This window comes from Malus domestica, chromosome 15, assembly GCF_042453785.1.
Source record: "Malus domestica chromosome 15, GDT2T_hap1".
NCBI classification, from domain to species: Eukaryota; Viridiplantae; Streptophyta; class Magnoliopsida; order Rosales; family Rosaceae; genus Malus; species Malus domestica.
The window spans coordinates 42,243,857-42,304,804 of NC_091675.1; the positions used below are offsets into that span (position 1 = coordinate 42,243,857).

The following is a 60,948-nucleotide window of genomic DNA, read 5'->3' on the forward strand; positions in this document are numbered from 1 at the left end:
AAAGTCCTTAGGGGTGGACTTGCTCTTAGGGTCAACACATATATTTTTAGTTTTAGTTTGTAACCATTTTTAATTTGTAATTCTTTTTTAATTTGTACCAATTTTCTTTTCAATTTTAATTTGTACCAAGATATTAATTTCTTTTTGTGCCCATATTTTTTAAAGTTTATTTGTATTTGTACCCATATATTTTTTTTATTTGTACTTTTTTATTTTGCTAAATGTACCCATGCTAATTATATGTACCCATTCATGTAAAACTTTTTAATCTTAAAATGTACTCATTCTTAAATATAACAATTTGTTTTATGTAAAATGTACCATTTTTTTTATATAAAATCTATTCAGTTTTTTTTCTAACCATTTTTAAACTTATATGGGTACATTCTTTCCAGTTTTGATTTGTACCCAGATATTAATTTCTTTTTGTGCCCATATTTTTTAAAGTTTATTTGTATTTGTACCCATATATTTAATTTTTTTGTACTTTTTATTTTGCTAAATTTACCCATGCTAATTATATGTACCCATTCATGTAAATTTTAATCTTAAAATGTACACATTCTTAAATATACCAATTTGTTATATGTAAAATGTACCATTTTTTTTTTATATAAAATCTATTCAATTTTTTTCTAATCCATTTTTAAACTTATATGGGTACATTCTTTTTTCTTTGATTTTAAAATGTATCCATGTCAAGTTTAATCGAAGAAATTTACTAATGTTATTAAGCCTAATATCTTTTTTATTTTTTTATTTTTTTTTATTTTGAAGAATGTACCCATGTTTTGATACAATAATTTTTTTGGTTAATTTTGATGAATGTACCCATGCACACACACACACACACACACACACACAATAGTATATTTATATTTTAATATTTATAATCCCACAAATTATGGTTTTTTATTTAAAATCTCTAAACAACTAAAATTTCTAATTTTTAATTTAAAAAATATAGTAAGATACATAGAAATAAATTGTGACATTAATTTCAGGGACCTCAATCAGAAATTAAAAACCAATAAGGTTTCAATAAAAAAATATTCATAGCTAAGGACAGCATCCAAAGTGTAACATCCCACATCGCTTAGGGGAGTGGATCCTGTAAGCCTTATATGTATATTCCCATCTTTACCTAGCACGAGGCCTTTTGGGAGCTCACTAGCTTCAGGTTCCGTCGGAACTCCGAAGTTAAGCAAGTTTGCACGAGAGCAATCCCATGATGGGTGACCCACTGGGAAGTTCTCGTGTGAGTTCCTAGAAACAAAACCGTGAGGGTGTGGTCGGGGCCCAAAGCGGACAATATCGTGCTACGGTGGAGTCAAGCCCGGGATATGGTGGGGGCCCGGGCCGGAATGTGACACAAAGTCTCCCTTTTACTTATTACACGTAAAAATTTATTTTTTGTGCAAACAAATCATAGTTTGACATGTGTGTGTAAACTTTTCTTTTCGTGTTTTGAATTAGTCATTTTTGTAAATGTACCTCAGTCTGTAATTTACAACAAGGAATGAATTCTTAAGTGTAATGAAATAATAAATTGGGAATAATTGAGCTTAATTGATGAATTTGTAGGGGGAATATTTGCAAGTTTAATGCCCATGGAGGAGTACTTCTCTAAAGCTTTATACACATTTGACATTGGTCAGAATGATCTTGGGGAAGGGTTCTCTGATAACAAGACTATACATGAAGTCAATGCCTCTGTTCCTGATATAGTCAGTATGTTTTCAACAAATATTAAGGTAATCTTCTTGTCTTGTCATATTAACTTCGATCTCATACAATTTGGTGTGGCCATGCGTTCAACAACATAAGGATTTGACAAGATAAAATTTTCAATCTTTTCTTATTGCTGCTTAATTCTTTGTTCACTGATGATGCTAATTTTGTGATCTCACAAAATGTAGAAAATATATGATTTGGGAGCAAGATCATTTTGGATCCAACATATAACTGATCACAACAATGAAGTTTCTTTGGTTAACACAAACCTTAATTAACTGATCACAACATATAACTGGTTGTCTCCCTTTCATTTTATCTAATTACCCATTAGCTCAAAAGGACGAGGTTGGCTGCGCAAAGTCTTTCAATGAAGTTTCTCAACTTTTAACCACAAACTGAGGGAGGCCACAATTCAACTCAGGAAGGATCTGCCTTTGGCAGCATTCACTTATGTTGATACCTATGCTGTCAAATACTCTCTTTACAAGGAACACATAAAATATGGTTAGTCACTCAACCTTTCGATATCACACAATGTATTAACGACCAACAATCATCTACACATTTATGCAAATTCAAGGGGATGATAGGGAATAATATTCTTGTGTGTGGTGATTGTCAATCAAGTACGGTTGGTGCACACAGATTCCAAAATGTATCTTATATGACATGTGATGTGTCGATTAAAAAAGTATGACAATAGTCTAGGATTCTACATCTCAACAATTGGCACTTAAAATGTAAAAAAATAAATAGGGCTTAAAATTGTGATCCCTTAAGCACTATTCAAATGGAAATTAGCTTAAGTAGAGAAATTCCAGGATTGGAATTTATTTTCACTTGTACTAATTGGTTGAATTATTTTTTAGGGTTTGAGCTCCCTCTTGTTGCTTGTTGTGGCTATGGGGGCAATTACAACTATAGCAATAGTGTTGAATGTGGAGCAACAGTCAAAGTCAATGGAAGCCAAATATTTGTTGGTTCATGCAAACGGCCATCAGCTAGAGTAATTTGGGATGGCATTCATTATGCTAAGGCAGCTGCCAAGTTTGTTTTTGATAAAATTTCAACTGGAGAATTTTCAGATCCACCCCTTCCCTTCAAACAAGCATGTCACATAATTATTTTAGATTAATTAACTGATCACAACAACGTTGGATGTTGAATGTTGTAACTTTTCTTTGGTTAACACAAACCTTGTACCGGGTCCTTCGATCATTTCAAGTAAAAGTAAGAATTGAGGACATTAGATAAATAAATAACAATGGTCTTTTTTTCTTCAAAAAATAACAAATAAAAAACCAAAAAAAAAAAAACATTGCTCTTTGATAGGGCCGAGAGGACTGAGGAGAGGAGCACACAGAATGATCTTATAGTTCACTACGTGAAATAGCCTAATGTTAAAGTATATCCAATTTTTGCACGATACAAATCTCAGCTAGCTTGCAAGCTAACATACTAGTTTTAGACAACAAATCTAGCACATATTTCCATTGAGACAAGTAAATACCTTGGATCGAGCCACCTCAATCCCTAGGAAATACTTCAAACCTCCCAAGTCTTTCGTCTCATATTTGGAGGCCAAATACGTTTGTAATTTCTCAATTTCTTGAACATCATCACCTGTAACAATCATATCATCCACATATATAATCAGTAAGGTCACTCTACCACCCTTAAGTTTGATAAACAAGGTGTGTTCAATGTTTCCTTAGTGATAACCATATTTTTTCATGGCTTGAGTAAACGTTTTTTTTCATGGCTTGAGTAAAACGTTCATGTCTGAGGTGACTGTTCCAATCCATAAAGTGCCTCTTTGAGCTGACATACTTTCCCAAAAGAATTATGTATCCCATACCTCGTCGAAATATCCAGATGCACCTCCTCTTCTAGGTCTCCATGGAAAAAAGCATTCTTAACATCAAATTGCTTCAATGGCCAATCAAGATTCGCTACAGTAAAACTTGTATGGTGCTCATCTTTACAACCAACGTGAATGTCTCTTGATAGTCCATGTCAGATGTTTCTGTATACCCATTGGCAACCAACCTGGCCTTCTCGTCAGCTTTGTGTATAATAGTGAATATTTGCAGCCCATTGGCCTCTTCCCTTTCAGCAAAGACTATTCCAAAACTCCCATTTTTATGTAATGCATCCATCTCTATTTTCATATTGCGACCCATTTTGAATCTTCACAGAACATCTTTAGCTTTTGTCGGAATCTGTATACTAGCCATTTTTTTGAACAAAGTACGATATTCATTAAAGCAGCTAAGCATACTGTTGACCTTAAAAACTACCAAGGCTACATGGCTCGCAGACCGAGTAATCTATGAGCTAACTATGTCCTTTAGTTGATGCAGGGCGTGTTAACTCGACGGCCGAGCGCGGCCGATGAGTAAAATGTGTTGACGTTGCGTTGAGCGTGCGGCTGACTTCGTCTTGCGATTGCGACTGAGGAAGGAACACGTCTTAGCCTTTTGGGTTCTCGAACTTGAAGACAAGGCTACTATTCTTACGAAGTTCACAAATCGTCGTCGTCGGATTCGGTCACAGTGATGGTATTTGTCAGAGTAAACTCACGTCGAATCGACACCAAAGTGTAAGGGCACAAATACTCAAAGTGGATATAAGTCTTAACAGTAAACGTGGTCTGGCCGTCGAAATGCCGAACTCTAAATCCCACTTGAGAGTATCCAATCATAAAATAACTTGGCGTGCAATGTGCCGAGCCCAGTAAACTGTAACACCTCACTTCGTTGAGAAGGCTGATGAGATGACCTCAACCAATATGGATTCGGAAATCCTTCTCGACTGAGACTTGGATAGATAACCAGTCGCCATCGACACAGTGCTGTTTATGCCAATTGAAGATGCTGCGAGATCGGCTGATTCTACGGCGACAGTGCTGTATATGCTAACTAAAGATATCACCGGTTGCCTTCACAGTGCTGTTTATCCAAACTGAAGGTGTGTCGGCGAAAAGAGAAAAGAAAAAATCTCAAGGTTGTTGAGAGAATTTGTGCAGGGCAGTTATGTGTTGAAATTGGCGAGGCCTTGAATGATGCACAACCTCCTCTATTTATAGCAGCAAGTCTTATTTGGATCGAGTTAAAACCCTACTCGGATCAGGACTTCTTATTCTGGTCAAACACTATCTCGACCAGTCCTATTTTCACTACGACTTTGAACCCAGTCCTTTATCAAGCCGTATTCACTTCCGGGTTATTAATATCTTTATCTTGCTGAAACTCCTTATTGTGCCAGGATTCAATTACTCGTTCTCACAGCAAGACTTGGTCGACCTAGGCTAGGAAGCCCATGAACTAGACGATCCATGATAACCTTTTCGTAAGACCTTCCGGGCCGAGAATAAAACTCGGCCCAAACCAACATTTTGGGCCCAATCATTGCCTCCTCGCTTCTGAGACTTTTTTCGGCCTGAAATCTCTGGCCGAGCCCTGACCTTGAAGAAGCGAAACCAGACTCTATCTCCTAAGGTGCATTTATGAAGCACGATTGCACGATCTTGATCTTGTCAGATATGTCGCCAAGTGTCTTCTTCTCAGCATGACTTGAAATGTCCTTTCATCATTACCCCCTTGATCCGCGAGATTTTTGGATTTCTCAAGACGTGCAGATGTCCAGACGTCCACAAATCATTATACCTGTCGCCGCATGCCATCGTACAATCTTGATTTGTGAATCTTTCGGTACCCTCGAGATTGTGCAAACATTGAAACGTCATTTCTTCATAAAAGAACACCGTCACGATATCATCATGAATCCTCAATCTGTGAGTTTTTCGATTCTTTCTCCTGGGTCTGTTAATACTCTCCGTCACTCCATAATTATTAGTGATCTTCCCGATCATTCTCATCCTAACTTTTAAAAATTCCCGCTTGATCTTTCCTTCCACAAGTCTATAAATACCCGGACTTCTATTATTCATTCTTTACATTTTCAAATTCTCCAAAATCTCTCCTGTTCAGAGAACCAAAGAAAACCCCCTGAATTCTTCCTAGAAAACCTTCAAAACCATTTCCAATGGCCTCCTTCATCTCCAAGCTTTCTAAGGAATGCAACGAATGCGGGACAATCATCGACCAACGCTCAATCAAGACTTTGCGCTTTAAGAGCGACATGAGCACCACCCACCAGATCCTTGGTCCACTTTTTAAGGACGCAGTGCCACCAGCCATCACTAAACTCTTCAAGGATCACTGCCTAGCACCCCTACTGCAAGGGTTTGAATGGTCGAAGTGGGATTCAACAAAATCCCAAGGCTCCTGACCCTCGACCACTGCGACCTGGGTAGCCTGGGTTGCACGGATGGAAAAGATTTTCGATGAGCAATGGAAAGCTCTTGGCATTTACGATGCCATTCGCCTTTCGTCTATGGAGCTTGTCGTGAACAAAGAGCTTCTTATGGCAGCCTCAAGCCTCTGGTGCTCAGCTACCAACACTATGGTCCCCTCTCGGCCCCATTGGCCCCACTATCCTTGACATTACCTCGATCCTAGGGACTTCCCCTTTTGGCATCCCAGTTGACGCTACCCTCTCTGGGTACCCGTCGAACATCGACCTGAAAGTGCTTTTCAACGATCGGGCCATTGAAACGCTGAGCGGAGAAGGTCAAGAACCCTCAAAGGAAGAAGTTCAGAAACTTTACAAGAACTTCCTTAACTACAACACCCTTTACCTCCATTTTGCCGGCTGAGGGGAGGAGAACCTACGGCGGGGGGAACACGAAGCCTTCCTCTTCTACTGGTATAACAAATTCATTTGTTGTACCAAGTCCAATAAATGCTTGGTTGAGAACATGCCGGTGGCTGAAGTCCTGGCTAGTGGTCACACCTTGACGTTTAGTCCAGCCATTCTTGCCCATCTCCTGCGCTGTTTGGCCGAGATGACCCTCCACAAGATCGACCCACACCAGAGTGGCCCCCTCTGGGTATTCCAACTCTGGCTACAGGTTTATTTCGTCACTCTTCGGCCAGAAGTCGCCAGCTTCTCGCCTATTGAAGCGTTCGGCCTTTAGCTGGCTTCTCGACCAGCACCTTCTCACCAGGCTGAAGACATGTTTAGATACTTCTTAGGCCTTGATGTCTTTTTCGACGACGAATTCTTGATCTGCCGTCGTCGAGAGTATCATTTGTCAATCAAACTCCCCACATCAGCATGAAGTACAAATGATGATGCTGATCTCCATTAATCCTGGGGATCGTTTGTGCTTACCCGGGACCTTCCTCTTGGGTGTGACGCTCAACGAGCAAGTTAGGAGGTATATCATCCCCACTTCACTGCTCGACAACTCGGCTATCTTCAGGGTTGCCCGGTGGCTCTTCTTACCTCTCGCTCTATGCTAAGTCGAGGACGCCTATCTGGCTCTTCAGAAAAAGATTGCAAGGATGCCAAAAGGGAGTTTCAGGAACGATGCCAAAAATTCTGCCTTCGACCAACCATTCCAGAATCTCTTAGCACTGATGCTTTCGGTGACTGGTGGGAGGAGTATACCCAAAACGTTTTTGGCGCTCCGATCAAAGACGTCCTGAACAAGATCTTTAGCGACCGACCTAATAAAGCTTCTGCCCCCTGGTGCGAAAATTAACTTAACACACAAATTTAACCCTCTTTTGACAATTGTAGTACAAGTATAAGTAGGGATCGTTATGGACCGGGGATTAGGAGGGCTTGCTAATAACCTCTAAACTGACTAAAAAACATAAAACTAAACTTAAAAATACTTAACAAGACTCACAAGACTCAAAGCAAACTTAAAATACTCAAAACAGCTTAAAACAACTAAATAAACTTAAACTAGACACTAGGAATGACTTTGGATGAAAATTGACTTTTACTTGAATTAAAACATATTCTAACTAATTAGACACACTAAAGTAAAGGGGGATTGAGTTTTAGACGAAGTTGAAACAAACAAACAAGTATGAAAAACTAGACAGATTGTAAAACAAATTTGAGAAATAAGATGATGGATGGGATAGCTAGAGGCTTTTTCTCCACACATGACATGTATGAAAATAATTCGATTTCCAATTACTACTTCATTGAATTATGAACGATAATGCTCCAAATTAACCGTGACATCACTAGTTAACTCTCAGATTTTCCTAGTTTTATTAGATTGGATGACATCATTCGACAACCCAAAACATTCTTCAAAAGTTCCCTACATGACATCATAATAGAGATACAATCAAAGATCATTACGTTTAATGAAAATCATAAGCATTGACAAAGCACTTGCAACTATGACATCATGTCATTCATGCTAGGAATTGAACTTAACGCGATCGTTTATAAGCGACCTCCACTACTTATGAATATAAGTTTGTAACGATTACGTGAAACTTACTTATATTCTAGCATCGGATTTATGCATGCCAATTAAGTGTCGACCCTTAATCAACAAATACAAATAAGTTATCAATCAAATAGTTAAGCCAATTTCATTCACAATTCAAGAGTTCATAACTGGAATTTATCAAATTATATTGCAATAAACATAGTCATGGCTTTGAAATCACCCCTAGCCAAGAAGGGTTTAGCCACTCATATTTACAACAAAATGAAAGGAAATGAATTTAAACATTAGAAACAAAAGAAAGAAAACACCTAAACGCTCCAACGATCCAAGTTGGACAACAAGCATGTCCAAGCACTTTTCTTCCCTTCCTTTGCTACGGCACAAGGTGTTGGTGAGTGTTTGAAGGTTTGTTTGTATGGAGGAATGGATGTGAAGATAAATGGATGTGTTTGGATGAAGGTTGTGTTGAAATATGAGTGAATGATCTAACAAAGTATGAACTAAATTTATGTTACACACACTTCTTTTTATAGAGGAAGTGCATGGCAATGGAGGGGAACATGGAGTGGTGTAGCAATTGAGTGCAATGATTCAATGTAATGATGCATGAAATCTGAATTGATGGAGGGAATAAGGAATGGTGTAGCAATTGAGTGCAATGATTCAATGTAATGATGCACGAAATCTGAAATGATGGAGGGAACAAGGAATGGTGTAGCAATTGAGTGCAATGAGTGGTGTTTGGAATGATTCAAAGGTGAAAGTGAAGTGATGATGCAAAGCATGGGGGTAAAATGGAGTGGTGTTGTAGCTAGGGAACATGAATGATTGTGCACATGGTAGAGAAAGGAAAGGGAGGTGGAATGATGCAACGAATGAGTCAATGGATGGAAAATGGATGATGATGCACGGTATAGGAATCCAAAGGGGGTGCAATGGTGGTGCATAGCAATGATGGAAAGGTGAATGGTGGAGTGACACCCCTTTGTGGCTGAGCTCTTTGTCCTTTTTACATTAATTCTTCTTTCTCTTTAACACATTCCTAGCCCCTTTAGTCTTCAATTTCGTCCATCCACCTTGCTTCATGCATGTGCTATTCATTCGAAGCCCAAAACTGCTCCAAAATGCACCAAAATGCATCTTATTGCTGCATAAGGCCTATAGACCTACAAACACATGAAAATAGCTTAAAATACATAATTAACTAAGAAATAACAACATAAATGCATGAGAACAAGCTAACTCAGTCGCATAAATATGCTCCTATCGCCCCCTAATCCCAAGGTAATGGTCTATCTCTACCTTCTTCCTTCGACTTTGAACTCTATTGATTTGCTTTTTCTTTCTCAGGTAGTCGGTTACTGAAAAAGGCAAAAGTGATCACTACAGTTGGGGCTGGGAAAAAATTGACTAACTCCAAGAGGACTAAGACTACCGCGCAGGCTTTGCTGAGCAAATGGCCTCGTCAAGAGGCCGAGACGGCTATCGAACCCATTCAACCCGTAAAATAGGTCAAGAAGATGGCGAAGAAAGAAGAACGAGAGATTCATGTTATCTCTAGCCAGACTACGGGAGCGATAACTCCTAGTGTTTCCCCTTATGCCCCCGTCGTCTAAGCCTCAACAGAGAAACGGCCACTTTTGGCCAAAGAAATAACCTAAGTATGACCTATTTCTAAAGTCGTTGAACCAGTTATTGCTCCACTGGTCAAGGCATCTGCGGCTTTAGGGTCAGCTGCTGCACCCGTCTTGGAAGGGGCAATCCCCTCGGCCAAGAAAAATCTTCCAGAAAATCCAAAACAAACGACAGTCGTTCTAGAAGAGAGCAATGGGAATGACGAGATTCCACTTCAGAGTCTCCTTCAACCACGTAATCAACCTCCCCCCATGTCCGAGGTGGTTGTTCAAGTCGGCCTTCCTGTGGCCAATCGTGGAAAACAACCTGCCGTAGAGCCAAAAGCGACGACAGAAACGCCCGTTCAGCCGCAGGCCCATGACCTCAACATTCCTCCCCAAGAAGCCACTTCGACCTTCGTGAGTACCCCTACCGCTTCTCTTTGGTTTTTTTTTCTGCCTTAGAATTCTAAACTAGGAAGATACTAAATGTCAGGTGCCTACCCATTCTTTTCATCGAGAATTCTACGCGCCAAAGGGTCTTATCTATATTTCTTGGCCGCCTCAGTGGCCATCGAACGTAGATAACCTTCATCGGTGGTGTGAACTGAGAAGCAGTCTAAGACACTAGGCTCGGCCATTAAGTTCTTTAGGTTCGAGCAATGAACCCGAAGAAATGGCCGAAGTCTCCTCTTGGTAGGTTTAAAACAAAAACCTTCTTGCTATATTTTTTCATGATTTGCTTGCGCTTAAACTGTTGTCGTGTGCAGCCTTCATGGGAAGTCGAGTTTGATGCTCTTTTATTAAGCACTTCTGGAGCGGCTAATCCTTCGGCAACTACGACTGAACCCGCCGAATCAGCTACTCTGGTTCGGTTGCAAGAAGTTTTATCTCTCTCAGCGTCATAAGTCCTTGAACGCAAAGGTCTTGATTTGTTGGGTGCATGCCTGAACGATCTCAGAACTGATGGTTAATTGAGCGTCGAAGCTATCATTCAGGCGTCGTCCACCTTGAAGCGAGTTCAGGAATCTTTCAGTATTTTCAAGAATGCTTTTCGAGCTGACGATGACTTGAAAGCTACAATGGCCATTCAAGATACTCTTCGTCCGAAGATCGATGCTTTAAAGGTGAAAAAAGAGGCCCTGGCCGACCTCGACCGTTAAATGGCCAAACTGGCAAAATGAAGGTCGACCATTGCTTCTGAGCTTGCGAGGGACTTTGAGTCGGGCTGCAAATTTTGTTTAACCGAATACGCGGCAAACGTGAAGCGAGTCGAGCAGCTGAAGATGGACAAGAAGAACCGGTAAGCCGAGGTCATAATGGGCGAGGGGAGGTGGTTGAAGCTGAAGGCCCTTCTTGGAACTTTTCTTCCTTCATCACCCTAAAATTATTTGACTGTAAACCGACTTATCAATGAAATGAAACGAGCTTTTATTCTTGCATCTCCCATGTAACTAGGTAGTATTTTTTAAGAACTTTCCATTGATCGGCAACTTGTGAATAATATCGGTTCGATCTCTAAGATGGTATGCCCCCTTGCTGAGGACTTTATGTATGACAAACGGTCCTTCCGAATTCGACGACCATTTGTCGAGCCTGGGATCTTTAATTCCCACAGGTAGCACAGTTTGCCAAACTATCCCTCGTCGAATGTTTTTTGTTTGACTCTTTGATTATAAGCTCGCTTGACAATTTTCTTTTGTGCCACTAGAAGATTGTAAGCGTCAAGCCAATCTTCTTCCAAATCTTCTAACTCTTGTAACATGGCCTGGTTGTATTCGGTGTTGGACAAACTACTCTGCTCGATCGCGTTTAAAGAATTTACACTTAGCTTGACTAGTAACATCGCGTCATGTCCATAGGTTAATGCATATGGGGTGGTCCCCATTGCCGACCGGGGTGAAGTCCGGAATGCCCATAAGGCTTCATTCAATTTTAAATGCCATATGCCAGGTCTTTCTTTTATCATTTTTTTAAAAATGATGATCAAAACCTTATTACTTGCTTCAGCTTGTCCATTCGCTTGTGGATAGTATGGTGTGGACTGCTCAAGCCGAATTTTTAAGCTCGCCATATACTCTTTGAACCTTTCGGCTGTGAAGATTGTGCCATTATCAGTTCTGATCGTTTTTGGTATGCCGAATCTGGTCACAATATGTTCCTCCATAAAATCGCAAACCTTTTTGGATGTTAATTCGGCGTATGATTTTGCTTCGACCCATTTAGTGAAATAATCAGTTGCCACGAGTATCCATGCATGTTTCACTGCTTCAGAAGATGGCGTAATTTTGCCGATCATGTCCATTGCCCATCCTTTGAACGGCCAAGGTTTGGTGACCGAATAAAGTAATTCGGTAAGGGCTCATTGGATATGTCCATGAATTTGACACTGGATGCATCCTCGTGCATACTCGATGCAATCTTTCAATATGCTTGGCCATAAGTAACCGTGCCGGCGAAGTAGCCAACGCATCTTACGTCCTGATTGATGGGCTCCGCAAATTCCTTTATGTATCTCTGTGATTGCTTTGGCAGCTTCTTGCGGGCCGAGGCATAACAGCAATAAACTGTCTTCGCCCTTTCGATACAACTCATTTTGGTACGAGACGTAGTTTATGGCATGGACCCTTGTCTTTCGGTCGTGGTTGTCTCTAGGATTATCAAGGTATTGCATAATTGGCATTCTCCAGTTGTTTGGTAGCGTCTTGATCGGATCATATTTATATATATTTTTACTTCAAATTCACTCGTCTTTTCTTAGTTAGTTCCTTATATTTTTGAGCTATTTACGTTATTTTTGTGTTTATAGGATTTGTTATGCAAAGAAAATAAAAATAGAACAAGTGAAATTTTATGTAATAAATTTGTCAAAACTGTCTGTGTAGATCAGCTTTTAAATTAAATTAAAAAAAAATATAATAATGATAAGTCATGATGATGTTTGAAACATCATCATGATGGTTTTGTTTTGTAGAAGATGAGAGGAACGGCAAAGAAGAAATGAAAAAAAAGAAGAAAGAAGGAATAAAGAAAAGAAAAGAATAAAAAAATAAGAAAAATGATGGGAATAAGAAGAGAAACGAAAGAAGCTGACAGAGGGAGAGAAGTGGGAGACAGCAGAGGGGTGGAGTGAAAAACAAAGGGGAAAGGCAGTGAAATAAAAAAAAGAGGAAGAGAAGACTCGGACTGACTGGGGGGAAAGAAACAGACGGCAAAGGCAAGGAGCTGCCTTTGCAGCACGGAGAGATAGACAGCGGGCAGAGCAGGAGAGAGAGGTCAGAGAGCAGTGCGCACGGATTGGAAGCAGATCACAGAGGCACGGACACAGCAGATCTTCTTTTCTTGGTTTTATCTTCTCAAACCTATGTTTTACTTTTGGTTTAATTTGATAATAATGTGTAACTAAATTTTATTTTGGCTAGAGGTTAATTCGAAACCATGAATATATTTGTAATATGAATTGATTACCTTCAGTTGTGATTTCTGAGTTGTGATTTAATTTGCTTAACTGCTTGATTGATAACTTATTTTTGTATGTCGATTAAGGATGCATACTTAATTTACATGCATGAATTTGATGCTAGAATATAAGTGAATTTCACCTAATTATGAACTTATATTCACAAGTAGTGAAGGTTGTTATCCACAATCGTGTTAAGTGAATTCTTGGCAAGAGTATCATGCTTTTCATAGTTACGAATGCCTCGTCAATGCTTATAGTTTTCACAAAGTTTAATGATCTTTGATTGTATCTCTATTGTGCTTTTCACGTAGGGGACTTTTGAAGAATGTTTTGAATTGTTGTATGCGTTTTCCCGTCCAATTCAATAACTTAAGGAAAACTTGAAGATTAAAAAAGTGCTGTTCACGGTTAATCTGAAGTGTTGAGATTCACAACTTATTGAAAGAACAACTGAAAATCAATTTAGGTTGCATATGTGTCATGTGTGGAGAAGAACCCTCTAGCTAGTCCGTCATTTATCCTTTCACCTTAATTTCATGTTTTTGTCAATTCTGTAATTTATTTAAGTTTAATTTACTTCTCGTTAAAACCAAACCCCCCATTATTAAATTATATTATTTAGTTAGTTTTCATTGTTGTTAGTCTTTTAATTCAATTTCCGTCCATTTCAGTTCCTAGTGTCTAAATTGAGTATTTCCATTATTTTGAGTCATTCTAAGTGTGTTTCAAGTTATTAGAGTTTTTAGCCTAGTTTTGTGTCCTTGAGTCTTATTTAATATTTTTAAAATTAATTTAGAATAGATTAGCAATCCCTCCTAATCCCCGGCCTAGAACGATACCCTACTTACATCTATACTACAATTGTCAAAAAGAGGGTTTAATTTGTGTGTCAAGTAATTTACGCATCAAATTTTGGCGCCGTTGCCGGGGATTAGCAAAGTTGCTAATCCCTTGTCTTGAGTCTTGTTTAAATTGTTTAGTTTTTTTTTTATTATTATTATTATTATTTTTTTATTTTTATTTTTATTTTTATTTTTTATTTTATTTATTTTTTATTTATTTTTTATTTATTATTTTATTTTATTTTTTATTTTATTTTATTTTATTTTATAATTACCCTGTTTTGTTTACTTATGATATTTGATTTAGTTTTATTTCTTTGATATCAGGTACTAAAAGAAGTAAGACATGGCAATTGCTAATCTTCAAGCTCAAATGGCAATTCTTACTTCTCAATTGTCACAGTACATCGAAAGGACCACAATACAAAGCACCCCTACATTCGATGTGTCCTATACGCAAGGATATCAAGCAGATCAACATCCACAAAGGAGTTGGGAGAGTTATCATGATCATAATCAATCAATGAACAACTTGTTTTCCAACACGTATAATTCAGATTGGAGGGATCATTCAAACACTATGTGGTGGGAACCTCAACCAGTTCAACACGAAGGATATTGGCAGCCATATAATGAGTTCTATTCAAGCCCTGCTCAGCCACCACAACCTCATACACAATATACCCAACCAAACTCAGGTTCGTCAATAAATTATGAACAAATTCTTAATGAATTAAATTCTTTGGCGCAGGGCTCACAAAATCAAGCCAAGGAGGCTCAACAAGGAGAATATTGGCAGCCATATGAGGAGTTCTATACAACGCCTATGCAGCCACCACAACCTGCCCCGCAACAATTCCAATCAAATTCAGGTTCGTCAATAGATTGTGCTCAAATTCTTGATGTACTAACTTCTTTGACGCAGGAATCACAAAATCAAGCCCAAGTGATGAGCGAATTGAAGAATCAAATGGGAGAGATCGCGGAATTCATGGGGCAAATGCAAGAACAAAGTGAAGTAACTGACTCAACTGTTGAAATTATTGAAGCTATCAACTTGGAAAGTGGCATAGAGGTTGGAGATGAACCCAAGATGTCCAAACCAAGCCAAAACATGGATGAACAGTTACTGCTCGAAGAAGAGGAGGATAACAAGGCCACGGCAAAGGAAGAACCACCATTGCTGCAGCCTACCCTAGCCCCAACACCCTTGCCGCAGCCCCATATGCCCTCTATGCAGTCCACTACAACCAAGGTAAGCCTAAATTCAATTCGTCCTGACCCCGTTCCACTAAATGTCTTTATTCCTTGCAGGATCATGCAATCCAAGGAAGAAGAGGGTGAGAAAGACATCTTTGAAACCTTTCCAAGGAATCAAGAGAAAGAAGTGGATGGGGAATGTCTAGAATGCATCAAAGAGGATGTGCTTGAGATAACCATTCCTAAAGAAGTTGAATTTTATGACATGGGACAAGTCCCAACCATCACATTCAATCTGGCCAAGTCCAATATCCCTGAAACTTTCAAAAATGTGGTGTTTGTCATTGAGTTCTTGTCGGACAAAGCAAGTAAGCCATCTTCTCCAATTTCGATTTTAGTATATACTAACTTATTGATTTTGATGATTCAGGCACCTACACTAGAATTTAAACCATTGCCGGATCACGTCAAGTATCATCGTCCATTCAAGGATCAATTCCATGCTATGGGCCCTATCCAAGTTTAGAAGGAAGTATCGTCCGGCTGCAAGACGTTAAAGAAAGCACTTCTTGGGAGGCAACCCATGTATTCAAAAAAAAGGAAGATCTATGAATCACTCTACAATCAGTTTTGCGTTTCTAAAAACCTTCACTTTTCTGCATTTTTATTTTGCCATGATTGTCATTTTTTTTATTTTTTTTATTTTTGTTTATTTAATTATTTTTGGGTGTGGGTTTATTTTTGAAACATTGATAGATATGCAAGATATTCTTACATTCTTTTTCATGAAAAAAAAAAAAAAAAAAAAAACTTAAACTTAAAAATATTTTACAATGATGTGTGAACTAATAGCATTCATTGGTCAGGTGGTGCTTCAGTAGTCAGCGGAGCTTCAGCAGTCGGCGGGGCCACGGAAGGAGGAGGTATCTGAGGTTGATCAGTTGGAGCTTCACTACGCGGTGTCGCCCCAAAAGACGAAGGCAGATGCGGTTGGAACAAACCCACAAACCTTCGGTGATCAAGTAAAATCTGACCATCATTTTCCTGCAGCTGGTCAATTTTCCTCTTCATGTTTGTGGCATAACTGTGTGCAAGCTTATGCAATTGTTTATTTTCATGCTTGAGTCCTCTAATCTCCTCTTTGAGACTCTGTATTTCAGCCACCAACGATTCAACGTGACGGGTTCGGGCAAATAGGCGTTGGGCCATGTTGGACACGGAACCGGCACACTGCACGCTAAGAGCCAGAGACTCCTTAACCGCCAATTCATCAGACCGTCTAGCGAGCAGTCTGTTATCTCTTGGGGTGACAAGGTTCCGGGCCACCACCGCAGCGGTCATGTCATTTTTCATCACCGAATCTCCAACGGTAAGAGGACCAGTAGGGGATATGAAAGATGGGCACCATATGTTGTCTGGTGAAGGCGGAGCTGCCTCTTCACCAATGTTCAAGTCAAAACGACGATCGGAAGGGCCAGACATTTTCTGAAGGTGGTGAAGAAAGAAGAGAGTCGGACTGATTAAGATTTTGGAAGTTTACAGGAGGGAGTGTTTACAGGAGGGAGCTCAAGTGTGTTGTGGAACAAAATTAACGCCTCTATAAAAAGAAGAAATCAAAGAGGCGCTCCTCAGAGAAGCGTCCTCTCGCAAATCGAAGAGTCGGGGCTCCTTTCTCAAAAGCCGGATTCTTTTCTCAAAAGAGGCGTTTCATTTCTTAAAGGCTGGGCTTGCTCAGAAACCACGAGCCGAACCCTGGATTTCAAAAGATCAATTTGTCCAGACGTGTCGTCACTTGTCACACGCAAATTGCTTTGCGAAATTCTCGGGCAGTTTGTCGAAGCACCAATTCAGAAATCGAAGAGGGAAATTCAACAGTCAAAGACACGCTAGCTTTCTCAAAAGCTGGGCTTCAACCCACGGGCAAATCTTCTTTTCCAGATTTATCCGCACGTGTCACATGCTACCTCTACAATCGACGATGCTCAGAGCTCGAAGCGCCGATTCCAGATATCAATGAGGAATCTGCTTTGCGGAAATTACGGGCAGCTTTGTCAGAAAGCGCGTAATTTGTACTATTCATCCATCCACCGGCTGCCGACAATGAGTGAGAGAATAGTTCCGGTTGTGAAGAAAAGTCCTATAAGTATTTACCTTCGCCTTCCACAGCAAAGGCACACCCTCTCAGCACTTCTTCATCTCCGAGAATGCATTCCCAAAGAACCCTCTCGAGTCACACTGTATTCCTCATTCCTTGGGATACCCTTGCAAACAACCCATCCAGAGCAAAAGTATTTCATATCATAATGGTTGAAAGCAAGAGTATCTCATATCATGCATTCTCCATGTCCTTTTCCTTGTCTTTGTTCTAACCTGCAGGACATGGAGAAATTGCTCTCGAGTACTCGTCTTCCACTGCTGATGTACTTCCAAAGAAGCTGCCACATCTACCTGAAGAACAGATAAGGCAAGCGAAAATGATACCAACAGCATGTGGAGACAACGTACAGAAGAAACAAGCAGAGAAGAATGCAGCTTGCACAATCATCCCAGCGGAAGGAGTCCGAGCTGAGGAACTAGAGAAGCTGCCACATCTGCTTGGAGAACAAATAAGGAACTGCAACATCACCAAAGAGCAAAGCTTCGCCGTACAATATCATCAAATCATCACTTGCAAGTAAAAAGCTAAGTGTCACCCTGTTCAAGAGGAAAGCTGTGGAAAGTCAACAAACACGACCAATGATTACTTATTAGTTCTTTTCATTGTCTTTTATCGTGATTTTCAATTTTTCGTTTGCAATTTTTTATTTTATTTTATTTATTTATTTTTTATTATTATTTTATTTTCTTGCGTTACTTAACTGAATTATTTCTTTTCTTTGCAGGAACTTTTGGTTATTTCCACCCTTGAAGTTGATTGCAGAATTTTATCTTGGGGGTCATCGCTTGATTTTACTGCAAATTAGGGAAGTTTTCAGTCCAATTGCTTTATTTTGTTTCTTATTATTTATTTATTTTATTTTATTTGCGTTATAGTGTTTTCTAACATTGGGGACAATGTCAAGTTTAAGTGTGGGGGTAGAAATCTCTAGAATTTCATTTGTTTCTGTGTTGTTGTTTTTTTTGTTTTCTTTAAAAATAAAAAATAAAAAAAAATCGGAAAATTTAAAAATCCAAAAATATTGTCTTGTTTCCCTTATTGTTCTGAATTAGATTTTTGTTAGTTTCCCGACCCAATGATATAATTGGATCAAATTTGAACCATGATCATCAAGAACTTAGTTAACATGTGTTTTGTGAAATTCCTAATTCTCTTGTTAATTTTGTACATGTTTGACCATCTTTGAAAAACCAAATGCACATAGCCTTGTTAATGTGAAACTAAAGTATGACTTAAAGCTTCATATGTGAATTTAGTGACCATATACATCCTATGTGAGTTTTTGAGCCTATTGAAAGTGTGTGCATTTTTCATACACTCCTATTTTTTTATGTGTGATGAACTTATGTGAGATACATCTCTAGAACTTGCGTAACGATCTTTCGAAATGTTTGTCATTGATTGCATGAATTTGGAAATGATAGAGGCATTAGGTTTACCACTATGGCCCAAATAACCATGTTTCCCAAAGAAAAATGATATCATTAGATTGCCAATTTGAGCCGTGTATGTTGAGCCTTTTATTTCTTATCACCAGATATGTCTACCCTTATACCTGAAACATTTTTCCTTACCCTTTCCAAGCGAGCAATGCGAGATTGTCTTATGAGAAATGTTTGTGAAGTACTTTGAAGGTGTTTGGCAAAAGAATAAGTGTGGGGGTATTTCATGTTTGTATTTAAAAAAAAAAAAAAAAAAAAAAAAAAAAAAAAAAAAAGAAGAAGAAAAGAAAAGAAAAGAAAAAGAAAGATTGTATACAAAGAAAATAAAAAGTTTTTAAAGTTTCAGTTTAAGGGTGTGATTGGAGGTATCAGAAGAATCGTTGGAGAGCTTGAGTTCTTATAAATCTAAACAAAAGAATTGCTTGCAATGTAGCTTGGAACTTGTGTTTTCCTATTCTTTCGTTTCAATAACCTTATCCCTAAGCCTCATTACATCCAATAAAAGTCCTCTTGATTTAAGTTTTGCAATTATGATTGTGGAGATGAGATCTTTATGCAAGCTTATGGTAGAAATTTCACATTTGATTCTTTGAGCGAAACACATTAAAACTAAACACATATGTGATTGAGTGTATATCCCGTGAGAAGGTTACTAGTTTGCATATGATGATTTTAAAAATAAAAACTTGAAATTGCATTAGCATGGCTATCTCACACACTACCCTTCAAGGATGATTCAAAGATTACTGCTAATATTTGAATAAGGAAGATGAACTTGGATTAACTTGTTTGGTGCTAGCTATGGTTCTTGATGATTTGTGTTCTCAAATGAAATTCTATGAAGGTCACATAGGGGGAAACTAATGTTTTTCATGTTAGTACTTTTTCATGTTTTCTTTGTTTTGCTCGAGGACTAGCAAAAGCTAAGTATGGGGATATTTGATCGGATCATATTTATATATATTTTTACTTCAAATTCACTCGTCTTTTCTTAGTTAGTTCCTTATATTTTTGAGCTATTTACGTTATTTTTGTGTTTATAGGATTTGTTATGCAAAGAAAATAAAAATAGAACAAGTGAAATTTTATGTAATAAATTTGTCAAAACTGTCTGTGTAGATCAGCTTTTAAATTAAATTAAAAAAAAAATATAATAATGATAAGTCATGATGATGTTTGAAACATCATCATGATGGTTTTGTTTTGTAGAAGATGAGAGGAACGGCAAAGAAGAAATGAAAAAAAAGAAGAAAGAAGGAATAAAGAAAAGAAAAGAATAAAAAAATAAGAAAAATGATGGGAATAAGAAGAGAAACGAAAGAAGCTGACAGAGGGAGAGAAGTGGGAGACAGCAGAGGGGTGGAGTGAAAAACAAAGGGGAAAGGCAGTGAAATAAAAAAGAGAGGAAAAGAAGACTCGGACTGACTGGGGGGAAAGAAACAGACGGCAAAGGCAAGGAGCTGCCTTTGCAGCACGGAGAGATAGACAGCGGGCAGAGCAGGAGAGAGAGGTCAGAGAGCAGTGCGCATGGATTGGAAGCAGATCACAGAGGCACGGACACAGCAGATCTTCTTTTCTTGGTTTTATCTTCTCAAACCTATGTTTTACTTTTGGTTTAATTTGATAATAATGTGTAACTAAATTTTATTTTGGCTAGAGGTTAATTCGAAACCATGAATATATTTGTAATATGAATTGATTACCTTCAGTTGTGATTTCTGAGTTGTGATTTAATTTGCTTAACTGCTTGATTGATAACTTATTTTTGTATGTCGATTAAGGATGCATACTTAATTTACATGCATGAATTTGATGCTAGAATACAAGTGAATTTCACCTAATCGTTATGAACTTATATTCACAAGTAGTGAAGGTTGTTATCCACAATCGTGTTAAGTGAATTCTTGGCAAGAGTATCATGCTTTTCATAGTTACGAATGCCTCGTCAATGCTTATAGTTTTCACAAAGTTTAATGATCTTTGATTGTATCTCTATTGTGCTTTTCACGTAGGGGACTTTTGAAGAATGTTTTGAATTGTTGTATGCGTTTTCCCGTCCAATTCAATAACTTAAGGAAAACTTGAAGATTAAAAAAGTGCTGTTCACGGTTAATCTGAAGTGTTGAGATTCACAACTTATTGAAAGAACAACTGAAAATCAATTTAGGTTGCATATGTGTCATGTGTGGAGAAGAACCCTCTAGCTAGTCCGTCATTTATCCTTTCACCTTAATTTCATGTTTTTGTCAATTCTGTAATTTATTTAAGTTTAATTTACTTCTCGTCAAAACCAAACCCCCCATTATTAAATTATATTATTTAGTTAGTTTTCATTGTTGTTAGTCTTTTAATTCAATTTCCGTCCATTTCAGTTCCTAGTGTCTAAATTGAGTATTTCCATTATTTTGAGTCATTCTAAGTGTGTTTCAAGTTATTAGAGTTTTTAGCCTAGTTTTGTGTCCTTGAGTCTTATTTAATATTTTTAAAATTAATTTAGAATAGATTAGCAATCCCTCCTAATCCCCGGCCTAGAACGATACCCTACTTACATCTATACTACAATTGTCAAAAAGAGGGTTTAATTTGTGTGTCAAGTAATTTACGCATCACGTCTTGACCGCGCAAACATCTACAAGATCCTCCCGTTCTAACAACGAAGGTAAGGACATTACTCGTGTACGGATGACTTGGTCGCGCTGGAGGACTTGTTAATTAACTAAAGAGGGATATGATTGCCGTAAAACGGGTATCATTCGGCCAAACTCACCCCCCATGAGTTGTGGTCTGGAGGCTATTTAAGCGAGTTCGTCTGCGACGGTGTTCCGAACATGGGAAATATGATTGAACGTGATACCGTCAAATGACTCGGCCAAGTAACTTGCAACCATGTGATAGGGCGCCAGAGTGTAACTCATCCACCTAAGAGTTCCATTGAGTTCGTTAATCACAAGCTCTGAATCACCGAAGATGAGGACACGAGCGGCGCGCAAATCATGATGCATGCTAAGGTTGATAACAAGGGCTTCGTATTCGGCCTGATTGTTGGTACAATCAAAATCCAACTTGAGGGAAAAGAACCAACGGTGTTGGTGTGGAGACTGAAGTACGATCCCTATGCCGACCGATGTCGACGTACTAGAACCATCAAAATACATCATCCAATAATTGTCACGTGCTCCCACCATTCCGATTTCAACGTCGTTACCTCCAAACCCATATGGAGAGGGGTGTTGGGCTAAGAAATCAGCAGGCGCTTGTCCTTTGACTACTTTTTGTGGGACGTACTGCAGACTAAACTCAGATAGTGCCAGTGTCCATTTCCCGATTCGGCCTTTGACTATTGGCCGAGTAAGCATATATCGAATTACATCCGTCTAGGCGATGACCTGAGTAACGGATGGGAGCATATAGTACCGGAGTTTTGATGCGACGAAGAACAAAGCCAAGCAAAGCTTCTCGACGGGTGAATAATTGATCTCTGGAGTATTGAGGTTTCGGTTGAGATAGAAAATAGCTTGATCGAGAAGGCAACCGATAGATTCTTCGGCCGCTGAAATGTAAAGCTTAAGGGGTTTATCACTTCGAGGCGGTACGAGGATGGGTGGAGTTGCAAGAGCAACCTTGATTTGTGTGAAAGCCGCTTGATGTTCTTCACGCCATTCAAACTTATCTAAGTCGTTAAGTTTCAAAAGCGTAGAGAATGCCGTCATTTTGCCAGCAGAATTAGCTATGAAGCGGCGAAGAAAATTTATTTTCTCGAGTAAGGACTGGAGTTGTTTTTTGGTCGTCGGGGGTGAGGCGTCAATAATCGCACGAGCTTTATTCTCGTCTACCTCGATGCCGTGATGGTGGACAAGAAAACCTAAGAAATTACCGGCCGACACACCAAAGGCGCATTTGGCTAGGTTCATTTTAAGGTTATGTCGACGCATGCGAAGGAAAGCTTACCGAAGATCATCAATATACGTTCGGCAACTTTTCAATTTGACCACGACGTCATCAATATACACTTCTATGGTTGTGTCAATCAGGTCATGAAAAATAGTGTTCATCACACGTTGATATGTGGCACCAACATTTTTGAGACTGAATGGCATGACTACCCACTCGTAGGTTCCAAGTGCCCCTGGGCAGCGGAAAACAGTTTTATGAACATCGGCCTTGGCAATAAATATCTGGTTATAACCAGCATGTCCATCCATGAATGACAACATGTCATGATTAGCTGCGGTGCTGATTAGCAAATCTGAAATTGGCATGGGATATGCATCCTTGGGTGTTGCCAGATTCAAATTTCGAAAATCAATGCAAATGCATAGGGCCTTATTTTTCTTGAGCACTGGTACGATATTCACCAACCATTCGACGTATCGAGCAGTTCGGATAAACCCATCATTTAAAAGTCAAACAATTTTATCTTTTATGCCGAGCTACACTTCGATCGAGAACCGTCGATGAGGTTGTCAAAAAGGCTTGCAACCAGGTTTGATACGTAATTCATGCTCGACAAGGGTTCGGTCAAGGCCAGGCATCTCATGATAGCTCCAAGCAAAACAGTCTTTAAACTCGCCGAGTAAGTTACAAAGTTCAGATCTGATAGAACGGGGCAACAAAGCACTAATAAATAGTGGCCGAGGGTCATCAACCGTCCCAACATTTATTTCCTCCAACGGATCTTTGACTTGAGGTCGACTATCTTCGAGTTCGGCAGGGGCGGCTTGAACTTTGTCAAGAGATAAAACATGACCATTGTCTCTTTCTGCGAGGAACTCTACGAGGTTAACACCTGAATTCGGCTGTTTAGAGATCGCATACCAATGAGCCAGCAATTGTTCCATGGTCGATGAAACTGTGGCTCGGCGTTTGGTCTGACTGGTGCCAGACATCGGGATCAGAAATGAAGTTAGCCAATCTGAGTCTCGTCGAATCTTGATGAACAGTTTCGGCGCCAACCTCGATGACCTTCTGAACAGATATCTGAGTCGGTCTTTCTTCCTCATTGAAACCTTGTAAGGTGATGTAGCCGACGTGGTCATCATAATATCGTGCTTGGATCATGTTAGCTTCGAAGGGCTGAGCATCGACCGGATGAACAACAACCGATTTGCCTTCTAAAAAGATGAGAACTTGATACAATTATGAGGGAATACTACTTGTTTGATGAATCCAATCTCGACCGAGCAGTGCATTATACTCGGTCTTAAAGTCGATGATGAAAAAGGAGGTCATGTGATTACGACCGGCGATGTTCACTTCTAGTGGAAGCACCCCTTTGGTTTGGGATTTGTCCCCGACAAAATTGCTCATGATGATCCCTGATGGAATAAATTCATTGTTAGAGCGACGTAATGCCTTCATGATGGTTACAAGCATGATATTAACAGTTGCTCCACAGTCAACAAAAATTTTGAAGACTGGGTATCCTTCGATATGAGCCGTTACATACAACGACTTTAGAGGATGGAGATTGGTTGACGATGATCGAGGAAATAATTTGGCCATAGCTGTCTTAAGGTTGTCATCTTTCGTTGTTGACTCAGCTTCGGTAACAGTTACAAAGTCAATGTGAATAGCTTCCTCAGTAAATACGTCGCCATCCAGGAAATTCGGTTGGTATGTGCTCGGTTGAAAGTCAGCCGGCAAAACATGGACCATACTGATTTCCATGTTATCAAGGATCGAAGGACCCATCGGGTTACGATCTTTTTCTTCGGGCTCATCTCCTTCCTGGCCACCTTCTATGAAACCTCCTTCTGTTGGATTTGTATTAAGCGTATCTTTTTTTCCTATTTTGATGGTATGTTTTTGTGATGTTTCTTCGGAAGCCTTCTCGTTATGTTTATTGGCCTTAAGTTCGCCTGGAATCGGAATTGAGCCTGGGACTCGTGGCGGGATATGAGCTTGCTCCTGGTACATAATGCGGGCATCCCTGATGTCAAGATAGGCATCCAATCGTGCGACACATTCCATTTCATTGACCGTAAGGCCGAAGAGAGAAATGGCCGAAAAAACTTCGAAGTGGTGTCGTAAATACTGAAGGTTATCGAACAAGAAGGGAAGGTCTACCGCGTCGATATCAGTGTATGGGTCAACTTCAAAGCCGAGGACTCGAGCTTCCCGTATATGCTTGAACCTAGCTTTTAACCCTGGATCTGAGGTCTTTTGAATAATTCGTTCAACATCTGGACAAGTTAGAACGAGATCAATTGTATCTTGACATGCTTTCGGCAAACGGTATAAATCGTTAGCGAAATGCTTTTTATGGAACTCTAACATGTATTCCAAGGCCTCCTCGAGGAATGGGGGATGTAAATTCCGTCAAATTTTGATTAAAGGTTCCTGTGGGGTTAGCGAGGAAAGTTTGCTTTCAGCTTCCTTCCTAAAGTGCTCAAGGCGTGCCTTCATTTCCCCGGGCTGAAGAAGAAGTTTGATCCGCTTGTCGGCCTCCTCAAATGTAGTTTTAAAATCATGATTGATCGGCTGTTTTCCTTGAACCAACTCTGTCATAATGGTTGGGGATGGTCGTTTATCATCGTTGCCAATTTTTTCTTTTGGTCGCCACTTAGATACCGAAGTTTCATGGGCTGCTCATTGGCAGGCCGTGCAGTCTATTTTTTGGTGTCGACGCTTCTGGGATTTGGATAGTGCAGTGTATACATCTTTAGAAGAGTGATAAGTATACGAACGCTGATCTCGAGGTTCGGGAGGTTTGAAAGTTTTCTGGCTCGGCGAAGAACCCGAGCTGCTAGAATTACGTGCGTAATAGTCCTCGTTATAAAACGGTGCATCGAAGTTGAGGCACCGTCTGACTGAAGGTTTCTTTTCAAACTATGCTTTAGGGCCGAGCCTATCAAAGACCCTTTGATGTTGACCTGCGTCGAGCACCTTTTGATGTGTTGTGGCCATAGGTTGCTGTATCAGAGCCTGAGATAGCTTTTCCTTTGGCTCAGCGTTGACATTTGTTTTACACTGTCTGCATAAAATCGTCGACCCGTCCTTTTCATCGGTGTTAGAGTCTGTCATGTGCTTGACAATAGCTGATCCCGAAAGAGTTATGGGTGGCTTGTTTGAACAAAAATCAATATTGAATTGTGGCAGAGAATTCTACTTCAGAATGCGGTGCATTGTAACGAACTCGACTTTCCTTTTTCCTTTGTCCCTAGGTAGGCGAGCATCTACCATATTTACTGTTGCAATATATCTTCCCTTTCAATTCTTCGGCCTTAAAGATGTTATGTCCTGGCCGAAGTTTGATAATCCTCGCAAGCAACAACTGGTCGAAAATTACGTCAGCCTTGGTGATATCAAAAGTATAAACTTTTGATGTTTTGACTGTGGTTTCTTCAGAGGTCGAACGACTTTTGGGATCTGTGGAGTTAGGATGAACTAATGCCTTGCATATTTACGGTTTATCTATGACAATTTCGGCCGCATCTATACTGGCATATTGGGAGTCTTCTCCTTCGGTTGATGCATAACTGACCGAAGGGTTCTTGTAGATTGTTCCTCGGGTTGGAGACTTTGATATCTTTTCTTCTCGGAGTAGATAATCATACTGCTCGACATGTTGAGCCAATTCATACATATCCCAAAAATTTGCCCCCAAGAATTTCTTTTTATATTCTACATCCAACCTGTTCAAGGCAAGCTTGACAAACTCGACCTCGGGGAGAGGTACTCGGCACCAATTTCGGGCTGACTTGAACCGTGTGAGGTAATCCATGGACGACTCATCAGTTGTTTAAGCCATTCTGGCTAATAAGGAAACTGACATTTCCATTCATGGTCGATAGAATTGTTCATCGAATTTTTTGACTAGTTCCTCCCAACTTTGGATGGAGTTAGAAGGGAGGTTAATATACCATGCGAATGCCGAGCCTGTCAACAAGAAGTTAAATAGCCGTAACTTAAGAAAATCACTATTAACATCTCTGCATTGCGTTATAAATCGAGCGACATGCTCTAATGACGACAAGGATGATTCTCCCGCAAAAAGGTTGAAATCCAGAATTTTGAAACCTTTGGGATATTCAAATTTCTCCACGTAGGCCGGGTATGGATGAATGAATTTTGGGAATGTCGGCCCTTTTTTCAAGGCCAAATCAATCATCCTTTGGACCTCTATTATATCAACAGATGTTTCGATCCTTTGGTCGGATCCGTCTGATCGACTGCTTGATCCTCCTTTTTTTCTAAGTCAATTGGTTTGAGTCGAGCAGGGATTGGCTTGGCCTGTACTATTGGTAACAGATTATTTCTTGGTGGCAATTGCCGGGAAAAATCAAAGGACCTGTCGTTGCAAACCTTGCTAACCAGTATTTCAAGCAATCTGGTTTGTGTCTCACTGGTACTGCGTATCTGATAAGCTCATATTTATATATATTTTACATAAAATTCACTTGTCTTTTCTTAGTTAGTTCCTTATATTTTTGAGCTATTTACTATGTTTTTGTGTTTTGTGTGATTTATCAAGCAAAGAAAAGAAAAGTAGCACAAGTGAGATATTAAGTAACAAATTCGTCAAAACTGCCTGTGCAGATTAGCTGACTTTGGAAGCATGTTACGAACAGCTCAGAATGAATGAGAAAATGAGCCTTACATTCTTGGAAAGCTATGGATATCTATTTTCTGGAGCAATTTACGGATTGTTAATATCATTCTTCTAGAAGAAGTTATGGGCATTGTAACACTGAAAGGTTCAGAAAAGTGCTAAGCAGATTTGGCTAATAAAATGAGAAAGTAAAGGCACTTGTTTTATGTTTTGCTTTGTCATCAACACTCAGCAGAAAATGGGGTTATGATTGCACTCATTTGGCTTTGGAGCAAATGGAAATGCACAACTAGAAAGAGAAGGCACGACACATGCAAAAGAGAAACATGGATACACACATGCAAACTGCACATGTTGGAGGGCATACACACACTCCACATGGACAACACACACACAACAAGAAAGGCATGGCATGGAGGGCTTGGCATGGGCAGAAAATGGGTGGATTGTTGGCTGAAATAATGAAGAACATGTGTGTGCAAATGCAAAGGAAAAACACACACACATGGGTAAAGAGAAAGGCATGGCATGGCATGGACAGTTGGCATGGGCAGAAAATGGGTTGATTTGTGGCTGAAATGATGAAGAACATGTGTGTAAATGTAAAGGAGAAACATGGTAGAAAATGTGTTTGTTTTGTGGCTGAAATGATGGAGGTCATGTGTGTGCAAATGTAAAGGGAAACATGGACATCACACACCCATACAAACTGCACATGGAAGGAATTGAAGTGGTCCTCTCTTTAGCCTATAAATACATCCACCATTCCCCTTCCTAAGACAATCTTGATCCATTAAAAGAGCTTCATTCATAAACATAATTTCCTTGCCGTGACCTCCATCCATTCATCTAGCCATACTACATCTCACCAATCCATACATTTTCATCTCTTAGCCGTGCAAATCCATTCCATCCATATATCCATACACATCCTAGACACTTGTGCTACAACAAGGTGGTGAAAACAAAGGTCCTTGGCGTTTCAAGCTTAGAACTTTGGAGCGTTTTAGGTGTACTTTGTTCTTGCTTTCAATGTCTACTTTGTTATTTTCTAATTTTGTTGCAATTATGAGTGGCTAAACCCCTATTTAGTTAGGGGGAAGTTTCAAGCCATGAACATGCTTGAGATTTGAATTGATTTCTTCCAATTGTGATTTGATAAGTTGTGATTGCAATTCAATTATCTATTTTATCCATAACTGATTCTTGTATGTTTATTAAGGATGCATACTTATTTTTCATGCATGAATTAGATGCTAGAATATAAATGAGTTTCACCTAATCGTTACAAGTTTATATTCATGAGTAGTGAAGGTTGTTTATCACAATCGCGTTAATTGAATTCTTGGCAATTGTATCATGCATTCATAGTTATAATTACCTTGTCAACACTTATGATTTTCATTGAACGTAATAATCTCTGATTGTATCTCTATTATGCATTCATATAGGGGACTTTTAGAGAATGATTTGGGTTGTCGCATGCATTCATCCAATTCAATGAGTAAAGGAAAATCTAAGGGTTAATTTGTGCATCACGGTTAATCTGGGGTGTTGAGCATCATAATTTATTGAAAAGCAATTGGAAATTGATTCATGTACAAGTGTGTCATGTGTGAAGAACGGATCTCTAACTAATCCATCCATCATCGTATTCCTCAAATTTGTCTTACAATCTGCCTAGTTTTATAACTTGTTTGTTTGTTTCAAATTCATCAAAACCAAAATCCCCCTTTTACTTTGTTGTTTCAAAGTGTTAAATTTCTATTTCGTTAGTGTTTTTGAGTGTTTTGATTCAAACCAAAACACTAAATTCATCCAAAGTTGTGTTAGAGTCAAATTTGCCCAGTAAGTGTTTTTAGGCAATTTTGAGTGTTTTTAAGTTGTTTTGCGTCTTTAGAATCTGTTTTGAGTCATTTGAGTATATTCAAACGTTTTTAACTTTGTTTTTATGTTTTTGAGTTAGTTTAGAGGTTTTAGCAAGCCCTCATAATCCCCGGTTTAGAACGATCCCTACTTGCATTTTTACTACAATTTGACAACAAGAGGGTTTAATTTGAGTGCTTAACTTTCATTGCATTAGTATCACATCGTGCAGTTTATCGATTCCTCAACTAAATGTCTGTTCAACCATCCGAGACTGTTCGTCAAGTCATCATCGAAGAAACGATCTTGTTGGTGGATCAGAGCCTTCACCACCATCCTCATCACAGTCTTACACTGTCCCTTCATTGAGAACGCAGGTGTTTTTGTTAGGGATTTCTAGATTGTGAAGCTGACTGCCGAGACCAACTTCCTTTTCTCAACAAGTCGTGCTTGAGGACTCAGGTGTCACGATGCCAAGGGGATTTTGTGCCTATGGTACATTTTGTCTTATGTTCTCAATTGGCAAATCGGTTGTTGATTTTCCTATAGCTGTTTTCTTTTTAACCGATCGTGTCTCAATTGGCATGAACTTCTTAGTTTTAACACTGGGTCCCACTGGGCGTGCCAAAATGTTGACCCTAAAAACTACCAAGCTTACGTGGCACACATACCGAGTAATCTATGAGCTAACTACGTGGCGTGCCAACTTGACGGCCGAGCTCGGTCGATGAGTAAAATGTGTTGACGTTGCATTGAGCGTGCGTCTGACTTCGTCTTGCGATTGCAATTGAGGAAGGAACACGTCTCAGCCGCTTGGGTTCTCAAAACCTGAAGACAAGGCTATTATTCTTATGAAGTTCACAAATTGTTGTCGTCGGATTCGGTCACAGTGGTGGTATTCATCAGAGTAAACTCACGCTGAATCGACACCAAAGTGTAAGGGCACAAATAGTTTAAGCGGATATAAGTCTTAACAGTAAATGTGGTCCGGCCGTTGAAATGTCGAACTCTAAATCCCACTTGAGAGTATCCAATCATAAAATAACTCGGCGTGCAATGTGCCTAGCCCAGTAAACTGTAACACCTCACTTCGCCGATAAGGCTGATGAGATGACCTCGACCATTAAGGATTTGAAAATCCTTCTCGACCTAGACTTGGATAGATGACTAGTCGCCCTCGACGCAGTGCTGTTTATGCCAATTGAAGATGTTACGAGATCGGCTGATTCTACGGCGACAGTGCTATTTATGCCAACTGAATATATCACCGGTTGCCTTCAGAGTGCTGTTTATCCAAATTGAAGGTGTGTCGGCGAAAAGAAAAAAGAAAAAAATCTCAAGGTTGTTGAGAGAATTTGCGTAGGGCAGTTGTGTGTTGAAATTGGCGAGGCCTTGAATGATGCACAGCCTCCTCTATTTATAGCAACAGGTCTTCTTTGGATCGAGTTAAAACCCTGCTCGGATTAGGACTTCTTATTCTGGTCAAACACTATCTCGACCAGTCTTATTTTCACTACGACTTTGAACCCAGTCCTTTATCAAGTCGTATTCACTTCCGTGTTATGAATATCTTTATCTTGCCGAAACTTCTTATTGTGCCAGGATTCAATTACTCGTTCTCGCAACAAGACTTGGCCGACCTAGGCTAGGAAGCCCATGAACTAGACGATGCACGATAACCTTTTCGTAAGACCTTCCGGGCCGAAAATAAAACTCGGCCCAAACCAACATTTTGGGCCCAAACACATACGTACAAACTAAGGATAGTGTGTATGCTAACCATTTGGTTCACCATAGCCTGGTATTGTGGAAAGTGTCGGTATGTAGATACGTACAGCGTAATAACATATATAGGGTCTTCCATCCTTGTGGTTTTCTGCGATTCTGTCTCAGAGGAAAACAATAAGGTTGTTAAAAAAATATTAGGATTAGATGAGTAATAGTTTTTGTAGTATTTACCTCAAGGATATCCATGATGTCATGAACGAGAACAATTGAGTGGAGAAAATGGGTTATTTCATGGACGTTCGATGACTCATTGGATGGAGGTTTCACTTTTGTTGATGCAACACAACAAAAAACATGTGGCGATAGGTGTAAGGCGAATGATAAAGAAACACGTTCCGCCAAAGTTGCTAGGGGAGTACAGTAGTCATGGATCCAAGACGGCATTCTCATGAATACGGCATACATAACCGCATTAGTCCATTATTATTGAGGGGCCGATACATCGATCAGGAGAGCTTGAAAAGTCTCCAAAATGTGCCGGTTATTTCACTCGGCCACACCATTATGTTGTTTTTGGACACATAGTCTAATGAAAATTTTCATTTTCTTTGAAGAAACTGTGAAAGCTTCGAGTTAACATTTTGACCACCATTGCCAGAACAAAGGATCTTGATGGATAGAGTTGAGTGTGATGCAGTACAAGTTTTTGAAAGTTGTGTGAATATCACTCTTATTTTTCATCACATAGACATTCAATTGTCTAACAAATGTAACAAACCAACACATTCCATGTTATGTAGTAATCGGGAAGGGACCTCAAACATCCGAATAAACCAAATCCAAAAGGAAATTCTCTTTTACTAAAACTTAAAGGATACGAAACACAAAAACATTTAGCTAAAGTGCAAACATTACATTTAACTCAGTTTTGAACACCATTAAATAAAGATGGAAGCAACTTGTGTAAATATTCAAAAGATGCATGCCCAAGTCGACGATGCCACAACCAAATCTTCTTAACCCGCTCACTATTACTACGGTGAATTTGATGTATTCGACCGGATGCCACATCGTCCACATAATATAACCCCTTTCTCTTAGTGCCACGTCGAATAATTGCCCGAATCTATATATCCTGAAGTAGGCAAAATGTCTGAAACATTAATACAATACAATCCAATTGTTCAATAACTTGACCAACTGACGATAAGTGGTTCAATAAAGTAAGAATTAATGACGTGCCATGTAAAGATAAAGTGAGAGTTACGGCAATAGAGTCAGCCCCTGTTATTGGGAAAAACATCACCATTAGCCGTAACAACACTCTCTTTAGGAGGTGTTGTCATATACCGAAACAAGGTTTTGTTGAAGATCAACACCAGCCCAATTGGTGTTTGTGTTGAAGTGTAATCTTGCCTTAGCCCAAGATGGATCTAGGCCATGGACAAAGAAAGATCCATACACATTCTAGAGAATTCTAGCAAAGTTTAAGTTGGTGGAAGAATCTAGAAGAATGGTGAGGTTTCCACCAACATGCAAGATTAGTAGTTAGTAGAATTATCTAGATATCTCTAGCATGATGATTACATGCTTTTCCAAGGTTCCATCCATGCCTATAAAAGGAGAAGGCATCCACACCATTTGTATCAATCAAGCAACCAATCAACCAAGTGAGAGTGAGAAGTAAGAGTAGTCTTGTGAGGAGTGTGAGTGATCTAGAGTTTGTCTCTAGAAAGTGAGTGAGTGTCATTGCTTCTAAAGTTGTGTCCTTGAGTGTTTTAAGTGTTGTAATATTTTGTGAGTGTAATACAAGTAATTTGTTTACTTGTTTTGTCTTTCCAACACTTGTGTTAGAGTTGTGTACTCTAAGTTTTTCCTCAACAATTGGCATCAAAGCAGGACGGTCAGGGATCATTCTTGGTGGAGCTATCTTGAGTCGTGAGAAGTTTGGTACTCTGTAAGTTTGTTAGTCAAGCTTGATCGGTATAGTCGAAATCTTGCCGGCACGATGGGTGACCTTCAAGTAGTTGGAGGAATTAAGAAGCTCAACAACAAAAACTACAATACGTGGGCAACATGTATGAAGTCTTACTTACAAGGTCAGAACCTTTGGGAGGTTGTCGGTGGTGGTGAGGTTACACAACCGGCGGCAGAAGATGCCAATGGCATTTTGCGAGAGTGGAAAATTAAAGCAGGCAAATCGATGTTTGCTTTAAAGGCCACAATTGAAGAAGAAATGTTGGAGCACATCCGGGATGCCAAAACGCCAAAGGAAGCATGGGACACTTTTGTTACACTCTTTTCAAAGAAGAATGATACAAGACTGCAACTTTTCGAGAACGAGTTGCTATCGATGGCGCAACACGACATGACGATTGCCCAGTACTTTCACAAGGTGAAGTCGACATGCCTCGAAATTTCAGAGTTAGATCCAACAGCTCCTATTGGGGAAACCAGGATGAAGAGAATAATTATCCATGGTTTGAAACCCGAATATCGAGGGTTCATTGCCACTGTACAGGGATGGCCAATACAACCATTGCTTGTTGAGTTTGAAAATTTGCTTGCAGGTCAAGAAGTTATGGCCAAGCAAATGGAAGGAGTCTTGCTGAAAGGTGAAGAGGAAGCACTCTACACCAGCAAAAGCAAAGTCACTTTCAAGCGGTACACTGGTAGTGGATCTAAAAAGGATGGAGACAAGGTGAAAAGTCACCAAGGAAAGGGAGGCTCTCGTCTAGGGGGAGCTTCGAAGAATCGCGGTAATAGTAGAAAGTTTGATGGCGAGTGTTACAACTGTGGGAAGATGGGCCACATGGCGAAAGATTGTTGGACCAAGAAAACGCCTGTTGAAATTAATACTGCTACTTCCAGTTTGAAGGAGAATAGTGAAGATGGTTGGGATGCTGAAGCATTATTCGCTACGGAGGAAGAAGAATTAGCACCCACGGTAACAACATAAGAACAGATTGACTACAAAAATGATTGGATCGTAGATTTGGGCTGCTCAAATCATATGACGGGTGATAAACAGAAGTTGCAAAACCTATATGATTAGAAGGGAAGTCGTGTGGTGGTGACAGTCAACAACTCAAGGTTACCGATAGCTCACATCAGTAAGACGATAGTTACGCCTCGATATAATTCTAACCAGGTGCCACTTCAAGATGTTTATCATGTCCCAGGAATGAAAAAAAAAATTTGCTATTTGTGGCCCAATTGACATCATCAGGCCACTATGTCTTGTTTGGTCCACGAGATGTGAAGGTGTATCGTGACCTCAAAATCTCAGAAATACCAACAATGGAGGGGCGACGATTGGAGTCAGTTTACGTAATGTCAGCAGAATCTGCATATGTAGATAGGACAAGGAAAAATGAGACATCAGATTTATGGCACATGTGGTTAGGTCACGTTAGCTATTCCAAGCTAAGTGTGATGGTGAAAAAGTCGATGCTTAAGGGGCTTCCTCAACTTGACGTACGAATAGACACAGTATGTGCAAGATGCCAGTATGGTAAAGCACACCAATTTTCATATGAGGAATCGAAGTTTAAAGCAAAAGAACCATTAGAGTTAGTTCACTCTGATGTGTTCAGACCAGTTAAGCAACCGTCAATTGGTGGTATGCGGTACATGGTGACATTCATTGATGACTTCTCAAAGTATGTGTGGGTCTTCTTTATGAAAGATAAATCTGACACATTCTCAAAGTTTAAAGAGTTCAGAGAGTTAGCCGAAGGAGAAGTGGGAAAGAAGATCCGTTGCCAGCACACAGATAACGGAGGAGAATATAGCTTAAGTGAGTTCTCTCAATACCTAAGGGAATGCCAAATACGTCATCAATACACTTGTGCCAACACACCGTAACAAAATGGTGTAACTGAGAGAAAGAACTGGCATCTTGCAGAAGTTTGTCGAAGTATGCTACATGCAAAGAACGTACCGGGAAGGTTTTAGGCTGAAGCAATGAGGACTGCAGCCTTTGTGATCAACAGACTTCCTCAACCTAGGTTAGGATTTGTTTCACCCTTTGAGAAACTGTGGAACATGAAACCTATAGTTAGCTACTTTCGAGTATTTGGCTGTGTATGTTATATATTTGTTCCTAATCATTTACGGAGCAAGTTTGACAAGAAAGCTGTTAGATGTATCTTTGTGGGATACGACAGCCAAAGAAAGGGGTGGAAATGTTGCGATCCAACAAGTGGAAAATGTTACACTTCACGAGATGTGGTGTTTGATGAAACGTCTTCTTGGTGGTCCTCAGAGAAGGAGGTGCTACCAGACTCCAGAGAATTTGGAGAAAAGCTGCAACAGAAGATGGGGGAGCATACTATCCAACTCCAACCCAGTTTAGATAAATCAGGAGATCCAAATGGCGATGATGTTGAACAAAGAGTGGCTCAGAATCCTTGGTAAACTGTCGTGTATCAACAACCAAACGAAGAAGGTGGGCCTAGTGAAACGGAAGAATCAACTCCACAATCTCAACTCTGAAGGTTAACAAGAACACGAAGGCCAAATCCTAAATACGCCAATGCAGCCATAATTGAAGAAGCAACAGAGCCTGAGACGTTCGAAGAAGCAACGCAGAGTTCAAAGTGGATGACAACTATGAAAGAAAAGATCGATGCACTTCAGCAAAATCAGACTTGGGATCTCGTGCCAAAGCCAAGAGATGTGAAACCCATATCCTGCAAGTGGGTTTACAAGATAAAGCGCCATCCAGATGGGTTAATCGAGAGGTACAAGGCACGATTGGTAGCTCGTGGTTTCTCTCAATAGTACGGACTAGACTATGATGAAACATTTAGTCTGGCGAAACTTACAACAGTACGAGTCCTACTTGCACTTGCAGCTAACAAAGATTGGAATCTATACCAGATGGATGTGAAAAATGTTTTCTTGCATGGAGAGTTAGATCGGGAGATCTACATGATGCAGCCAATGGGCTTTAAAAGCGAAGCTCATCCTGAGTACGTGTGCAAGTTAAGGAAAACACTCTATGGTTTGAAACAAGCACCAAGAGCGTGGTACGGTAAAATTGCAGAGTTTTTCACACAAAGTGGTTATTCAGTAACACCTGCAGATTCCAGCCTGTTTGTCAAAGCCAATGAAGGAAAGCTAGCTATCGTGCTAGTGTATGTGGATGACTTAATCATAACCGGTGATGATGAGGCAGAAATTCTTCGGACAAAGGAGAATTTATCAGTCTGTTTCCAGATGAAGGAACTTGGTCAACTCAAGCACTTCCTTGGTCTAGAGGTTGATCGAACATAGGAAGGAATATTTCTTTGTCAATAGAAGTATGCCAAAGATTTGTTGAAGAGGTTCGGAATGCTCGAATGCAAGCTGATTTCGACGCCGATGGAGCTAAATGCCAAATGTGTGCACATGAAGGAAAAGATTTGGAAGATGCGACGATGTATCGACAATTGGTAGGTAGTCTGATCTACTTAACCTTGACTCGACTTGACATTTCTTATGCAGTTGGTGTGATGTGTCGGTACATGTAAAATCTAAAGAAGCCTCACTTGGAAGCAGTTCGACGAATACCGAGATATGTGAAAAGTACAATTGACTATGGTGTTTTGTATAAGAAAGGTGAAAACTGCAAGTTAGTTGGTTATTGTGATGCAGACTTTGCAGGAGATCATGACACCAGAAGATCGACCACTGGGTATGTCTTCAGAATTGGTTCTGGAGTAGTTTCGTGGTGCAGCAAGAGACAACCAACGATGTCTTTGTCAACCACAGAAGCAGAGTATAGAGCAGCAGCAATGGCAGCTCAAGAGAATGCATGGCTGGTACAGTTGATGGGTGATCTACATCAACTAGTAGACTATCCAGTACCATTGTACTATGATAACCGATTGGCAATTTGCTTGGCGAAAATCCAGTCTTTCATGCAAGAACTAAACATGTGGAGGTACACTATCATTTCATTAGAGAGAAGGTCTTGCAAGAAGAGATTGAGATGAGACAAATCAATACAGATGAACAAGTTGCGGACTTGTTCACTAAAGGTTTGAGTACTGGCAAGTTTGAAAAATTTCGTTTTCAACTCAGCATAGAGGAAAGAATGAGCTGGTGTGGAGGGGGAGTGTTGAAGATCAACACCAGCCCAATTGGTGTTTGTGTTGAAGTGTAATCATGCCTTGGCCCAAGATGGATCCAGGCCATGGACAAAGAAAGATCCATACACATGCTAGAGAATTCTAGCAAAGTTTAAGTTGGTGGAAGAGTCTAGAAGAATGGTGAGGTTTCCACCAACATGCAAGATTAGTAGTTAGTACAATTATCTAGATATCTCTAGCATGATGATTACATGCTTCTCCAAGGTTCCATCCATGCCTATAAAAGGAGAAGGCATCCACACCATTTGTATCAATCAAGCAACCAATCAACCAAGTGAGAGTGAGAAGTAAGAGTAGTCTTGTGAGGAGTGTGAGTGATCTAGAGTTTGTCTCTAGAAAATGAGTGAGTGTCATTGCTTCTAAAGTTGTGTCTTTGAGTGTTTTGAGTGTTGTAATATTTTGTAAGTGTAATACAAGTAATTTTTTTACTTGTTTTGTCTCTCCAACACTTGTGTTAGAGTTGTGTACTCTAAGTTTTTCCTCAACAGCTTTTGTCATATGTCATGCGATCAATTGCACTGAAGGCAATAATCCCATCGACGTCTCTATCAACAGATGCAATCGAAACTTTACCAAAGATTACATGTGTCATCCACAATATTAGAGAAAGAAGATAACTGGTCAATACATGACAAGACAAGTTATGTGGTCTTATAGCCAGTAATGGTATTGACCGAAGTCATATTAGAACTGTTGCTACCACCAGTTGGTTCCTTCTTATTGTGGCCAGCAACTATTGCTACAACTCTTGTACCTCTATCAGCTACTTTGTCTTGTCCTGTGCGACGAGAACTCCCTGCAGTCTTCAGTTGTTTATGACTCTCCAAAAACCAATCAAACTAACCATGTTTTTTTAAACATGTTTCATTTGTATTCCGAGTACCATTGCTAAAAACATAATAAAGATTATCCTTCTCAATATCAGGTACTTAAGTAGAGCGGGAAATTCTAGAAGCAGAGTTCTTGGCCACCATGGTGATGACATAATTAGGATTGAATCTTTGAAAAATATTGTACCTAAAGGTTAGGATAGAAAAGATGGGATCAAGCTTTGATTGATGTGATAAGGCGTGGACTTAGTGCACATGAGATAAAGTTTGAGAGCTTCATTTATTATTGTGATAAGTGCATGGTCAGCAGCAACGCATAAAGACTCAGAGTCAGTGCAACTAGGATTACTTTTCACGACTTGTGCATGCAGGTCTCTATAAATACCAAACAGCAGATGACATTCAAACCCCTCCAAATCAACATACAAAACTGTCATGTGCAAACTCTCGCTCTACGCGAAACCTCTCAAAGACCTTGAAATTTTTATTTTCCTTTTTCCCGCCAACACACCTTCAATTTGGATAAATAGCATTGTGGTGACAACTGACAACATCTTCAGTTTGGATAAACAACACTGCTTTGAGACCAACTGGTTACCTATCCAAGTCTCGGTCAGTAAGGATTTTCGAGTCCTTGTTGGAAGAGGTCATCTCATCATCCTTCTTGGCGAAGTGAGATGTTACCAGGTTACTAACATTCGGCATACTGAAAGCCGAATTTGATATTGAACTTCACAGAACTAGCAACCTTGTCTTCAGGCTCTATAACACAAAGGTCGAGATGTGTTCCTTCCTCAGCCGCAGTCGCAAGATTCAAAAGTCAGCAGTGCGCCCAACACCACATCAACATACATTTTACTCCCTGGTCGAGCTTGGCCGACAAGTTGGCACGCCCTGCATTCAACTGAATGACGTAGTTAGCTTACTAACTATTCGACCTACGCGCCAAGTAGGCTAAGTAGTTTTTAGGGTCAACAGTTTCAAGCATAGTTAATTACCATTGAGCCTCCTGATGAACCATTATTAAAGCATTCTTCCTCACTGGGAAGTGGCTTTGACCAAAGGTAATCACTCTGGACGCTATCAAATACATCATCGAGTCTAGCAAGAAAGTTATAACCTCGCCCATTCATCAGCTCTACCTTGCGGTTCCTCAGATCAGCAGTACTGACTTTTTTGCTAGGGCGACACTTATCGAGTTCTTGCCAGATACTTTTCAGTTTGTGATCTTGCTTTGTTTGGGTAGCCCTACAGTGGAGTTCATAGATTTGAGATTTGTTAAACCCAATATAAAACATTTGGGTTGTGATGAGTCTATATTTTACTATATATTTTACCCTAATCTTAGTTTATTTTGGTTATTATTTTGGAAGAATTTTGATACTTTGAATTGTATTGTCAATATAGGACTTTCAACTTCCTCCACGAAAAACATGACCAAATGGACCAATTTTAGAGTGATTCTAATTGGAGGACGTTCGTGAGTTGCTTAGCTTGATTGTGTCAAAATATAATATTTTTCCACCAAGCGGTTATTTTCTAGCGATAGAATAAAGGAGTAGCATGCAATGTTGTCAAAGTGACATTTTGGGCTTAATTGAGCGTTTTGGCATTCAAGATGGTTCTTTTGATAATGGACCCTTTTGCAAAGTTGTTTAGGACGTCCTAAACTTTAATTCAAGCAGTTTTGGGCTTGATTTGGAGCCTTGAAGGTCCAAAAATGTGGGATTCTTTGTGTCTACTATGATTTCCCAAAGTTTGAATAAGAATATATTTTCTAGTTATTTTATTTTATTATGTTTCCTAGTTTTTATAAGACATGTTCTAGGTAAGGTTTTATTTTGTATTATTATAAATAAGGCTACTTAGGCATTAGGGTATGAGGGGGGAAGATGTGTTGTACCATACATTGGGCCTTAGTATTTGGGCTTCATGACCTAGCCCATGATGTATGTAGGAGGTGAAGGAAACCCTTATTTATATAAAAGGGATTCTTCACCCTCACTTGAAGAGAGAGCAAATGAGGGCAAATAATAGAAATAGAGAGAAAACCCTAGCCTCCATAATCTCTATGTACATTGTAACCCTCAATTTACATAGTGAAATCGAATTGGCACTAGTGTGGACGTAGTCCCAACTTGGGTGAACAACAATATATCTTTGTGTTCTTGTGCGTTTGTGTGATTTACAGTCAAATTTACGTTGGTCCAAGATTGACCTGATTTTGTCCATCAACATTTGGCGTCGTCGGTGAGAATCGACACGAAAAGCTATGTCGGTTATCTCTCAATTTTTCATCCCACCACTGTGAAACCGTCACAACCTCACCACACTCCACCGTGAAGCTACAAACCCGAGAACCCAAAACCTTCCTCTTTGACTTTTCCAGAAAACCCCAAATCCCCAATCTCCTCTTCCATCAATCAAGAACTTTAGAGAGAATGTGATGCCTTTGGAGTGAGAAAGAAAATTCCAACTTCCATTTCCTATCTCGGTTATTTGGTTCTCTCTTCGATTGTCGGATTAGAGTTACAGCAGAACTCCGGAGTCGACCTTTCTCCTCGAATCACAAGGAAATCTAAGAGCTTTTTCGGTTATTCTTAATGGCATTTGAAAATTACATGAATAATGGTGGATTCCTCAGAAGAATCAAATCGCAGCCGCTGCCCACCCAGGCTACAACTTGCAGCCGCGACATTCAAATCACGCAACTCATGAATATTGGCTTCCCTCTAGCTGCACCGTCTTGGGTCGGTCTACGAAACCCAAACGAAACTGCCATCATTTAACCCAGGTCGAGGTTGCTGCCATACGCAATTAACGGAGTCCCCTTCGTTTACTCAAAAATCCACCACAACCAGTTGAATCGGGGGACTCAGATTGTCATCCCTACTCAACCCGAGAGACGCCGCCGCTGCAAACTCGCCGGAGGCATCCCTCTGAAATTTTCGGCCATGCGCACTGTACGGAAAAACCCCACGAAGAAGGAGATAAGAGTAGCTTTAGCAAGAGCAATTGCTCGATGGACCGACTTCAGCATAGGGCTTGATTGCCCTAGGGAGGAAGTCCAGCATTGGGTGGCGAGGGAGCCCAAGCAGGCCCGAGCGCCTGAGGTGAGTCTGACGCCAGTTGATTTTAAACGCCTGTTTTAATTTTTTTCTGTCAAGCGCGTGGCGCTCAAGCGCGCGTGGGCGCGCGTCAAGGGACAGAAAGTCAGAAAATGGGCCTACGACTCACTAATTTTTTGTTACGGTTGGGGAGCCACGTAGCTTCCCCACGCCCGTTGGATTTCAACGGCTACAAATTGTGGATCGTTGGATTTCCAATGGTAATAAAAATGAAAAAACCTTATTTAATATCATCTGTTGGATCTGAGATCAACGGTTCACATTATTCGACTTAAAAAAACAGTTAAAAAATGAGAAATGTTACCGTTGTGCCACATGGCACAATCTGGAGTGTTGGAATTCAAATTTGTTTGAATCCAACGATATAGATTAATTAGGTGAATAAAAAATTAAAAAAATATAAAAAATTATTAAAAATCCAAAAAAAAATTTTTGAAAAATTAAAAAAAAATTGATTTTACTTTTCTATAAATACCTTCTCATTATCTTCTACCTTACACCACAATTTCATATTTTCTCAACCACTTTCAACCACTTTCCTATCTTTGTCTCAAAGTTTCAATCCAATTTTTTTCCAACAAAATGACTACTGTTGCAGGTACGAATTGGACGTTTTTTTGAAAATGTTGCATTGTATACCAGTTGGGTTGAAGTTACTCATGACGCGATTATAGGTAATGAGATGCAGTTGCGAGAAATGTTGAGTCTTATTCATACCAGTTTTCTTGAGAAAATTGGTGGGAAAAGAACCAAAGAATCGATATCCAATCGTTGGAAATTACTTAGCCAATGGTTTAGTACGTGGAGAGACGCATTGACACAAGTTAGTGGTAATCTTTGAAGTGGGAAAAATTTAGCGGATCAGGTAACAATATATTATTCATTTGTTTGTACTATACCCAAATTTACACTATAATTATTTGTTTGTATTATTTATTTGTTTCATACTTTCATTATAATTATTTGTTTGTATTATTTATTTGTTAGCTACTTTCATTATAATTATTTATTTGTTACGTACTTTCATTATAATTATTTGTTTCTCTTATTTATTTGTTAGCTACTTTGATTATAATTATTTGTTTTTATTATTTATTTGTTACATACTTTCATTATAATTATTTGTTTGTATTATTTATTTGTTAGCTACTTTCATTATAATTATTTGTTTGTATTATTTATTTGTTACATACTTTCATTATAATTATTTGTTTGTCTTATTTATTTGTTACCTACTTTCATTATAATTATTTGTTTGTATTATGTATTTGTTACCTACTTTTATTATAATTATTTGTTTGTCTTATTTACTTGTTACCTACTTTCATTATAATTATTTCTTCTCCCGCATTGTGTAGGAACTTTAAGCACACGCTTGGTATAATGCCAAAACCAAAAGCAAAAACAAATCATTCACCCGGTGGAAATGTTGGAATATTGTCAAAGATTGTCCTAAATTCAGAGTTGTGCCTGTCGGTCCAGAAGTTTTCATGAATAGCACCCATTTACATTGTACACCCGATATTTAACCGGTAGGCATGTTCATGAAGATGAGGCAGAAGAAGTGCCCGAAACGCCCCCCTGAACAAGCGCCGGGGTTGAAAGCCACTTGGGAGACAAAAGAGCGTATGTGAGATATGTATCCACGTGTATTTTATGGCTTTCATAGTAGTTAGTATTGAAATTTCGGGGACGAAATTTTTATAAGGGGGGTAGATTGTGACGACCCGTCCCTAATTTTCCTATGTAATTTCTCCCGAGTTTGTGTATTGACGATTATGCCCTTATTGGCAAGTGACGTGGACTTATTCTTATTGCATTCCTTTTTATTTCTCGCTATGGCATTTAACTTGTACATGCTAGTACGAGTAGGCGTAAATTTTAAAGTGTAAAAATATCTACTTCGGATAGATTTCGATTTCCTTTTACTGTAGGAAATCTAAAAAATAAAAAAATAAAATAAAAAAAAACTATCCTTGGATTCCTTTTAAACCCATCCCGTGCACTTCCCCTTTCATTATTCACTGTCACCATCCCATCTCTTCTTTATTTTCTGTTCCCTCAGTCAGAAAAGCATCTCTCTCTCTTCTCCCTCTCCCACACCACATTCCTTTTTCTTCTTCCTCTCTGCAACAACCACAAAACACACCAAAACTCACAAACGTGAAAAACAAATTACATCATCATGCTCATCTCAGTCCCACGAGCACAACCATGACCTTAAAATCTGGTGTGGATGAGTTTTGACTCACCAACTCGGAAGGTTGACTCGGCGAGTTCGACATATCGATTTTCAAGCCATGCATGTCTTAGGTAAGCCTTGATAAACCCTTAGAACCTTCATTTCACTTTTATGGGCTGTTATTGATCATTTGTTTGTGTTTTGAATGTGTGGTTTTACCCAGAAACTCGAGAAGAAGGAGAACTTGCCATTTTTCACTTAAGAACCATGGCCATTTGGTCACTTTCAAACCATTTTTCTGGTCATCCTCGACCACAACTGGACTTCTTCTAGGTACAAACTTGTTCTACATTCCTAACTTCAAAATGGCTTTTGAATCACTGAGTTTGGTTAAGTAATGAGTTAGAAATCAACTCTGGAAGTTAGGAAGAAAATTTCAGTTTCTGGAAAATTTGTAACTGTGGTCGTTTGGCCACTTTCAGGCCAAATTTCCGATTAACTCAGACCATATTCAAACTTTCTGTAAATTGGGATCGGTAGATCACATTCCTAGCTTCAATCTGGCTTTTGTAGAAGTGAATTTGGTTAAGAATCGAGCTCGTTATGGGCTTTGGAAGTTGGGCAAAAAATCTGCAAAACTGCAGATTTTCACGAAGAAGGCAAGTACAGTGTACTCGCGGGGGCGTGTGGGTGCCCGTGGACCGCCACTTTGGGCGGCGTGTGGGGGCGCGTCCGACCTCCAGCCGGGGCGTGTGCATTCGTGTCGTCGAGTAGATCGATTTCATATATTTTATACCCTAGGTTTGAGCAAACTATGGGGGTTTTATTTAGGTTTGCGTTATGTGCTTTAATTAATGTTATTTAGTTATTTCACATATAGGGAAACTTATTCCGAGGATTTTCGAGGCCAAGTTAGGCTCGGGGGCTACGACCCAGCGACGTACTTGTGAGTGGGTAGTTGTTTTATACCTATATATATTTATAGTTTCCATAAATGCGTATTTACTTCACTTTTACGCCTATCTTGCCTAGTATCATTATTGTGATATAAATTGTGATAAATGCTGCTATATGGTTGTGATATTACTGTCATGGCATTCATACGTACTTGTGTACATGCTCATCTTGCTCCACCCGCTGTTAGTACTCGCCCCAGGGCCAGAGCCAGTCTTTCATGTGTATGTTCACATCCGCACTGTTCGCTCACCTTGGATCCAAGTTTAGGTGCCAGTCTTGTCGGGTAGATTGCATTAGGCGATCCGACTTGTATGTGATGTGCTTTTGCACCGGTCTTCATGTGATTGTAGTACTACAGCATATTGATTACACCTAGTCTTGTTCATGTCAGAAACCATCTGTTCGAACTTGTGCATCAGCTTGGATGGATGATCACTTAGTTATATTGATTATCACATGATTATTATGGTGGCATATGATACATCATTTACTTGGCATATTTCTGGTTATATGGCTGATATATTGGATTTTCATACTTACGTAGTATGTTTTGAGGAAACTATACTTGTTTTACGGCGAGGGGTTAGTATATTCAAAGATAAAGGTTTTCTTGTAAGCATTGTTTTGCTGACCCACTCAACTTTGTTTTTCGCCCCTCCAGGACCTAGATAGCTGTACTCTCTGTGGCACTCGAGGAATCACGGCAGTTCTGACATTTCCTTCTGTTTGGACGTACGAACTTATCACTATTATGTAATAAGCGTACTTTGGTTGCTTTGACTACTCTTTCGTAGTCTCACTGTCTATTACGCTCTGAATAATTGTAGTGGGTTCAACCCACGAATTGCGCACTCTTTCACTGTTTAGTTCTAATTAGTTTTAATTTTATTCACATTTTGCATCTCTTACCCTTATGGTTACCTCACCTCACGGTGACGGCCAGCATGCTTCGACCTTTCCAGGTCGGGATGTGTCACTTGGGCAAAGACATTGAGGTCATTTTGAACTCCCAGAACCCCGAAAACGGGGTGCCAAATCCATGTATCAAAAGATGTCACCGCCTCCAAAATGATACTTTTTTATCCTTTTATATCCCCATAACCGCCTTGCCATGCACTTAGATAGTTTTTCTAGGTCCAGTGTATACAGTCGATGCTTCTAATCATCCCAGGAAAACCTCGCATCTCGCCCTTCTTCAGAAGCATTTGCAAGTCTATCTTAGTAGGTTTTCGGAGGAACTCTGTGGTGTAGATAGATTCGATTGCTTCGCAAAACCTCATCAGGGATTCAAGAATGGTTGATTTCCCCATCCTCGCTATCTCGTCCACTTGGTCTACAAATGCTGCATATGCAAGCATCTGCAAGGTAGCAATAAGTTTTTGCTCAAGAAGGAGACTCATAGCACCAAAAGCATCATTATTTTGCACAAAGTAAGAATCATGATTGCAAACAGCAATCATGATTTTGTTGAACAAATGTCGTTCCATTCTATAACAACGTCTAAAGTACGTATCAGGAAATGCACTATTACGGACAAAATAATCGTCCAAGAGTTCCGTACCTTGTCGTTGCCTGCTTCTATCAAGGTTTGCGGAACATCTGGGCCTGCAGATCTAAGCCACAGCTTGGATAACCCGACGGGAGATTGAACATTCATTCTCATTGGTTAAACAATTCTTCCTCTTGCTGATTGATTTCCCACATCATCCTTGAGGAAGAAGAAAACATTGTAAGAAGGAAGCAGAAACCATGAATAATGATAGAGATCTTAAGAAAATTGGTGTAAGATTTGTGAGGATGGATGGTGGCTTATATGGAGGATTCAGAAAGGATTAGGTTGTAGATAATGCCATGTGGCATGTCGTCATTCGTTAAAAATCTGACCGAAATCTATCCTCAAAGATTGTAAACAGATTGTGACACGTGGTGCGACATGATTGGTTAAAAATCTTATCGGAAATCCATCACCAATTATTGTATTTTCAGATAATGACATGTGGGACAACGAGAACGATTAAAAATCTTATCGAAAATCCATCACCAATAATTGTCTTTTCGGATAATGACACGTGTCGCAACGAGAACGATTAAAAATCTTATCCGAAATTACAAATAAAATTATTTTGTATTATTTTATAAATAAAAAAAATAGTAATATTTTATTACTAATTGCCAGGGCTATTCAATGTAGGGGTGGAGATGCAAAAGGCGGTTATTGTTCATTAAGGGCAGTTACTGTTCACTGGGTGGATAGCATAGTGGATAGCCTGGGGAGGCCATTTCCTACAGTGGAACTGCTCTAAGATATTTTTCTTTTGTTATTTTATTACTTTATTATTATCATTTAGGGTAAATCTCATTTTACTACCCTCAAGTTTCGTGGTTTTCAACATTTGGTACATGAAGTTTTTTTCATCCCAGAGTTATACCTAAAATGTTAATTTTGGAATAATTTCATACATCCGTTAGTATAGCTGTTAAGTCTTCCGTTAACTGATGACGTGATGCCCATGTGGACAATGACTGGGTGCCATGTGTCATTAAGGGGTCCATATGGAAATTAAAAGTAAAAAAAAAATTATTTAAAGAAAAGTGTTAATAAAAAATAAAAATAAAAAAAAGAAAAACCAAATCCCCTTCGTCTTCCCCAAATCCTCACCCGTACCCACCCTCCCACCACTCGATTTGCCTTTCTGGACCAACCCATTTTCATCCTCGACCCTAAAACTGGGCAAGTCGATGTAGTCCCAGCGGTCGACGTCTTCCAGAAGCTTGAAAGGCAGGACCTTGTTATCCACCTCCACGTCGAACTCATACGCCACCGAATGCCCCATCTGCGTGTCCCTTAAATCGAACCCCGACACCTTCAAATCCTCCACTTGAAACCCTAATCCCTTCACAATCGCCTCCTTCAAATCCTGCAAGTCGACCAACCAAATATCAATCAAACAACCAATCAATCAATCCGAATCCAAAAATTCAAATTGTAGAGAGAGAAAAAAAGAAGGGGCATATGGAGATGGCTCTGGGGGTGGCGTAGGGAGGGCGGAGCTCCGGTGCGAAAATCAGAGAGAGAGAGGACCGGAGGAATTGCACCGATGGAGATGGCTCTGGGGGTGGCGTAGGTCGATTGCAACAAAGTTTCCAGAGACGGTGTCTCCCTCATACAGAACTTGCTCCGAGATGCATTCCAACTCCATCACGGTGATTGAAAGAGCAGTAGCAACATTATCATTGCCGATGAAGCTCATAAGAAAATTGTATGCCACATAAATCTTGGCGGTCTCAAACCGTTTTCGCTTCTCCATTTTTTATCTGCACTGAATCAAGAAAGAAAGAGAGAGAGAGAGAAAGAGAGAAAGAGAAAGAGAAAGACTGTTCCTAAAGTGGAAAGATAAAGAGGCTTGAAGTTCGGTTAATTGGTTATGAAGTCCGTTGGTTCCCTCCATGACTTTAATTACCACATGTTTGTTCTTTCATTGGTAGTTGGGGATCTGGGTGGGTGATGGGGGTGGGAGGGTGGGGATTCTGGGGAAGACGAAGGATTTAGGGTAGACTGTTCTTGAAGTGGAAAGATAAAGAGGCTTGAAGTTCGGTTAATTGGTTATGAAGTCTATTGGTTCCCTCCATGACTTTGATTACCACATGTTTGTTCTTTCATTGGTAGTTGGGGATCTGGGTGGGTGATGGGGGTGGGAGGGTGGGGATTCTGGGGAAGACGAAGGATTTAGGGTTTTTATTTTTTTATTTTTTACACTTTTCTTTAAATAATTATTTTTTTGAATTTTTTATTTCCACGTGAATCCTTTAATGACATGTGATGCCCAGTCATTGTCGACATAAGTGCCATGTCATCAGTTAACGGAAGACTTAACAGCCGGACTAACAGATGTATGTGATTGTCTCAAAATTAACACTTTAGGTATGATGAAAAAAACTTCATGTACCAAATGTTGAAAACTACAAAACTTAAGGGTAGTAAACAGAGATTTACTCTATCATTTATGTCCTATCAACATGAATAATATTATTATTGCTATATATGTATTCATAACAAATGACCACTACCATAAAACGTGGCACAGTCTGAACACATCACACATACTTACATTATTTGAATGTTTGTGGTGAAATACAACTGATTCGTGTCACAACATACTTATATGTGTCACCTATTGTCTTCATATTTATCTATCACATGACTTTTATTTAGGCATGCCGCACTTGTAATAGCACATATTATTTTATAGTCATATTTTATATATTTAGTATGACACATACCACTGTTAAACATACAACATGCAAATGGGGTACCATATTAGAACTTGTTACCCTTTGGCACTTGTTCGCAATCCTAGTAGAGAAAAACATGCTTTGTTTATATATTTGTAGCTAATAGTATTAATTGGTGATTATTAGGGACTCTTATTATAAAGTAATGGTAGTGCACACTACTCGGCACATGCTTTTGGTGATAAAGATTGAGTTTGAAAGGTCATCTTTTGTTTGACTGGACATCCATTTGCTCAGACACTCGTTCATTTAGATACTTATGTGATCAGACACCCGCGAGCTCAGATACCCATTCGTTCGGGTACTTACGAGATTGGACACCCTTGAGCTCGAACCTCAACTCACGGACCTAGCTTGTGGACCCAACTCAAAGACCCTGCGTATGGTCCCTACTCAAAGACCCTGCATGTGGACCTGATTCGTGAACGTGACACATAGACCTAATATGTGAACTCGACAAGCGGATCTGACTTATGTCGAGAGTTCACTCATATTGAGTGCACACTCACATAGACGCATACTCGCAACAAGGAACGCCACGAGCTGAGCCATTTCGCAACGAGCATAGCCCCCAGCTGAGCAACCGCCTTGCCGCGAACACCGCATCTAGCCTAGCAACCTCGCAATGTGTGCTACTTCTAGCTGAGTATTGCTTCATGTTAAGCACCGCCTCATGTCGAGTACCAATTTTGGACGACATCTAGTCATTTCGGCCCGCACATGGATTGAATTTGAAGTCTACAGCCAAAAGACTCTCTTTACTGAAGACTTGAGGGGCTCATGTTGTACCATACATTGGGCCTTAGTATTTAGGCCTCATGACCTAGCCCATGATGTATGTAGGAAGTGAACCCTCACTTGAAGACAACGCAAATGAGGGCAAAGAATAGAAAAGAGACAAAACCCTAGCCTCCATAATCTCGATGTACATTGTAACCCTCAATTTACATAGTGAAACCGAATCGACACCAACGTGGACGTAGCCCCAACTTAGGGTGAACCACGATATATCTTTGTGTTCTTATGCGTTTGTGTGATTCACGGTCGAATTTACATTGGTCCAAGATCGACCCAATTTTGTGCATCAACAAGACACACTACTTTGGACACACTAATTTAGAAAGCTTTTGACGATTGAAGTTTATTTACAAGTTGTTTTCTTTCCATATTCTTAATAATATTTTGTTTTATGGTTGTTCGTAACTAGTTTCTTTTGCTAAGGCGAGGCCACGAGCTTAGTAAGAATATGTAATTTATTTTCAATTAACTTATGATAGTATGCATGCATGTTTTGAATTATTAATCACTGTGTTTTAAACTATCAAGGTGTCTTAGTGATTCACAACCATTAGGATATTTAGAAAAGTAATTTGATGCAATTTTGGGCGGAAGGTTCCCTAAAATTGGCATGGGCTTAGGATGAACACCACGTCTTAAGGGTTGCATGATTTTTCAAAGAGTTTTCGTAAAACTTAATGAGTTTTTCATGTTCATATATGACCGAATGTCCGGACAGGTTGCATGTTAGATATACGTTCTATGTTGGAGGTTCCAAGTAAGACATATATTAGGAAAACTTAACCTTCAAAATATGCATGGGCAATTCATAAATGATTGGGAGAACTACGTAGGATTGTTAAGGTGACTGTGGAACCCTAGTGTCTCTTTAAATTGATTTTCTAGTTGATTTCTTAATTTGTTTTTTGTTGTTTTTTTGTTAAATTCGTTTTTATTATTTTTTGTCACAAAATCAACATTTTCCAAAACTTTGTTTCAACTAATTAATTAAGAATTAGTTTAAACACAAATTATTCATTTAATCCTTGTGGAAACAACCTTACTTGAGCCATTCATACTACAACTACGTTGTACTCTTGCAAGTATTTTTAAGTATTTTTATCCTTACATTTGCAGGTAGTAAAAATCCTATCAGGTTGCACTTTCCAAAAGGTCTTTGGTCGTTGGAAAATCAATAAACAAACCAAGTAGATGGGGTTCCATGGTTTTCAACAACCATCCCCTTAACAATTGCATCTTCGGTGATTCACTTAGTATAGTCAGGATCAATTTTATCAACTTCGGGGTTTTTTTTCAGTGAAATAAGCAATCTTTTCTAGCCTCGCAGTGCGTACTTTGATCATGTTCAATGAGTCTTTGAAGTTTGAGTTACTTAACTTGAACCAAATGGTAGGCATTGATGTTGGTGGATCCACTAGGGTTCTAGCGTTCATCTCTTTGGTCATCGATATATTAGGATTTCGGTAGATTAGTTTGGGTTTGAGGATCAGTACGCAGACCAGAAAACATGACCAACTATGGTTTGTGTTTCAGCTAGGGTTTGTGTTTGGGAAGAGACAAGCCTAAATGAATATGTTCTGGTGCCAAGATAAAAATAAGGGTGCTTTAGATTTTGGCCCTTAGAACTCAATATTTCTAGATAAAAACCCATCTGTCTTTAAAGATCCATTTTAAGCCCAAATTTAAAATTTGCAAACATATGGGAACACTATTGACCTATTAATACAATTTATTTACACTCATGCCACTCATACTTTATGGTCCTTTTTCCAAATTCCTAAATTTATGCCAAATTAAAAGTAGTAGAAAAAGTGAAATAAAATGTAAAAAGTGTTTGCATTAACCGTATCCATGTCAAACTAGAAAAGTAGTTTTTTTTTTTTCGTGATATATTTTGTAGCAATTTTACCTATATTAATTGGTAGGTAAATTAGTTTGTTCCAATTATTTAAAAAAAAAATACTACACCTATATTATATATTTTGAATCAAATAACATTCCTCTAACTTGTAGGTAAATTATTACATTGCCGGTCCCAAGCCCGGGTAAAGGAGGAGGGGGAGGGCGTCAGGTAGTCGACAGCCGGCACTCCCCAGTTACGTCGAATCCTTATGAAAATGAATCCAGAACGAAATCGCGCTAAAGCTAGGGCGTCACCCGTAAGTGGCGCGCTGTGTGGCCTGAGCACAGTGATAAGTGAGCAAGGGTCGCTGTATCCCCATCGGCACCCGGATGCAGTGTTAAATGAGTAAGGGGGCCATAGAAACTTCTTTTCGAACGACTCCACTCAAAGTTGTTTGGGAGCATATGCTCCTATCAACTTTACACAGGACACACAAAAGAAGTACTTTGATCCTATTGGACGGGGGAGGGTGAAGAAGCTAGGACAGAAGGGTAGAGTTCAAGAGAGTAGAATGCGTTTAGGAACGTGGAATATAGGAACCTTAACGGGAAAGTCTATGGAAGTAGTGGAAGTTATGGTGAGGAGAAGGATAAATATTATGTGCCTACAAGAAACTAAGTGGGTTGGTCTTAAGGCAAATGATCTAGAAAATTTAGGGTTTAAACTTTGGTATTCGGGCACAAATAGAACGAGAAACGGTGTTGGCATCATCGTGGACAAGACCTTGACACAAGATGTTGTAGATGTCAAAAGGGTAGGAGATAGAATCATGGCAATCAAGATTGTAATAGGACAATAACTCATCAATGTGATTAGTGCGTACGCACCTCAAGTAGGGTTGGATATGAGTTCGAAGGAGAAATTTTGGGAAGACCTTGGAGACTTGGTGCAAGGAATTGCCCAGACGGAGAAGTTATTTATAGGAGGAGATTTAAATGGACACGTGGGCAGGGAGACCGACAACTATGGAGGTTTTCATGGTGGCCATGGTTTTGGGGAGAGAAACGAGGATGGGGAAGCTATCTTGGATTTTGCAATGGCATATGATCTCTTCTTAGCCAACACCTTCTTTAAGAAGAGAGAAGAACCTGTGATCACCTAAAAGAGTGGGTCGTCAAAAACACAAATAGATTTTCTTCTAATGAGGAAAGGGGATCATATAACTTGTAAGGATTGCAAAGTTATACCATGAGAGAGCTTGGCTAATCAACATCGCTTGTTGGTGATGGATGTACATATCAAAAGAGTGAGAAAAAAGAACAAGACTTGGAAGTGCCCAAGGACTAGATGGTGGAATCTAAAAGGAGAAAAACAAGCCATTTTCAAAGAGAAAGTAATCACCCAGTGTGGGTGGGATAGAGAGGGGGAAGCTAGCCAAAGGTGAGATTCCATGGCTAGTTGTATCTGAAAAGTAGCAAAAGAGGTATTAGGAGAGTCCAAGGGCTTTGCCCCACACCAAAAGGAATCTTGGCGGTGGAATGAGGAGGTACAAACAAAGGTGAAGGCTCAGAAGGAATGTTGTAAAGCCTTATACAAGGACAGGACCGATGAAAATGGTGAAAGGTATAGAAGAGCGAAGCAAGAGGCGAAGAAAGCTGTGAGATAAGCTAAATTAGCGGCTTATGACGACATGTATAAGCGACTAGATACCAAAGAAAGAGAGTTGGATATCTATAAACTAGCTAGAGCAAGGGAAAAGAAGACAATGGACCTAAACCAAGTGAGGTGCATCAAGGATGAGGATGGAAAGGTTCTTGCTACAAAGAATGCGGTCAAAGACAGATGGAGAGGTTATTTTCATAATCTTTTCAATGAAGGACATGAAAGGAGTACTTCTTTAGGGGAGTTGAGTAACTCAGAAGAGTGTAGAAACTACTCTTTTTATCGTCGAATCAGGAAGGAATAAGTGGTTGTAGCTTTGAAGAAGATGAAGCATAGAAAAGCAGTGGACCCAGACGATATACCGATCGAAGTGTGGAAAGTCTTAGGAGAGACAGGTATAGCATGGCTCACTGACCTTTTCAATAGGATTTTGAAAACGAAGAAGATGCCAACTGAGTGGCGAAAGAGCACTTTGGTGCCTATCTACAAGAATAAGGGCGACGTACAAAATTGCATGAACTATAAGGGTATTAAGCTAATGAGTCATACAATGAAGCTCTGGGAGAGAGTCATTGAGCATAGATTAAGGCAAGAGACACGGGTTTCGGACAACCAATTCGGGTTCATGCCAGGGCGCTCAACCATGGAGGCAATTTATCTCTTACGAAGATTGATGGAAAGATATAGAGATGGGAAAAAGGATTTACACATGGTCTTTATAGATTTGGAAAAAGCGTATGATAGGGTCCCAAGAGACATTCTTTGGAGGATTTTAGAGAAGAAAGGAGTACGAGTAACATATATCCAAGCTATAAAGGATATGTATGAAGGAGCAAAGACTGCCATAAGAACTCATGAAGGACAAACCGAAAGCTTCCCCATAACTGTAGGATTACATCAAGGCTCATCCTTAAGTCCTTACCTTTTTGCGTTGGTAATGGATGAGTTAACAAGACATATTCAAGATGGTATTCCCTGGTGTATGCTTTTCACATACGATATAGTGTTGATAGATGAAACTCAGGAAGGGGTAAATGCGAAGCTTAACCTTTGGAGAGAAGTGTTGGAATTTAAAGGTCTTCGCCTAAGCCGATCAAAGACAGAATATATAGAGTGCAAGTTCAGTGCAAATGGAGGCCAAAATGAGTTAGGGGTGAGGATCGGAGATCAGGAAATACCAAAGAGCGATCGTTTTCGCCATTTAGGATCTATCTTGCAAAAGAACGAAGAATTAGATGGAGATCTCAACCATAGAATACAAGCTGGATGGATGAAATGGAAGAGTGCATCCGGCGTGTTGTGTGACCGCCGTATGCCACTGAAGCTCAAGGGAAAATTTTATAGGACGGCAATAAGGCCGGCGATGCTGTATGGCACAGAATGTTGGGCGGTGAAGCATCAACACGTACACAAAATGGGTGTAGCGGAGATGAGGATGCTTCGTTGGATGTGTGGGCACACGAGAAAGGATAAGATTAGGAATGAGGATATCCGAGGTAAAGTAGGAGTAGCCGAAATTGTAGGAAAATTGAGAGAAAATCGGTTACGGTGGTTTGGACATGTGCAAAGAAGGCCTACTGACGCTCCGGTTAAAAGATGCGACTACAGGACAGAGGATCAGGGCCGAAGGGGTAGAGGAAGACCTAGGAAAACTTTGGAAGAGACTCTAAGAAAAGACTTAGAGTATTTGGATCCCACTCAGTGAAGAAGACTTTGGTGTATTTAACACAATACATTGAAATGAAGCAAACCTTATTTATTGATATCTCCGATAAGTTACAAATATGTACATATACATGAGTCAAAATTAACAAACAAGAGGGAGCCTTCACAAAGGTTGCTTAGAAGAAGTCTCAGCAGTCGGTAGAGCCCCAGAAAGAGAAGGCACCGGAAGGGGATCATTCGGAGCCTCAGTACTGGACAGAACCCTAGAAGGGGGAGGCATCAAAGGTTGATCATTTGGAGCTTCATTACGCGCCCCAGAAGACGAAGGCAATAAATGCCTTTGGAACAAACCCACAAACCGCTGATGATCAAGTAAAACCTGACCATCAGATTCCTTCATCTGGTCAAGCTTCCTCTTCATGTTTGTAGCATAGTCATGTGCGAGCCGATGCAACTGTTTATTCTCATGCTTGAGCCCTCTAATCTCCTGTTTGAGACTCATCACTTCAGCCGCCAATGATTCAACTTAGCGGGTTCGAGCAAATAGGCGCTGGGCCATATTAGACACTGAACCTGCACACTGAACACTTAAAGCTAGAGAATCCTTAACAGCCAACTCATCAGACCGTTTGGAAAGTAGTCTGTTATCTTTGGGAGTGAGAAGGTTCCTGGCCACCACCGCAGCAGTCATATCATTCTTCATCACGGAATCCCCAACGGTAAGAGGACCAGTAGGGGATAAGAAGGATGGGCGCCATATGTTGTCTGGAGAAGGCGTGGTTGCCTCTTCAACAAGGTTCAAGTCAAAACGACGGTCGGATGGGCCAGACATTTTCAAAGGTGTTGAAGAGAGAAGAGGTCAGACAAATCAAGATCTTAGAAGTGCAAAAAGGGAGCTTCTACTGGTGAGGATTCAAGTGTGCTTTGGAACTTAATGCCAGCCTCTATAAAAATCTGCACTCGACGGAGCTTCAGAAATCGAAGAGGCGCCTGCCCAGAAATCGAAGAAGCGTTTGCTTTCTCAAAATCTGGGCTGCTCAGAGACCACGATGGCCGATCTCAGAAATCGAAGAGGCGTTTGCTTTCTCAAAAGCTGGGTTGCTCAAAGACCACGAAGGCCGATCTCAGAAATCGAAGAGGCGCTTGCTTTCTCAAAAGCTGCTGCTCAGAGACCACGAGGGCCGATCTCAGAAATCGAAGAGGCACCTGCTTTTTTCAGCCTTGTCAACACCTGTCACATGCACACTCAGCTTTGCTGAAATTACGGGCATTCTGTTAAAGATTTCTGGTGAAGTAGAAAACACGTGAATCTTACTATTCAATCATCCACTTTCCACACGCACCATCAGCTCAAGGGTACCACAGATAACTTTGCCAAAGATCTCTGACAAAGTTTAGACACGTGAAGCTTGCAGCTCCCACTACATCGCTATGACCAAGAAGGGTAAAAGAATAGCAAAGAAACAGCACTAACAAAGTTTAAACACATAACTTTTGAAGGTCTAGCTACCATATTATTACCCACAAGGGTAAAGGAACAGCACCATTGCTGGATAATTGGAAAGTCCCTGTGTGTCAACCTCTGTGCTCCGTGGCAAGGTAGACTAGCAAACATGCCCAACCTTTACTTACATTCGAGAAAACACTCCCACCAAGATTGCTTGCTCCAAAATCGAAGAAGCACCGTCCTCCGAATCTCGAGAGCCAGACTCCCAACATGATTACTTTCTCAAAAATCGAAAGGACACCGCTCTCCGAATCTCGAGAGCCAGACTCCCAGCAGGATTGCTCTCTCAAAAATCGAAGAGGCACTGTCCTCCGAATCTTGAGAGCCAGATCCCCGACAAGATTGCTTGTACGAAAACCGAAGAGGCACCGCTTTCTCAACTTCGAGAGCCAGATCTCCTTGGATAAAGCTTGTCTGTAATCTTCACACGCAACATCAGCTTTCCCGATACCACAGACCACTTTTTCAAAGTGCTCTGACACACGTGAAGCTGGCAGCCCCCACTACTGTGCTATGACCAAGTAGGGTAAAGGAATAGCATTACTACTTATTGTTAGGGAAACTCCTATATATGTCGACCTCCATCCTCAACGGACAGGCAGACCTGCAAAAATGCTCAACCCTTCCTCATATCTGAGAAGACACTCCCAACGAAGCCTCTCGAAATACTCAGCTTTCTTTCCCCCCAATAATACCTCTGCAAACAAGCTACACCAGAGCAAGAATATCTCATATCATCAGGGTTAAAAGCAAGAGTATCCCATATCATGCTTTTTCCCTGTCTTTTCCTTTAGCCTTGTTCTTACCTGCAAGACAAGAAGAAAGAGAGCAATCAGTCAACACTTGGAATCAAGCTTCCAGTCAGGAACTGACTGCCTGGAACCCCTTACCTGATTACTTACCTGGCATTGCTCTCGAGTACTCATCTTCAACATCTTATGCTTCCAGGGAAGATACCACATCTACCTGAGGAACTGTTTGGGCCCAAAATAATAGTTTGGGCCGAGTATAGAATCATTCTCGGCCCGGAAAGCCTTGCGACAAGAATACCATGGATCGTTCATTACGTGGGCCTCCAAACCTAGGTCGGCTAGGTCATAACGCAAGAGGTCGAATCCTAGTGCAATGAGGAGTCTCGGCAGGACCCGGAAGTGAATCCGGCTCGGTTAAGGACTAGGTTCACAGTCCTAGTGAAAGTAGGACTGGTCGAGTTGGTGCTGATCAGGAGAAGAAGACCTAGTCCGAGTAGGTTTTTAACTCGACCTTGGGGGGAGCCGTTCCTATAAATAGAAGAGGCTGCACATCATTCAGGCCCCCTGCAAATCAATACAAAACTGCCCTGCGCAAACTCTCAACAACTTGAGATTTTTTCTTTCTTTTTCGCTGACACATCTTCCATTGGCATCAACAGCACTGTGGAAGCAACCGGTGATATCTTAAGTCGGCATAGATAGCTCTGTCACCGTAGAATCAGTCGATCTCGCAGTATATTCCGTTGGCATCAACAGCACTGCGGCGAGAACGGTTGATTACTTATCTAAGTCTCAGTCGAGGAGGATTTTCGGATCCTTATTGATTGAGGTCATCTCATTAGCCTTCTCGGCGAAGTGAGGTGTTACGGCATATCGAGCTCGGCGCTTTACTCGCCGAGTTATTTTATGATTGGATATTCCCAAGTGGGATTTAGAGTTCGGCATTCGGACGGCCGAACCACGTTCACCATTAAAACTTATATTTGCTTTGAGTATTTATGCCCTTACACTCCGGTGTCGATTCGGCGTGAGTTTACTTTGACGAATAGCATCACTGTGACTGAATCCGACGACGACGACTCGTGAACTTCATAAGAATAGTAACCTTGTCTTCAGGTTCGAGAGCCCAAGAGGTCGAGACGTGTTCCTTTCTCGGCCACAATTGCAAGACGTAGAAGTCAGCCGCGCACCCAACGCAACATCAACAAAATTTACTCTTCGGTCGAGGTCGGCCGACGAGTTGGCACGCCCCGCATCCACAGAAGGACGTAGTTAGCTTATAGATTACTCGGCCTGCGTGCCATGTAGGCTTGGTAGTTTCTAGGATCAACATTTTGGCACGCCCAGTGGGACCCAGTGCTAGACTACGAAGTTCATGCCAATTGAAACACGATCGGTAAAAAAGAAAACAGCTATGGGAAAGTCGACAGCCGATCTACCAAATCAGAACGCAGGACACCATGTGCCACAAGCGCAAAATCCCATCAGCGTCGTGACACCTGAGTCCACGAGCGCAACTCGCCGAGAGAGGGAAGTCAGTCTCGGCGGTCAGGTTCGCAGTCTTGAAATTCCAGACAGGAACACTTGCGTTCTCAATGAAGGAGTAATAGAAGATTGTGATGAAGATGGTGGCGAAGGATCCGATCCACCCACAAGGTCGTTTCTTCGAAAACGGCTTGACGAGCAATCTCGGACAGTTGAACAGACATTGAGTCGAGGAATCGATAAGCTTCATGACGTGGTACGCAATTCCAGTGAAGCACAAACCAGATTACTTGAAATACTGGTTAGTAAGGTCAGCGATGGTAGAATTTTTGATCTTGCCCAGCATTTGCCGCCGAGGAATAATCTGTTATCAAGTGCACCGGCCGAGCCAATTCCTGCTCGGCTCAGGCCGCTTCAATTGGAAAGAGGATGAGGGTCGAATAGTAGGTCAGACGGATCCGACCAGAGAGCGGAAGTAACACCCGTCGATATGACCGAAGTTCAACGGATGATCGATTCGGCCATGAAAAAAGGGTCGAAGTTCCCTAAGTTTATACACCCGTACCCAGCTTACGTGGAACAGGTCGAATACCCTAGAGGTTTCAAGATCCTGGATTTTAGCCTTTTTGCCGGAGAATCATCCTTATCCTCGTTGGAACATGTAGCTCGTTTCACCGCACAGTGCGGAGACGTTAATAGTGACTTTCACAAGTTGCGACTTTTCAATTTTTCGTTGACCGGCTCAGCGTTCGCCTGGTATATTAACCTCCTACCGAACTCCGTCCAGAGTTGGGAGGAGTTGGTCGAGAAATTTCATGAGCAGTTTTATTGGCCGGGAATGGAAATGTCAGTATCCTCACTAGCAAGGATGGCTCAGGCGTCCGACGAGTCACCAATGGATTATCTTACTAGATTCAAATCAGCTAGAAATTGGTGCCGAGTGCCTCTCCCCGAAGTTGAATTCGTCAGACTTGCTCTGAATGGTCTTGACGTCGAATACGAAATTCTTGGGGGCAAACTTTCAGGATATGTACGAATTAGCCCAGCATGTCGAGCAGTATGATTATTTGCTCCGCGAGGAAAAGATTTCGAAAGCTCCATCTCGGGGGACGATTTACAAGAATCCTACTGTCAGTTATGCATCAACCGAGGATGAATGCGTTAGTGTGGATGCAGCTGAGATAGTGATAGACAAACCATACGTCTGCAAGGCACTGACTCAAGTTGATTCTAAGGAAGTCAAAACCCGCTCGGCTACTGAAGGAGCACTGAAACTGTCGAAAGTTTATACTTTTGATATTACAAAAGCCGATGCAATTTTTGATCAACTATTATCAGCAAGGATCATCAAACTTCGACCTGGGCATAACATTCCCAAGGCCGAAGAGCTTAAAGGGAAGATATATTGCAAATACCACAATTCAAGCAAACACACGACAAACAATTGTGTCGTGTTTCGAGACAACGTCTAAAGTTGGATTGATAATGGCAAACTGAAATTTCCAAAGAAGAAGATGAGTGTTGATACTGACCCGTTCCCCACGGCAACAGTAAATATGGTCAATGCGTGCCTACCTAAAGACAAAGGGAAAGGGAAGGCCGAAGATGTTGCAACGCAACGCTTTCGGAATCAGAATTCTCGGCCACGTTTCATGGCCGATTTTTGTTCAAACAAACCGCCCACAGCTTTAACAGGACCCGCTATTGTCAAACTTATGATAGATTATACCACCGATGAAGACAGTGGGACAGCGGTTTTGTGCAGTAAATGTAGAGCAAAGGTCGGTAGTGAGCCAGAGGAGAAGCCCTCTTCGCTTATAACAGAACGACCTACGGCCGCAACCCAGCAGAAGGTTGCCGACGTAGGCCAACATCAAGGGGTTTTTGATAGGCTCGGTCCCAAAGTGAGGATGGAAGAGGCACCTTCAGTCAGGCGGCGTCTTGATTTTAATGATTCATTTTACGACGAGGACTACTATAAACGTAATTCTAGCAGTTCAGAGTCATCGCGGAGCCAAAAAACTTTCAAACCTCCCAAACCTAGCGATCAACGTTGGTATACATATCATTCCTCGAAAGGCGTTTACACCGCACTGTCCAAATCCCAGAAACGCCGGCACCAAAGGATAGATTGCATGGCCCGCCGAAAAACGGCCCAAGAAACTTCGGCTCCTCAATGGCGGCCGAAGGACACAATTGTTACTGATGATGAACGACCACCTCCAGCTATTATGACAGAGTTGGTTCAAGGAAAACGGCTGGTCAACCGAGATATCGAAACCACGTTCGAAGAGGCTGATAAACGGATCAAACTTCTTCTTCGGCCGGGAGAGATGAAGGCACGCCTCGAGCATTTCAGGCAAGAGGCCGAAAGCAAATTAGCCCCGCTGGCTATACAAGAACCTTTGATTAAAATTCGACGAAATTTGCACCCACCGTTCCTCGGGGAGGCTTTGGAGTACATGCGAGAATTCCATAAGAAACATTCGGCCAATGATTTGTATGGCTTGCCGAAGGCATGTCAAGATACAATTGATTTAGTCCTGATTTGTCCTGATGCCGAGCGAATCATTCAGAAGACCTCAGACCCAGGATTGAAAGCAAGATTCCAGCACATACAAGAAGCTCGTGTCCTTGGATTTGAAGTCGACCCATACACTGATATCGATGCAGCCAACCTTCATTTCTCAATGGAGGACCTTCAGTATTTACAATATCACTTCGAAGTATTTTCGGATGTTTCTCTCTTCGGCCTTACGACCGATGAAATAGCACGTGTTG

The 60,948-nt window shown here is 40.4% G+C and overlaps 2 long non-coding RNA genes across 2 annotated transcripts; both read left to right on the forward strand.

The window, feature by feature from the left end:
• The first annotated feature begins 1,154 nt into the window (after nt 1–1,154).
• LOC103401843 (uncharacterized) lies at nt 1,155–2,955 on the forward strand. Its single transcript, XR_011576633.1, has 4 exons — nt 1,155–1,398; nt 1,585–1,754; nt 2,069–2,241; nt 2,607–2,955. It is a non-coding gene; the product is annotated as an uncharacterized lncRNA (long non-coding RNA).
• Nucleotides 2,956–44,084: 41,129 nt separating this feature from the next.
• LOC139192066 (uncharacterized) lies at nt 44,085–45,050 on the forward strand. Its single transcript, XR_011575861.1, has 2 exons — nt 44,085–44,151; nt 44,824–45,050. It is a non-coding gene; the product is annotated as an uncharacterized lncRNA (long non-coding RNA).
• Nucleotides 45,051–60,948: the final 15,898 nt, after the last annotated feature.